Source organism: Lytechinus variegatus, chromosome 6 (genome assembly GCF_018143015.1).
Source record: "Lytechinus variegatus isolate NC3 chromosome 6, Lvar_3.0, whole genome shotgun sequence".
Classification (NCBI taxonomy): Eukaryota; Metazoa; Echinodermata; class Echinoidea; order Temnopleuroida; family Toxopneustidae; genus Lytechinus; species Lytechinus variegatus.
Window position 1 is genome coordinate 36232536 of NC_054745.1, and position 72089 is coordinate 36304624.

The following is a 72089-nucleotide window of genomic DNA, read 5'->3' on the forward strand; positions in this document are numbered from 1 at the left end:
CCCATCTTCAGGGTACCGGTATTAGTAATGGATACCAGAGTGATGTGAGTAGTGGTGTCAGCTCAGTGGCAACCTCAAAACCAAAGCAAACATGTCAAAGAGCAAAATCTTTGCCCTCTGTTACACACACCTCCTCACTCAAGCAGATCAGGGCAACCCCAGGTTCATTAGGATATAAGGGACCGAGTGGGGAAAACAAACAATTTCCCCCTCCCTCTGAAGCTCTAACTAAACAGTCTCGTTCATTAGAATATAAGCATGATAAGGGACCGAGCGGGGAAAACGAACAACTTCCCCCTCCCTCAGAAGCTCATTCTAAACAGTCAGAAACACTTGAAAAAGTTAGTGCTCATTCTATCGATCATAGGTTAATTGAAAATAGAGTTACTCTTTTAGAATACAAGATGGACTTTGTGCTTCATCGCCTTAAAGCCCTTGATGCTCTAGAATCATCTGTCGAATACCTGACAGCCAAAATAGAGCAACTAACCTCAGGAAAGAGTACAATACAAGAACCTAGCAAGGGTAACCCTAAGGGTCTTCCTGAGGCTGCTAAGAATCAGACCTCTTCCATGGACTTAAAGAAACCTGTGATATTAGTGCACTCAACACCAGATCAGAGTGTCTGTTGCCATGGAAATGAGAAGCCTGGTCCTTTTGAGCCCAAGACCCTGCTTAATGAATCGGTATCCAATTCATCTGAACAAAGTCAGGGAAACGATCTGGGATCCGGGAGGAGCGGGTCCGACCTCGATCCCAATATGTAAGGACCAACCCTCTCTCACTGTTTCAAAGTCGCCAAAGATCACAACTATCATAAATAACACCTCTTCCTGTCTGGAAAGAAGTTTTTCAATGTTTCCGGCAGATGATTGTGATCAATTGAAACAGTTGAACATGTACATGTATGGCCAGCAGACGATTAGGGATGCAATTGGGATGCAAGGTAGACCCTCCACATCTCATGGAGAAGGGACTCTCTTGTACGCCTATATCTTGTTCTCCCTTTGGGATACTCCATTCCTCTCTTGCACCCCTTGGCTGCTACCTCCTTGGCCACCACCTATAAAAAAAAAGGGAGAGGGAGAAGTGTTATATTGTAGGATAAAGTAGAAGGGATTTTCATTGCAATATTCTATGACAGCCAGATTTTAGGATTTACTTCAGGGCACAACAAACAAGATGTCTTTTTCAGTGCTCCAAATTACTTGAATTACATTAAAATTGCATTAGTTTGCATTCAATCAAATCCCTCAAATTCTGGCACATACCTGCATGCAGTTAAAGGACTTCCCCCTTAGGTCATTTAGGCCTGAGTGTAAGTTTATTGGGAAGGTGATTATAATCAAATAACAACTATGACAGTAAACATTACACATTTTGCAATGATATCCCTTACACTTTATCAAGATAAATGAAATATTCATACTTTGCTTATTTTGTAAACCAATTGCCTTTTGCTGTTGCAACTTTTTTTATAAATTTATTATATATATATGGGGATAGGACTTTATTCTTCGAATTTTATGTCTTTCTAGAATTATGCACATGTCAAACTTGTACCTCAACGAGTCAGAAAGCATTTTGATGTTTTGTTTGATGTGCATTAACCAGAAGTATCAATTGTCCCACTTTAATATTATGAGGACAAAATTTATCAAGGAGTTTGCGGACAGTTTAAATATTTTAGCAAATCATAATGAATCACCTTGTGGAATTCAATGTGGCAACATTACTTTCGAGAAACATTTAAGTGGCTTTATACGTCGGACCGCCAATTGTTCAAATGCTATATAGTTTTTTGTTTACACTTACCTTTTAAGGACTGCATTGCTCTTGAAGTAAACAAAGGAAATATAATTTAATTTGCTAAATATGAATAAGGTCCTTCCTCTATTTTAACTGTAGTTACTTTTTAAATGTATGGGTTTACCCAAGAGGTTCACTAGGTCCTTACCTGTTCAGACGAAAAACAAAACACATTATACATTGAGTCGCATTAATGAGACACTGATCATTCATGTGATCATTTTGAAATCATGAATTATAAATAGTAAGTAGACAGTGACTTTCAGAATAACGATCATTTTATTGTGAACCATTTATTGTGGCCATTCTTGAAAGTTGAATCTCATTGGGTAATCCCAGATGTGCATGTATGCTGTCCATTCTCCTATATTTCTCACTGCATACGCCCTCGAGTTGTGTATTGTAATGTTCATAAAAATATACTTGTGCTAGGGCCTGCATATACTGATGTAGATGTAGAATAGTCGATCGATGATTATTCAGTACTCATTATATTTTATCGAGACGGACATTATGCAATTACATGATGAAAATAGGCCTATGTCATTTACAACTTTTAATATACATGTATGGCAAGCTATGCAGTTTTTATTAAACAGACTGTGTCAAGTTTTTAAACGGATTTTAAGATGGGCCTGGTTTTTGTTGGTTGGGGGGAATATAGTAATCGGTAAGATTACAATGTAGGGCAGGAGACCCTGCCCCTGATTCCCCTGGTTTCCCCCGATCAATAGCCCTTGCTGCCCAGTCAGCCGTAGGCCCGACAGCCCCGTATATAAAGAGCTACCACACCAGGCCACGGCAGAGACCATTTCAAGAGACCATTTACTGAGACCACTACAAGAGATTATACCAGAGATTTAGAGCTACAAGGAACTTCGTCGTCGGATACCGGTGATGTCTCTCGTCTCTACTACCAAGGTAAGCAGGATTACCTTATCACAGTCACACTGACAGTGTCAAAGAATCAAGGAGTTGTCCCAAAGAAAAGGAGAGAATAAGCCAAACATTGCCAACCTTTTTTTCACCACCCGGGAGTAGTGACAGAGGACAAGGTTATACCATAAGCTTGTTCATAGAATGAGTGCAGGAGGGAAGAGAAAGTGTGAGACCCACAAATAGAAAACACCCACAAAATCAAATACGTGGGACAATGAAGCACGACCGCACTCAGTCACATTGAACATGCTACTGCTAATTTCTAACCTGAACAGCTTTTATAGGTGCAGACAGTTCCTCCTTGTCTATCTTCATTTTTTCTTCAGTGTCATCTTCACTACTTCTATCTTTTAACACATTTTCTCTCGATTTTGATCGGAAGACATCACTCGTACTTCTTGCCTCTCAGCAGCAGTCAACAGTCCCACGCACGTGTTTGTGTGTTCTGCTTCTGTAGCTAGCCTTATGCCTTGTAACTTCGAATAAATCTGATTTTGAGAAATAACAAACGATCGTATGAAAAAAATATAGATTTTAAATCAATTTCAGTAGGAAAAAACGGCTCCTTTTTATATTAAGAATAAATGAAACTATGAATTCCCGAACTATAAAGTTTTTATTTCTTTCAATCCCGGCTTTGAATCTGCATCTTCTTTCAGATCCCCTTTGCTATATATATATTTTTTTTTTTTGGGGGGGGGGTGGGGGTAAAAACCCACCATCAACAATCATTAAAGGATTTACATTTCCCTGAAACTTTTATGACGGGTTAATTTGTAAATATACTTATATTCAAATTTCCTTTTAAAATTTTTGTCTGCCCCCCGCCCTAGATATGGAACATTTCAGTCATGGAATAAATAGGCCTATATATTAATTTCAAGTTTAGAACATCCTCGAGTTTGTATAGGCATATGGAAATATCATCATAATACAGTAAATCTGATCATTATTATTATAATTTTTATTGATATTATGCTATACTATTGTTGTTGTTATTATTAATATTATTATTATTATTATCATTATCATAAGGGGTCTATCAGTATATAATTCGATCATTATCATCATCATCATTGTGTAAAATGAGCCTTTGTATACAGAAGGCAGGCCGCGCATATGAAAGCAGAAGGGAAGAGGGGAAAAAAGAGAAGGCAGAAAAAGGAGAAAGATACGTACAGCTTTTTGTTTTGGCTTTCTTCTTCTTTTGGTCAAAAGAATGAAAACCTAAACGAGACGTTTCTACCTTCATACAAAATTAAAATTGCTTCCGTGCTCTGCGCGGGAACTTCAGAATTGCCCCCCTCCCCCGCACTGGCCGTTTATCTCCTTGCCAGCCATGGAAATCGCATTCTTGCAAGAAATCATACATGGGTGTTAAGGGTATATGACTAATATTTTTTTGTATTGCACGGACAAAAAAATCGGCTCTTCTGTGGAGAGCTGGTAAACTTTTTTTTCATTTTTTTTGGGGGGGGGGGGGGGGAGGCAAAGTACCTGCTGCAAAACGGGAAGCATTAAATTTGTGCCGCATGCAAATCGTAGGTATTCTGTATTCTAAATCGCTGCACATCCATCTCCTGTCCTGTTTGCAGTATTGATTTGAAATTTTGAATATAACTGATATTTCTTTATAATACTAAAGGAATCGCTTAATATTATGAGCAAAATTACACAATTTTTTTTCTTCCAAGATAAGTCACAGAAGTTCCCGTGCTTCGCGTGCATGAGAAAGCTAGAAAAGGTCCCTCTTCTAGCTTGCAACATTTCTGCTACATTTTGTGTTATATTTTTCTTATATTATCTAAGAAATCAAAATTAGATCAGGCTAACGTTTCAGAGAAATTCAGAGCTTCAACGCCATTCGCAGGAAAAAATATTTCTTCCCTGCATATACCCGCTTTCTATTTGTTTTGCTAGTTAAACAAATTAATTCGATGTGAAGCTAGGAAAGGCATTTTATACTACTTCTGTTATTAAGTTTTAGATAAAACATCTTAGCTTTCGCGCTTCGCGGGTAAAAGGAATTACTCTGAATTCCTCAGTCTTTTCCTATTTTGGGGAGCTCATCTTTTAATTTTAAAACAGTTTTTTGTTTCTAATCGCAGCAAGTCAATTGAATTTGTGTTGATATGGGCAAATGGAGACGCAAAAGACAATTTCGTTTGATTTGAATTTGATGAGATCCGCGCAGGAGGTGAAACTGATCCCCTTCCAAGTGCGGATCCAGAATTTTGTTGGGAGGGGGCCCAAATTTGACGTGAATATTAGGAATATTATTGCTCTGGAAGTTCAATATTTTGGGGACACCCCCACACCAAGGGCTATCCTGAAATTTTCAGTCGTTATTTGAAAAAGATATGCATATAATTACGGAAAATTATAAAGGTAGATTATCAATAAATAAAACTACAGAAGAAACGAAAAAAAAAGAAATATAAAGACCAAATGAGCATTGAACAGTCCATATTTTGTTCAATGAAAACTCATTTGCTCACTGGTTAAAAATTGGATGGGAATCATTATTATCGGGAATAAGGGTCCTTATGAAATGATTATGACAGCCTTCACAGGCCACAATATAAACTTCCAAAATGGTGGAAATAGCACAGTGATGCGAAAGAAAAATACGGCAGAAAGGAAAAATTTCTAATAATCTTTAAGATTAAATTTTGAGGTGATGCAATATTTAATTTATTTTTTTTAATATTTTTTTTTACTCTATTTTATTTATTTATTTATTTTTCATTTTTTTTATTTATTTATCTATTTATTATTATTATTATCATTTTTTTTTTTTTTGGGGGGGCATACTTGAAATAGTACATTGTTATGGGATTAATGTGATTTAAAGTCTCCTATAAACGTGATGAACAGATAAAGTTGTAAAGTATGTGGGAAATATTGCTTTCCTTACTTCTACATGTATTTTATTAACGGCAACGATTTTTTCAATTTCATCATTTACTCATCGCAGGCTTCTCTCAGTTTAAAGTATAAAACACACCGCTATTTTTTACACAAATAATCCCCCGCTTCCACAAATGCTTGGATAGTATGACCCCCCCCCCCCCCCTACATTCACACCATTTTATTCAAAGGATGTTTTAATTGGTTATAATCAAAGTAGGCCTACTCCTAACTTGAAGTATACATATACATTTGTACAAATTCCCCCCCCCCCTTCCTGATGCTGGGATAGCATGCCCCCCTACATTCACGCCATTTCATACAAAGGATGTTTTAATTGGTATATGATCAAAGAACCATATTTAAAAGTCATCTTACAATTCACAATTGGATGTATTATAACCATACTCTCATGAAGTAGGGGATATAACATTTTCAATATGCTAAACGTCAGCGTTGTCAAAATCTTGTAAGATTAGATTGAGCACTGGAGTGGAGCAAAATTGGGCAAATTTAAACACTTAACTGTTTTCTGTTCGACCGCTTTGACCGCATTTAAAGTTGAATCCACGCATCAACAGTATAGTATTAATCATTTAATGATGAACAAAAAAAATCGTTCGTCTTGAAAAGTGGGGATATACAGTGCGTATCAAAAAAAAGTTTACACTTAGAAAAAATCCTGTAAAATTATATATTTGTAATATCCTGACGATTTTTCCACATTTTAACATTGGTACAGATCCATTTAAGCAAATGACGATATAACTGTCGAAAAATATTTCCGCTTGAGTGAGCACCACTTACTTTTGAAAAGTTGGTGAAAAATGATTTGCGCAGAACTTTGAAATAGTTATGCGAATAAAAGTAGACCTTAATCATGAAGAACACATGGAAATTAGCAAGTAAAATTGATAGGAAAATATATTTTACCTTTTTAAACTTGTTTCCTTGCCCAAAACACTTCGACGAGTGCATTGCGCCCCATCCCACTCCCCCACGCACCGAGTCCATCGTGACGATATTTGCTTTACACTGAGCTGTGATTTACATGAAATGGCTTAGGCTTGATTTTCATTTTTGTTAATCATTGCCAAGCTTGGGAAAAGTGTGGAGAAACAAGTATTAAATGAAAATGAAATGTAAACCAACTTTAAATGATAAGAACTTAGTGAAAACTGCTGGAGATATCTGATATAAACTTTTGTTCAGATTCAGTTATGTCCTCAGATCCAGCTGGCACAAAAGGGGTAAAAGTTGTGCTTACTAAGTGTTGAAATTTCAAGTTTGGGCGGCAACCGTCCGGCCTATCTGCAATAGTTACAAAATGCTTGAATGTATCCGTTTTATTTCAATTGGCTAAAAGTGCTAGGGAAATTTATGAGAAATGCTTCGCAGGGTAAGTTTGATTCCGCCCTTTCCCCTTGACACAGCGTGAAAACAAGCATTTCTGCGCAAACAGATTTCTGCGAGCTTTACAAAAATGGACAGTGCTCCCTCAAGTGTAACATTCTGTCAAAACTTTTACTTTCATTGGATAGATGAGACTCAAACCCATAATTATATGTGAAAAAATTACCCGCATGTTGTATATTTTTTAATTCCCGGGGCTTTTTCAAAGTGTAAACTTTTTTTTGATACGCACTGTATATGCCACACCCCCGGGATTTGCTCCCGTGTTTTAGAATAGCCTTCAGTAATTATTGATAACCTCTTGGGAATATTAATGCAACCTAAGGCAATCGACTCAATCTCCTCATCATTGGCGTACCTGGGATTTATTCAGCAGGGGCGCTCGGGAGGGGGGGGGGGCTTGAACTTTTGTAGAGGGCACCAAGATAAAAAAAAAGGGGGGGATAGACCTAATTTAAAGAAAATCTGAGATATTATTCTTAAAAACGCACCGAGGTATCTCACAAGGCCTAAATAAATAATGCGAACGCGAAGCGCGATCTGATTTTTTCATGCATTTTATCCTTAAAGACTAAGTAGTTGTTTTGATGATCTCGATGCATACCTAATTATTATTAAAAAAGTGATTGTGACGCGCTGAAAACTTTTATAATGATGAACTGAATATAACTTTTTCAGTTGTCAGGTTACAATATTTGAAAAAAAATCGCTTTACGTTCGCAAAAAGACTGTCAGGTTGGGAAATTGATGCGAGCGCGAAGCATGAGCTGAAAATTTGTTATTCTAACCCGACAACTGGAAACTTTAAGCATGTTTTAAAATAAAGGTGTATCTCGCGAATACGAGCAAAAGACTGATGTTTTAACTACATCCCAGATTTGTTCTTATATACAAATATTAAGATAAGCCATCATGAAAAAAAAACGAGCGCGAAGCACGACCTGATTTTTGTTTAATGTTTCATGTATAATGATAAAATTCTGAGCACTTGTTTGTAACCTGAATAAGATGTGTACGCAACTAAATGATTAATGAGAGCACGAAGCGCGAGCTAAAAATTCCAATACACTGATCTGAAAAGGTATAGTTTGTAGTGAATCGTGATGAGAAGATTCTGAGCGCGAGCTGAAAATTTTAATATACATTGCGTATCAAAAAAAGTTTACACTTTGAAAAAGCCCTGTGAATTTAAAAATATACAACATGTGGGTAATTTTTGCACGTATAATCTTGGGTTTGGGTCTCATTTATCCAATGAAAGTAAAAGTTTTGTCAGAATGCTACACTTGAGTGAGCACTGTCCATTTCTGTAAAGCTCGCAGAAATCTGTTTGCGCAGAAATGCTCGTTTTCATGCTGTGTCAAGGGGAAAGGGCGAAATCTACCTTACCGTACGAAACATTTATCATACATTTCCCTCCCACTTTTAGTCAATTGAAATAAAACGGATACATACCAGCATTTTGTAACAATTTTGCCACCCATAGTGAAATTTCAACTCTTATTAAGCACAACCTTTACCCTATTTGTGCCAGCTGGATCTGAGGACATAACTGAATCTGAAGAAAAGTTTATACCAGACATCTCCAGCATTTTTTCTTTAAGTTTTTATCATTGAAAGTGGGTTTACATTTCATTTTTCATTTAATACTTGTTTCTCCAAACTTTTCTCAATTTTAGCAATGATAAACATAAAGAAAATCAAGCTTTAGCCATTCCATGTAAATCACACCTTAGTGTAAAGCAAATATCGTCACGATGGGCTCGGTATGTGGGGGAGTGGGGTAGGGCGGAATGCACTCTTCGAAGTGTTTTGGGCAAGGAAACAAGTCTAACAAAGTAGAAGATATCTTCAAATCAATTTTAGTAGCTAAATTCCATGTGTTCTTCACGATTACGGTCTACTTTTATTCGCATAACTATTTCAATGTTCTGCGCAAATCATTTTTTCACTAACTTTTCAAAAGTAAGTGGTGCTCACTCAAGCGGAAATATTTTTTGACAGTTATATCGTTATTTGCTTTAATGGACCTGTACCAATGTTAAAATGTGGAAAAATCTTCAGGATATTACAAATGCATAATTTTACAGGATTTTTTCAAAGTGTAAACTTTTTTTTGATACGCACTGTATTATAATACTGATTTAAAAAGCGACCTGTTAACATGGTTAATGACGGTTTCCAGTGACTCATGAAAATTATATACGTGTCACCAATCATATAATGCGGGCGCGAGAAAGTTTTCAAAAGTTCAAAAATTTTGATTTTTCGACTTGTAAACTGGAAATATCTGGCACTTTTAACCATGTACAAAATAGTAGAATAGGTATCTAACCGAACAACTCATGCGAAGAACGAGCTGAAAATTTTGATTTTCCCACTAGAAAAGTTGATGCTCTATGAGAAGACCTACTCAATTTGTAACCATGAAGACAATATGTATCTGATCAAACAATTGAAATGAAGCGTAAAATGATTTATTTTATATTTTACGACCTGACAGGTAGATATTCTGAGCACTTTTGACGGGATTGACACCCAAATAACAACTTGCCAATATCGGGACTAATAAGTGCACTTTAATAATTGCTTCCTTTTCAGCAAATAGCTGTGACTAAAAACTATTAAAAGTCTAATCATTCTTCCGAGCGTTTCTACGTCAATACAAACTAAATAGATAGCGCTTAAGCTCTTCGCGAAACGGATTCAACACGATTTTTCTTCGCGGAAAGGTATGATTGTCTTGTCACTGGTTGCTATAGAAACTGGCCAAATATCCATTTCTGCTAAACCTTGATTCAGATTGACCATCGGACCTTGTTACCATAATTATTTCTTTAATGTCAAAGTTGTCCTAATCATACATTTTCGATTATGAAAAAGGCTTATGATCTATAAACCAATATTTGTCGGATCAACTGAAAATTAATTAATCAGAACAGTCGAAAATAAACCCTTGGGCTTACTTAATGCCCCAGTTACACCAATAAAACAGACGCGACACATAAGAAAGCTCTTGCGATATGTTTATGACATACTTTGGTCGATTTGAGGGTCCGCCAATAGTGTGACTGCAGCATAAATCAATAAATCAAAGTATAAAGTTTATCGCTTATCTTGAAAGTCTGAGAGTTGAACGCGTTGATAAGAAATTAGATAGACAAATACTTATGTCGAAAATAACCGTTCAAAGTCAATTCTTAACTGTTAAGAGCATGATCTTGCCGACAAACTTTACGTATATATATGCCTATTGTGTTATCTTTTATTGCCTTCATTGCCGACTTACCATCGCTCATCACATGCTGTGCTTCTCATTCACCTACATGTAGGCCTATTGGGTAAAAAAGACCCTATAATTATACCTGAACCATGCAGTATAGGTCAATGCCTGAACTGATATAATTAACAGCGATATCGCCCAACATAACCCCCCTTAGGTTACCCGAAATCGTAACTTTCAGGACATGTCTTTACTAAATTTGTACAAAAAACAACAATCAAAAACACGTCAATTCCTGCAGCAGATTCTCGAGATACCTGTAATCTTACTGCACTTTGTAATCTTACATGTAGATTTTTTATGTAAAATTACAGAAAATCTGTATTCCGTGTATGTTTATTGTAATACAATTGTTTTCGCCCCTTTTTTAAATTGTAGAAAATTGTATAAAAACTTTATTGCTATAACAATTTACAGAATCATTTGATTATTTCTTTCTGTATAATCTGTTGTTGTTTTTTCAATTCTTCTTTTGTAACGTCTTCTGTTCTTTCTAAGAGTGTATGAACTCGCTGCCCTCGATGTCTGAAACAGAAATATTAATGAAGTATTTTCATTTTAAGCCGAAACCACCCCCATTTAACTGTTTAAGGTAAACTTCGACGAAACATACCTCAACTAATATTTTTTCTCATGGCAGCATTTCATCAACATGTCTGACAAGTAGACCGATCTGACAACACTCCTTGATTGTGATTGGATAAGATGCTTTGTTACTATGGTATCTGTCGGATGAAATGAGACTTCTTGGATACATCGTTCGACAAGCACGACAAGTCCTTTCCTGAGATGCTTCCCTAGGATGAGAGGGCAGAAGAAAATAATGGGCCGGGGTAAAATGAGATAAATCCTCAATGTAGTTTTTTCCCCTTCATTAACAAAATAATATTGGGTGCATTTGTTACATGTACAAGAACGGGGGCCGGGATGTCCTTGCCCCTATACCCCCGTGCCACAACTGATCGAGTCGTTGGTTTAAAATTGACAAATAAACCCTCTCCGGCCTATACGGATAATAATATGAGCACCGTAGCTTGGGGATGCAGTGGATTCAAATCATAAATTCATCGACAAGCAGTACCCCCCCCCCCATCATCCACTAAGAATACTGGTTATCGGACTTAGTTGTTCTTATTATGCTTACAAACGTAACATTATTATCATGATTATGAGTATTTGGTCCCCAGAAAGTAATTGGAAAAAAATAACACAATGTAAAAAGTAGTATTAAACGTCATGTAAAATGGAAAATCACCGAACTGAAAATAATACAAAATATAATAATACGTGATCACCTGTTCAAGCAAGATCTTCCTGAATCACCGAGTTCTTTTTTCCCAGTTAAGTAATTTAGCGGAGCTAAGATAATAACTTGACAAGGATATTTTTATCTGTTTAAAAGATGCAAGCATTATCTAGCCAGTATCATGTTTGTTCTTTTGCGTTCAAAACAACCTTAAGATAGATGATAATCTTGTAGGTTAATCATTTTGTTTACATAGAATTATGGATCTAAAGTTCACTAATCACTATTAATATATATATAGTAATGACAACTGTGGCATGAAATTTTGAGATGTGCTGATTTACAATGCGCATGAACTGCCATGATTTAGAACGTGCCTCGCAAATATTCTCCCTTATACATGTAGAATCCTCGCTTGTACACGTGAAAGTACACATTTTAGTCGTAGCAACAAGTAACAACAGATTCAAGAACTTCATTCTGATCAACCTGAACATAAGTGTCTTTAGGAACGGTGTAATGAAGTATAATACTTCTACCCCGAAACTAAATCTCATGAAGTTTTCGTTAGACCTGCGGATACCTTGCTGTGTTGTAGAGTATGAGGCAAAGTCGAATTGATGCGTGATACCATACTATGGCCAGTAGGCTTAAAACTCAGCAGAATCAAGGTTCAACAAGAAGCTGAAAGTCCGTTAAAGCGAGGATCAAACATCAATCAACCCGCCGCTGATGGAAACCCATTTCGACTACCAAGAAAATTCCTTTGAAGTTCAAATTAGACCTAACTTCGACTTGTATGATCTGTAGCACTACACTGTTAGAAAATTTATCCTTAAAATAAAAGTTCATGGGGCACAGTCTCGAGAACACCTGTAATCTTACCAGATTGCGTAATCTTATATTATATCACGTACTATTACAGGAAATTGGGATTTGGTGTATGGAATCTTACAAATTTTCTTAAATGGAACACCCTTTTCCCTTTTTTAACCGGACCTGTTCTGTTAAATTGCAGAAAAAATTCATGTGTTATGAATTTACAGAATGATTCTGTTATTGCTTTCTGCTAAATCTGCTTTTTCTATTCTATAAAATCAGGTTCTTTTAACAGTGTAGGTTTAGTCTGATGCATGGTCCCATACGACGTTATGTGTATACAGGTATGGATCAACCGCATTACGGTCTTCAGAGTGCACTTTCAAGTTAAGAGGTGATCTCCAAGCAGTTGGCAGTCTACAACAGAGTTCAAGCGCATATCCAATCAGATCACAATAGAAATACGTGTCTGCAACCAAAATAACGTATTTTCGGTTTACAGTAGAACGGTCGTCGGGCTCTGGTAGATTACTAACTGGAGTCCGATGCATGCTGCCATTAACTGGCCTGTACTGATCAACACAATCAAGGTCTTTGCATTGCAATTTATTGAGGTAATCAATAAAAAGCAATTGAAACTTGATTGCAACAAGACTCAAAACATAAAATCAATCAGAGCAGAAAAGATACACATTTCTGCAACCGAAATAACTGATATGACGTTTACATTAGACCCAAGGAAATCCGGCTGTGTTCTAGAGAGCTTGGTGAAATGTAGTAAGTGAAGTCATGCAATGGCAAGTATGGATCGTCAGAATCAAGATCTTCAGAGTGCAGTATCGCGAAATGATCTTCAAGCGATCAAAGGCCTATTACAACAAGGTTCTGACGCAAACCAATTAGATAAAAATGGAAACACTCCATTACACATGGCCGCACAACGTGGGAAGAAAGATATCGTGGAGTTTCTGATTGAACACGGTGGTGATGTAGAAAAGGAGAATGAAGATGGACAGACACCCTTACATCTTGCTGCATTATATGGAAACATTGAAGCAACAAAAGTAATACTTAGCCATGGTGGAAATGTGAACAAAGAGGATTACACAGGCTACAGTGCATTACTCAACAGCGTAAGGAATGGTCACAAGGATGTAGTGAGATACTTCCTCAGTCAAGGCACCAGTGTGAATAAGGTCAATAGTGAAGGATGGACTCCCTTGTATATCGCTGCCGGTTTTGGCAAGATTGACATGTTGAAATACTTGATCAGAGAAGGAGCCGATGTACATTGTACACATGAAAACAATTTATTGCCATTGGCAAACGCTTCATCATTTGGTCATGGAAACAATTATTTGCCATTAGAAAACGCTTCGTCGTTTGGTCATGTAGAGGTAGTGAAGTATCTTGTAAGTCGAGGAGCTGAAGTGAATAAAGGAGAGGATGATGGTTGGACTGCATTACACAGTGCTGCTCAAGAAGGTCATCTGGAAACATGTGAATATCTGATCAGTCAAGGAGCTGAGGTGAATAAAGGAAAGAATGATGGTGGGACTGCATTACACAGTGCTGCTCAGAATGGTCATCTTGATGTAACCAGATATTTGATAAATCAAGGAGCTGAGGTGAATAGGGTTGATAGTAATAGTTTCAGTGCATTGTGTGGTTCTGCTTTCAATGGTCATATTGAGGTCGCAAAATATCTGATTAGTCAGGGAGCTGAGGTGAATAAGGGAGATAATGAGGGCACGACTCCTTTATATGTTGCTGCTCAAGAAGGTCATCTGGATACATGTGAATATCTGATCAGTCAAGGAGCTGAGGTGAATAAGGGAGATAATGAGGGCACGACTCCTTTATGTGTTGCTGCTCAAGAAGGTCATCTGGATACATGTGAATATCTGATCTGTCAAGGAGCTGAGGTGAATAAGGGAGATAATGAGGGCACGACTCCTTTATATGTTGCTGCTCAAGAAGGACATCTGAAAACATGTGAATATCTGATCAGTCAAGGAGCTGAGGTGAATAAAGGAAGGAATGATGGTTGGACTGCATTACACAGTGCTGCTCAGAATGGTCATCTTGATGTAAGCAAATATCTGATCAGTCAAGGAGCTGAGGTGAATAAAGGAATGAATGATGGTGGGACTGCATTGCACAGTGCTGCTCAGAACGGTCACCTTGATGTAACCAGATATTTGATAAATCAAGGAGCCGAGGTGAATAGGGTTAATGATAATGGTTACAGTGCATTGCGTGAATCTGCTTTCAATGGTCATGTTGAGGTCATCAAATATTTGATTAGTCAGGGAGCTGAGGTGAATATGGGGGATAATGAGGGTGCGACTCCTTTAATTGTTGCTGCTCAGAATGGTCATCTGGATACATGTGAATATCTGATCAGTCAAGGGGCTGAGGTGAATAAAGGAAGGAATGATGGATGGACTGCATTGCACATTGCTGCTGAGAATGGTCACCTTGATGTAACCAGATATTTGATAAATCAAGGAGCTGAGGTGAATAGGGTTGATGATAATGGTTACAGTGCATTGCGTGAATCTGCTTTCAATGGTCATGTTGAGGTCATCAAATATTTGATTAGTCAGGGAGCTGAGGTAAATAAGGAAGAAAATGAGGGCTGGACTCCATTACATCTTGCTGCTCACGAAGGCCATCTGAAAACATGTGAATATCTGATCAGTCAAGGAGCTGAGGTGAATAAAGGAAGGAATGATGGTGGGACTGCATTACACATTGCTGCTCAGAACGGTCACCTTGATGTAACCAGATATTTGATAAATCAAGGAGCCGAGGTGAATAGGGTTGATAGTAAAGGTTACAGTACATTGCATGGTTCTGCTTTCAATGGTCATATTGAAGTCACCAAATATCTGATTAGTCAGGGAGCTGAGGTGAATAAGGGAGATAATGAGGGTTGGACTCCATTACATCTTGCTGCTCAAGAAGGCCATCTGAAAACATGTGAATATCTGATCAGTCAAGGAGCTGAGGTGAATAAAGGAAAGAATGATGGTGGGACTGCATTGCACAGTGCTGCTCAGAAGGGTCACCTTGATGTAACCAGATATTTGATAAATCAAGGAGCCGAGGTGAATAGGGTTGATAGTAATGGTTACAGTGCATTGCGTACTTCTGCTTTCAATGGTCATAATGAGGTCATCAAATATTTGATTAGTCTGGGAGCTGAGGTGAATAAAGGAGGGGATTATGGTTTGAACCCTTTGCACTATGCTGCTCAGGAGGGTCATCTTGGTACCTGCAATTATCTGCTCAGTCAAGGAGCTGAGGTTAAAAACGGAGATGATAATGGCTGGAATCTGTTCAATGCTGCTTCCGATGGTTATACATCCATTGTCAAATATCTCATCAGTCAAGGAGCAGAGGTCAATAAGGAAGATTCGAAGGATTGTACCCCGTTACATTACGCTGCTAAAGCAGATCATCTTGGCACCTGCAATTATCTGCTCAGCCAAGGAGCTGGGGTAAAAAACGGAGATAGTGACGGATGGTCTCTGTTTAGTGCTTCTTCCTGCAGTCATATATTCATCGCCCAATATCTGATCAGTCAAGGCGCCGAGGTTAATAAGGGAGATAGTGATGGCCGCACTCCAATACAGGTTGCTGCTCAAGAAGGTCATCTTGATATGTGCGATTATCTGATCAGTGAAGGAGCTGAGGTTCTCGAGGGGGATGACGATGGTTGGACCCTCTGTAATGCTGCCCTTAACGGTCACCAATTCATTACCAAATATTTGATCAATCAAGGTGCAAAGGTGAATGATAGATATAGCAATGATCGAACTGCGTTACACATTGCTGCTCAGAATGACCATCTTGAAGTCACCAATTGTCTCATAAGGCATGAGGCAGATGTCAATACGACCGATAACCAGGGCAGGACCCCCTTGCATGTTGCTGTTGAAGGCGGCCATTTTGAAACATGCGAGTATCTGATTGTTCAAGGAGCTGAGGTTAATTATGCTGATAATAAGGGCTGCACAGCTTTACATCTTGCTGTTGAAAATGGCAATCTCGATATCACCATGCATTTGCTTCGTCAAGGAGCTAAGGTTAACAAAGACAATAACCAGGGTGATACACCATTACACAGTGCCGTTAAACAAGGTTTCTTCGAGCTTGTTCAAGTTCTACTTTCAGGGGGAGCATATTGTTTTTTTTGATGACAAGAACCACCAGACGGCATTACATCACGCGTTGACTCTTGGGTTCAAAGATATCACCGATCTACTCATTGCTGATTGGAATTCAAAGGTATTGGTATTATCGTTATTACCATCATCATCACCATGAATAGTATTATTTTGCAGTAGTTGTAGAGTAGTAATATAGTAGCGTTTAATATTCAATTCAACTCCAGTTGACCACAAAAACTACACAGGCTACAGAACTGTATAACGGGTACAATAATAATGAAAGAGAAAATTAGGTACAATAATGCATTATGTTTCAATTATGGCAATGTGTTTGAACGTAATAGAATTTTTTAAGGCTTGTAGACTTAATTGCTTTCGAGAAAATATAAAGTAAATTAGATTACAATGTAGAATATCATTTTTTACTACATTCTATTTCATTTTGACACGATGTAATATTTGTGTATGGCGAATCAACAGAAGAGAGAGAGAGAGAGAGAAAAAAAACTACTTGGAGTTTGCATTCAGAATGATTTGAAATGGACATATCATGTCAATGAGATCACCAAGCGCGCAAGCATGAGGCTTCATATGTTGCGCATCCTCAAAGGATTCAAACTACCCCTTGTTGATTTGAAGGTAATTTATACCTCCTATGTTCGTCCAGCATTAGAGTACTGTGCACCAGTTTGGCACTCTGGACTTGACGCATCACAGAGAAAACAAATTGAGAGAATACAAAAACGCGCATTCCGCCTCATGCTTGGGCCTGCTTACCAAGATTATGAACATGCACTAGAAGTGCTTAACCTATCTACTCTTGATAAGCGGAGAGAAGGACTATGTATGAGACTAGCAAAGGGCGTGATTCTTCATTCTTCCCCCTTTCACGACTGGCTACCTCCAACTCGCGAGGCGGTCCACAAACGTTCACTACGTTACAGCAATATGTACACTGAAATACGCTGTAGAACAGAACGCCGTCGTAAAAGCGCTGTCCCATACATGGTCCGACTACTCAACAGTCAATCGAATATGTAAATAATTTCCATATTTACAATTAATTAAAACATGCCTATTCAGCTTATACACGACACGACTTCTCAACAAGCAATCAATGTGTTAGAAATATCCAAATTATGCATAATAGATTTTATACAAAGCGAAATTAATATGCTATCGTCTAATATAATAATATTATGATGTTTTCGTTTGCTTTAAATTCTGGTTACGACTCTTTGTAGCAAAATAATAACGATAATAAAGCTTACATAATGTGCTCAATATTACTGTTACCACATCTAGCATTGCTTGTTTTCAATGGGCATAGTTGTTTTATCCCATCTTGGTATAATTGTTTCGTATGCTAATTCCATGTTTATACATATACAACCAGAAATTATTTAATCGATCTTTAAATTTATGATATCTCTTATTTCCGTGTAAGCCAGGTGAATTATACTTAATTCATTGACAGAATCCCTTTAAGCAGTTTTACCAACCTTATCAACATATTTTTAATTTCCCCCTTTTTCCGGCTCAGTTATATTTCATATTCAATTCTTTAAAGAAATACCATTTGTTTATAATTTGGTTATAAAATCATACTGTGGTTACAACTACCCAAGATTACTGTTATCCCATGTATAAAATTATTGTTCTCTTCTCCTTTCTTTATTTTCAACATATAGCATTTATTTATTACTTTTACATGTCATTTTGTTATTGCAATTGTTATTGTATATATTTTGTATTTTACCTTGTACAGAATTTCGCAATTCAGCCTTTGGCTGCGATGAAGTTTTCTGAATAAACCATTTCAATTTCAATTTCAAAAAATTACTCTTATTTATGATCTTGGGTAGGATTACACAAACCATGATGATTAAGTCATTTTGGCTCAAACATCAATTGAATAAAACGCATTCCATATTTCAATCCATCAGAACAATCTACCGATTCTTCACGTTGCTGTCCTCCGCGGTGATGCATTCCTAGTAGAGAAATTAATCTCTTATGGATGTGATTTGAACACTCAATCAACTGATGGTCAGACGTGTCTACATAAAGCCATTAAGTTATGCTACAGGACTGAGAGGACTGTGAAGGAATCTGACACATTAAAAAAGGTGACGTTGGCATGCATATTTTGGAACAAATTACAGGAGTTAATGTTGAGTTAGAGTTTACAAGAGTAAGAGTTTTTGATAATCTTCCTTCTTGTTCCATACCCCTCTTTTTTTCTTAATTTGAAAACTATTGCGGCAGGGTTTTTCATGCCACCCGGTAACACACCCTTCAACTTTAATATTATTGATGTCTTCAACAATGAATTCCCTTTTGTACCACTACACAGTTGGTTGAAATTAACGTAAGAGAAGCATATGCATACCTCAACAAAAGCTTATAACAAACTGTTTGTTATTATGCATATCTAGTCAAATGATGAAAGTGTTTTAATATTCCCTTGCATACTATTGGAATTATTCTTAACAATTTCATGGTTTCAAGATTGATTAATTGCATTATGTGTTTTGCTGACATAGTTGATGCTAAATGAAACCTGGACATATTTTCCAAGGTTTCTTGCAAATCTCTAGATCAAGAACTGAGGAAGAAAGTACACACTAACAAACTTTCGAATGGCTAAGAAATTTATCAACAGAGAAAGGAAATTCTTTTGACTTTGGTTTTAACGCAGCCAAGACAAGAAATTGAGATTCATGTTTTCCTTTTACAGATATCCAATGAATACTACAATGGTGCGTTACCTCCTGAGAAGGGACTGGTGTTCTATCTTCTTGACAATGGAGCCAGATTAGATATAAAGGACGAGGCAGGCAATCTACCAATCCATTGTGCTAAGGATTACGTGATCAATCAGATGATCTTGCTAAGGTTGTATTCTTTGATAGTCACTTAGTTTTATTCTATTAAACTGCAAGCTAAATGTTCTAATATAAATTATGAAATGTATTGTTAGATTCAGTGAAAATGTATTTTGTGCTTTTTATTGATTGATTGATTTTTTTTTCGTGAAGACATTCTTACAAACTTCTTTCACATTCCAAACATCCAGTACTTTCATTTCGGCATTTAAATTTCTATATTATCTGATTATACATAATGATAATAATAGATAATAATAATAATAATAACGGTTATTTATATGCGCTATACACAAAAAAGTATCACAACGCTTACAATTGTTAGAAATTTCAAAAAATAAAAATAAATCTTAAGTAACAAAAAATTGTATAATTATATACTTTAAATTGTATCAACTATATTGATGTTCTCAACTGTGCCAGATGAGGCATGGTGGCCTCTTGCTTGCTGCTTCGTTCAGCAACAATTTAAGGGTCATAGAAGCTCTAGCACAGTGCGTCCCAGAATAAACGAAACCGAGATTTAGCGATCATTTATCATAACTTACTCATAAATAGAATAGATAAATGACCTACCAATTTAAAGCTTAGAATCTATTCTTTCATGTGATACTACTTAGTTTATTTCTTATTCACGCATGAGTGGGCAAAAACAATTTGAAGAAAGGATACCAAAAACTCATTTGGCGAGGGGTATCTGGGTTTCAAAAAGAAAACCACATTTCTGAAAAGTTCCATATCTGCTCTTTAATTTGGTTCCTCAATTACAGAAAATGTTCAAGAAATAGAAAAGTTCTGTTTATTTGAAATAAGGCTTGTATTTCCATAATTTCTTGAGATAAACGTGTTTTCACCGGTTTCCGACAGAAGCTTTTGCATGGTGAACAAAAATTTAATGCATGGCTGATCGTCAACAAAACGGAGTGTTGAGTGAGTTTGAAATCCAGCCTGGAGAACCTCTTCATTTTGTGAAATTATTAAAATTCAAGCCTTATTTCAAATGACCAGAACTTTGTTATTTCTCGACCATTTTCTGTAATTTAGGTGTCAAATTAAAGAGGAGATATTGAACTTTTTCAAAAATGTGGGGTTTTTTAAACTCAGATACCCCTCGCCAAATGAGTTTTTGATAACCTTTTTTCCAATTTTATTTGCTCAAACATGCGTGAATTAGAAATAATCTTACTAATATCAGATGAAAGAAGAGATTTTGAGCTTTAAATTGGTAGGTCATTTGTCTATTTTATTTATGATTACGTAATGATAAATGATCGCTAAATCTCGATTCTGTTTTTTCTGGGACGCACTGTATAGCACTTCAGGCCACCAGGCCCCATAAGGTAAACAAATCCCAGCGAACTGTATATTTTCTTTTACAGAAGTTGACGCGTAGTCATTTTGGTGAATTGTAAATTGCATAATGTAATGAAATGCATGAATTTATTATAATAGATGAAGTTAGTTAGATATTAAAGTATGCATAAAGGATATCTATCTTATTTCAGGTCACCTACAGAAGATATTGCATATTCAAAGGGTAAGATTTGACATTTTAGACAGTAATTATTGCTCATCATTAATTCATTGACCCCCATAAATTTTGTATTGAAATTTGTTATTTCTCACCATGAAAAATGTTTCCATTTCCAGATATTAAACATTCAGTTGACAATTTTTTCTTAACATTACAGTCTATTTTGATATTTCAATTTAATAAAAGTATTTGATACCCAAAACGTTCAAAACGTGAACGTGAAAAGGAAAAGGCAATGTTCATTATAAAACACTTGTAACTAAACATGGCTAAAATTGGTCAAGCAATTCGTAATGTTAATCGCAGTCTGTAATTTACCGTATTTTGTAGGAATAATTTGCTTTTTACGTAAATTTAAGACAAAAATAAAGAATAGAACATAACATTTTAATATACAGAACATGTTTCGACGTGTCGCACCTCATCATCAGCCTGAAAATCATAAACAGAGTCACTGGTAATTATACAGTTAGGTTGTCAAGTAAAATTTTAAGAATGTAGTTACATTAGATTATAAGGTGTGAATTCAATTGTAAAATGGAATGAATAAAAAAAATACAGTGCCTATGGATTTATCAGATTAGGGTAGCTCAAATTAAATGGATAAAATTATTTGGTAATGTTACGTAAATTTGTATTACACTTTAACATCTAGTTTGATATTGTAATGTAATTTCACTACATTAAATCTTAAAATAAAAAACAATAGATGCACCACCAAGCACTAGTAGTCTTTCCGTTGAAGCCAAGATAGCTAACAACCACGAAGTTGATCTAGGAAACCATGACGTGTCAATCTGTATCCCTCCTGGCGCTGTTATCCATGATGACAAGGGTGAGATCACCTTAACACTTTTACGAGAGCTACCTGGTGTCGAACTCCACGAAGATGAATCCGTGGCTTGTTACGGGATCAGATGTGATCCTCCAAACACGGTGTTCGTCAAACCTGTTAAGATCAGGATACCACACTCTTCAGTGGTCATCAATCCAAATCAAGTGAAGCCAGACATCGTTTCTCGTGTATGGGACTCGGTCAAGGGTGAGTAGATCTGCATGTCTTATTGCCTTTTTTTACTTCAAAGTTCAGCTTCATCCACATTTACATGTATCTCACGTCATCTCAATAGACTCCTCATTTACGCCATTTTTACCATCACGAACACCTCTATCAATTGTCGTCGTCATCAACATTGTCAGGAAAATGTTTGCACACAAAATAAATGGGATGCAACTATTGCATTTAAATATATGTACCTATTTATCAAGATAATAATCAGCTAGCAGAATTACAATTTTTACCACCACATGTGAAATCATTTACATCCACGTGTAAAATGGGAGAGAAATGTTAATAAATTCCGACAAAATAAGTTATGCAATATGTTCTGGTTGAGGATAAAACAAAGTTATTGCACTTTATAACATCATCTCACAATATACCGGACCGGTATGGTATTAGATCTGTTTCAAGAAGGAAAGGCTTTATTTAATATTCAAGTTCAATCTGAAGTAGAGCAACGCTCATTGTTCAGGTGAAGTAAACAGTTCATGGTAATCAACCGTTTATTTACCAGTCAACTCCACTCACTGCTTCGTATACCGTAATGTCCATCGTTGACTAGGTTGATCATAATTCTATAATTTCATGTTGGTAGATGTCCCGGATAATAATAAGTCAGTGATTTGTTGAAGCATGGAGTGATTGTCACTATTCCTCTTACTAAGGTTGGGGCCAGGTAACAGTCCGGTGAAAGACACCAGTTGTTCACAAAGAATTGATAGCGCCTCTCCAGAATAAATGACACTGACCGGGTTCTTCCGGGCGTTGATTTGTTTTCCCATAAATTAGGAGCCACCTGAAAATTACAACAACAGGCTACACATTAAAGTAAAACCAAATACATATATGAATTCTCACTAGAATTAATATGTCACGTCTTAACATCGACCTTGTCCTTCCTGATCAATCAGGCCAGAATGTTTTTAGCAAAATCTCTTTCTGTGAGTACAAACATTTGTGATTTCAATATATAATTTTGCATGACTTGTTTTACCATAATTATATTTGTCTAGTAGCATTATCAATACCAATAATAGTTGAATACTTTCATAACGCCTTAACATATCACCTCTATGAGAAGTTTGATTGTACAAATTAATACAGGTATAGATATATCAAAGACACTTTATTTTTTGGAAGTCGAATTGAAAACAAAACCACCACTTGATACTCTTAAGCTCGCAAAACCAGTTGGTAGAAATGCTGGAAAAAACAAAATCTCGAATAAAATTACTTAATATGAAGGCCTGATAGTTTCCTCTGCATTAATCAAAAAGGTCCCTGCTTTCTGTGATGACCTCTCCAGCACATCCAATATGCCCAACGTAGCTCCACACCCCACTACCGACATGACCTATACAAGTTGTGCAGTCAACCTAGAGTACTAAGTGGTGGAGTTGATTTGCATAACAAAGATCAAGTGCAGCTCCCTTCAAATGGATCAAGAGAATTCAGGGTGGAGGAAAAATTATAACAAATATTTCAGGGGCACTCTGACGGACATCAACATCACCATCATTACGATCATCATGATAATCATCCCTTAGCTTCCTCATCACTTTCAACACTTTCCTCAACATCGTAATCACAGCCATCATGGCAATTACAATTCATCATAATTATCATTATCATCATCATCATCATCATTACCATCATCATTATCATCATCATCATTTTCATCATCATCACCATAATAACAATAATAACAACAATAATGATGATTATTATTGGTGTTTCAATTCATCATCATTATCATTATCATCATTACCATCATCATCATCATAACCATAATAGAAATAATAACAATAATAGTAATCAATAATACTACTAATAAAAATACTCATCATCATCACCACCACACCCCCCATCTTTATCCATGATCATTCTTCATCATTATCATAGCAGTAGCATAATCGTCATCAGCATATTCATCATCAGCAGTAACATTAGCTCGCCACAGCCATCACCTTCACCAGATGTCGAATAGAATCTTCTCATTTCCCTTTTAAAATCAAAACATCAACAAAAAAAATTGAGCCACGTAAACTTTCTCCTTCAAACCAAGATCTACCAAGAACCTCAAGACAGAGATCATCCAACTCATCGGACGAGCCACCATACTGCAGAGTTTACGAAAGGCACCTTGAGCTGTACATTGGTCACTGTGCTGAGTGGTGGGTTCTGATTACTCTTGAACAACAAGTGATCCGACAGAAACTTATGTGCACTCCTTACATCCCAGATAAGATAGATAGGGGTGATGAATTCGCAGTCAATCTCCAGATGTATAACGACCTACCTGGGACCGAAGTGGTAAGAATAATCAATGATACTGACATTAGTAAATACTTCTTAGGACTTCTCCATTTGGCAATTACCAGTTGCGACAGAGTAAAAAATATTTTTTTTTAAGTTGTGAGAGTTACCTGGTAGGAGCTGTTGATGTGTGCACTCCTTTGCTAAGGCATCGAATTGAATTCACCTTTTCATCACATCGAACCTAGATGTCGTAAAGACATACTTATGTATGCGTATGGACTTAATTCTTGTAATAAAGACTTGTTAATAATTCTTGGTACAAAGAAATAATTCTAACTGGGGATTTTTATAATCTCTCATAATCGTTGCCATAAGCTGATAAAGCTACGATGAAGCATAATTGCTTACTTCAAGTTGGTTCAAATCAGGCTTAAAAATTTCTGAAATTGAATAGAAAATAAATTGATCTTTCAGATAATTCTGCTCGAGTCCCGTGACACAAAGATTAGCGATCGATCGCTACTTTGAAAGGACAGGTCTGATTGATTCATTGTTAGCCTACTGAGCTTAATGTGTTTGCAACGATTGACCGTGAAAGGACATTTCATTTATCAATCAATCGATATCTTTTGTGTTAAGGGGTACAGGCTGCATCTGTAATTTTGATTGCAGTGGCAAACTTTAATCATTATAAAACATCACTTTTAAACAGATTTTACGAGAAGAGGCGGAGCAACAATTGTACCATAAATGTCACCGCTCGGTACCTTTCAGCGTTGAAACCAGGTCTGGTGACGTCACGGTCACGTGCCAACGTGATGGCGAAGAAGTTGAAAGCCAGGTATGATAAGAACTCATGCATCATAATTATCTATGTGAAGAAAATCCTGAATGCAAACCTTGATTATCTTCACAACCCGCTAATAGGGCTCATTTTCTTCAAACCTTTTAGTTAGGTATGTTGCTACTGTTTTTTTTCCTTTACAATAGGTCTTCTCAGCAAGGAATCTTCAAACCAATATGAATCAGTGTGTTGTACTTTACGTGCCTCCACGTGCAGATGATGTTGACTTTACAGTGATTACAATAACAATTGCACAGTCTGGAAAGCATGGGATATCACGATCTATTGCTTTTGTCATCAGATATAGGCCTAAAGGTAATGTGTTCTTGATGCTTTCACTTTCACTGTGTCAATGATTAATTCAGTTCCTCGTGCAGATAAGGGTCTAGACGTTTGAATATGTTGAATTGAACTTATTTGAAGTGTTAGCTTTTCACCCTTTCAGTATTATTACTGTTTCAATTATTATCTGTATCCGTCAACTTAAAACAAATCAGAGAGGAGAAAAAAAAACAGTTAAACACTAGTCATCACGAAATAATGCTTGGATAGTCCCTCCATTTTTAAAATATCTTTTTGACCGATCATACTTAGTTTGTAAACCGATTATTATGATCATTTAGCGGTAAAAGTAAAATGTCATTTTCTTATAGTAAAGAGAGAGAGGTAAAGTAAGAATGTATCTAAAAATATTTCGAAATGAAAACGTATGTGTCTTCCATCTATGCATGTTCACTTCTTTTCTTACCCTTTTTTATGTTTTAGCTGGACCAGAGAATTTACCTTCATCAGAACAGACTTCGCTCTTTAGGTAAATACGATGGCATTAAATTATTCATATTTTTATAATCTTAAGCCTTATAGACATGATAGAGGCAGGTTATGTGAACCCCTCTCACAGGCAGGGAAACTAAATCAGTAAAAGTAGAAATAATCATAGTATATTTATGAATTTAGGTGAAATAATCTACATTCCAATTTGTACATGAATTCAACTTTTCGAGCAGTTTGGGGTCTGACACACACTTACATAAATTTGCGTAATTTCAAAACAGTGTTCCCGGGCATCGCAAATTTGGGCGAGATTCAGCGATCGGCGCGGTTGAAAAATGTCGCGCTTCGGATTTATTGTGTGAAATGTAGGAGAGCGGGCCTTTTATGGTTAAGCGTTGAAGAGTTTGCTAAACTACGTTACATTTATCTTCCAGGACGTTAGAAGAAGTCGAGAAAAGTGACTTGCGGTCGGACATTGATGTCCTTACAATAGCCCAATCAATGGACGTAAATCAGTTCTATGACATGGGAGTAGCTCTTGGTTTCACCATTGCTGAACTGAATCGCATAGAGTACAAGAGATTCAAGGATAGACAACAAGCTACCTATGACATGCTCGTGGCATGGAGAGGAAGACAAGAATCTATCATAGCAGCGAAGGATACCTTAATTGCACTCATGGAATCTCTCCAGTCATCAGCTACTAATTCAACTTTCTTAGGTTTGGATCGAGAGCTCTTTATTCGCGTTTTGCAGATTTGATATATATTTGATTTAATATTAACATCTGTAATTTTCAATTGTAGAATTTCGTTTCCTTAAACTTGTTAAAGGGACGAAAAGGGAGAATTTGTCCTTTCCTTTTATTATCACATTTGCTGATTTATGGTATTATTCATTCAATAATTTCTATTTCTAAAGAGACTTCTGTATATAATATCTTTAAAGAAGGAAATGAAATGCGCATTTATGTATATAATGTTCTGGCATTCAACCTTCATTTTAAAAATTTACTTTCACACAATTATGACTTATTGTAATATATTTTCTTCTCTTGATAACGTTTTCTTTAACTTTGGACTCGGCTACGTTCATCAAGGCATTGCACCGACTGAGTGAGCTTGCTTTTCCTTTTATTTCTCTAAAGTTATGATTTATACATTTTGAAGACAAAACAATCACCACAACGTTAAATAATATACATAATCGTTTCTAGGATGTTTCGCCCCATTATCATTCATGAAGTATTAAAAAGAAATAAGAGGTTTTGACGCTTATGTTCAATTTGCCTTTTACCCTTTTTCGTGAAGCAATGATGCACACATCTTTTTTGTTATTCTTTCCTCTCAATAACATTCTTTCTCAGAAATGCTTTCCAGCATTCTACTAGGGGAGTAACACATGAACTTACCCACTTTTTGGTTCAGAAAATATCAATTTGTTTGACTGAATGATGATCCTAAGCACTGTTTGAAGACATTAAATTTGTGAGATATTCCCTATTTTGGAGCAAGCTCCTCGAGCGCCCAGCTGAGGCGGATACTTGCGCTTTACAAGAGCCCATCATCATGATCATCATCACATGCAATATTCTTTTAACTAACATTCATGTGCTAACCAACCTAATTTATACCTTTTTCCCGAGAGTTTATTCTAGCGCCGTCATAAGTTGTATATGTGCAATAGCAATAATAAAATAAACAATTTAATGCATGGGTTCGTCATCTCATTTTACCTATATTGATCTTAATCCAACGTTACAGAGATATTCCTGATAGCATGCTGTTACAAGTTGCCCGTCGCATCAGTAAAGAAAAGTTTTATGAGATCGGCAATCAACTGGGTTTTGACAGGACAGAATTAGAACATATCGAACATCGATCTTTGTACAACAGGAAGGATGCTAATATCCAAATGCTCTATATTTGGAAAGCATCTCAAACATCAAAGGATAAAGGAAAGGAGAAGCTGCGGATGGTCTGGAAATCCGTCTCGGAAACATCTAAAGCGACTTGCATGAATGGTATCCTGTATTTTTTCTTTAGGAAATGCACTTATAGACATTTTCATTTCCTTTTTGTCTCGCCCACCAGAGGTGAAGGCGAGAATTAGGTATCCAAATGTCGTCTGGCGTCCGTCGTCCGTTCGTCACAAACCTGTAATGACACATAACTCCACAACCGTAAGTCACTTTTCAACCAAACTTGAATGGTAGATGGACTTGGGGGACCTGCATGTCATGCTGCAGTCTGAGATTACATGGTAAGGTCAAAGGTCGTTTTCAGGTCAACGTTAAAGTTTACATGCAAGACTTTCTCATGACACCTAACTCCGCAACCGTAAGTCACTTTTCCACCAAACTTGGATGGTAGATGGACTTGCGGGACCTGCATGTTATGCTGCAGTCGGAGGTCGCATGGTAAGGTCAAAGGTCATTTTCAGGTCAACATTAATGTATATGTGCAAGGCTCTTATGACAAGTGTTATTCCATCCCAGTCATTTCACAATGAAGATTCGATATAATTCTCTTGCGTGCCCTTACAAATCACGATATTTCTGGTTATTTTCATTGTGGGTGAAACACAAAATCACCTTTGCCTTGTTGTGTTTTAGGGCCTAATTATTCGAATTGGTTCGATATTTTTTTACTCCAATGATCCCACTAAAAAAACACTATTTGTTTAAATACGTATAACTGGAGCTCTGTACGTACAAATTCCTTTTGAATACTAATCCAGATAAAACAAAGACCTGCTAAAACTCCAATTCACGTAGTGTATTTTTCCACCGAATTCTTAGATTATTAGTAAATAAACTTTGTCTATTTAGTCAACGAGCTGTAGAGTCATTTGGGTATAGAAACATTGAAGACGGAAATGTGAATCAAAGTAACAAAAATACTTTTCCAATCGATTCCCATTGGAGCGTCGTGGCCTAGTGGATTAGTCTCCGGACTTTGAAACAGAGGGTCGTGGGTTAAAATCCCATCCATGGCGTAGTTTCCTTCAGCGAGAAATTTATCTACGTTGTGCTGCACTCAACCCAGGTGAGATGAATGGGTACCTGGTAGGAATTTATTCCTCGAAATGCCGAGCGCTAGTGGCTAGCTGCTTGAGCTACAGCCGAGGTAATACTACCCAAGTCCTTTGGAAGCGCATAAAAACGGTATTCATTATTGTACAACGCCTACTTAGCTTGTTGTACGCGATCAAATGGGAGGCTGAATGTCACACATTCGTACCGTTGCACACACAAGACGTACCATCCAAAATGTACCATTGCACGGCTTTAGGAGGTGACGTCACAATGCGATTTCATTGAATACTAGTAAGGTGACAATGCGCGTACAGCCCGCTGGCTAAATGCGCAATGCTGTCCAAGATCATGTGCGCTTGTGGGCCCGCCTTGTGGGATTTTGCTTTTTGCTTTCAATATTTTTGCTCCCTTTTCATAGATTACTGGAGGGAAAAACTCTTGTTTTTTTTTCATATTTTCGCTAGATTCCGAGGCGTTGTACAACACTAATAGCGAATATTCTTATTCGTGCAATGGTGCGAGATTTCGCATTCGGTGAAAGAAAGAAACGCTCTATTCAACTCGGCTAACGCCTCGTTGAATAGAGCATCTTTCTTTCACCTCATGCGAAATCTCGCACCATCGCACTCATGCCTATTCGCTATTTGTATAATATGTGTAATAAGGGGGTATACAATAACTGACTAATATTATAATTATTGTACTCACGATAGTTCATTCCGTCCTCTCAATAGTAATGAGGAGACAAAAATACGTGTAGTTTCGGTTTTGTGAAAATAAAAAGGTAAGATATTCCAATTCTACCTTGCGATTTGGAATTTTTTTCACTTTTTACTATACCTGAATGTACATGTAGATGATAGACGAATTACTTTTGCAAACGTCCCGTCCCTAAAACCATTAAAACGGTCTGTTATTACACTTTGACCATAATGCATTGTAGATGAAAAAGAGGAAACTGATGGTGAGCATGGTCAGACCCCTTTTGAACCGGATATGAATCCCAACCCATCTTCTCAAGAAGGATCAGAACTAGATGAAGGCGAAGACCATGAAGATACAGCTGGGAACGGAGAAGAGGAAACTGATGGCGGAACCCCTCTTGACCCGGAAGTGAATTCCAACCCATTTCCTCAAGAAGGATCAAAACTAGATGAAGGCGAAGACCATGAAGTTACAGCTGTAAACGGGGAAGAGGAAGCTGATTGCGGGAACCCTCTTGTCCTGGAGGTGAATTCCAACCCATCTCCTCAAGAAGGATCAAGAGAACTAGATGAAGGCGAAGACCATGAAGTTACAGCTGAACACGGGGAAGAGGAAGCTGCTGGCGGGACCCCTCTTGACCCGGAAGTGAATTCCAAACCATCACCTCAACAAGGATCAGAGCAACACGAGGATGAAGAGAAAGAAGAATGGAAGATCGTCGAATACACAGAGTCAGGTATGAAATAAGATTAACAAACGGAGAAGGTGTGGATAGAAGAGAGATACTGAAGACGGGAGAGTCTTAATGACTAGGTAAGAAGGAGCCAAGTCACAAATTAACATGTGTTGAAATACCGATTAGTCTTTTCTATGATAGAAAGTGATCAGAAATATTATTCTAATGGTAAATATTTAATTCACTTATATGAATGTAGTACAGGTCAGCCAGGTAATTGCTATTCTTATCACCATTTCTAATAACATTCTATCAAAATGTAATTCTAAATCATAGACCGAGATGTGTCTGTTGGAGACATCGACATGCTTGGAGGTTCACCAAGTAATGGCGAACTATGTGAAGTCGTTCGTGTGGTTCGGAATCTCACTACGGCTTTGGACCTTAGTAGAGCTCTCCGTGTGGACGATAACGAAATAATAGATCTTATAACTCCATCCAACCCTGCACTAATGGAGAGACTAGCGTGGCAACTCATTAACCGGTGGTGTAGACGTTTAGGAAAACATGAGAAGGAAGAGAAGTTGGCTAGGCTTCTTCAAGGATATAACATCGAAGAAACTCAAACAGGTTTTGATAACAACTATGATTTCAATACATTTTGGGTCACAAATTTTTTTTTTATTATGTTATGTTGTATAATAAAAAAAATCTATTGGTATGGGGATGAAAAAATATTTATATTAACCGAATTTTCCTGGAATAATTTAAGACATATCAATTTTCAATTACTAACAATTCAACTATTTTCTTCTTTTTAAAGATGTTTCTGAAATCTCCAAAAAGATCCACACGACTCCAGACTTCCTACACCTCTCACAGTGGCTAGATCTATCAGCTTCAGAAATTTTGCAGGTAATGGCGTCATCTCTGACCTTGGAACCTGCCATGATACGCCAGCTTGTTCTACAGATTCTTAAAAAATGGGTCAAACAAGGAGGAACAAGACTGAGGTTGCTTAAAATTGCTACAGCTTTTCATTTAAATGATACTGCAGAGCAGATAGCTAATGGTAAGTGTAAATATTCATAAGAAATTTGTTGTGTCAATGCTCATTGTCATTCTTTATTCCGCTACTCTTTCATTGGCTCTGTATTACAATGAGTTGTGATTGATTCAATTAACATGAAAAATATGGAAATCAATCGTTCTCACGTATACCTTCCCAGATATTTGAATAATGTTCTTTATGAAGAAAGCGAAAGGAGATTGAACTCTCAAGACAAAGATGAAATGTATACCTGCACATCAGAATATAATGTCTACAAAACTGGAACCAACATTTATTTTATGAATGGGCGTTGCTGGCTTTCCATATTTTGCAAGACGAGGTTTATTCAATTTACAAAATCTTGCTCAAAATTTGATAGTAATATGCTATTGCATAACAACGTCGAAGATTTTACGTTTCATTATTCCACCAATGAGGGAAATAAAAGGTACTACTTCTAGTCAATAACGGTAGCAGCATATTGATTAATAACATAACATTATCAATGAGTTTTAACACGAATTGCAGTTATGATATTGTAAGAAAAAGGAATCGATAACATTGCTTTGCTTAGCGTTTTCTCTTGTGCCTTCATTTTACAGCAATATCACAGCATCCAGGTTTCCCGAATCCTTTTACACATGCCACCATTGACCAAAATGGTGGAGAGTTGAAGCTTGATGACCTTGGAATCAAAATATCCATTCCTTCGGGTGCGATCTCGAAAGGAATGAGATCAGTTGCTACTCTTTGTGTCCCTAGAAGTAATTCATTTGACATTCCCCTGGATAATGGAGAGGTTCTCGTGACACACATCATCAGATGTTCCTTCTTGCAAGAGCTTCGTAAACCCGCGGCTGTGACGCTTCCACACTGCATCATCATTTCAGAGCGATATCAGCAGAAGAAGGAAGACTTGTGTTTGAAGTTGTATACCAAACTTGAGCAAGGTAATGTTGAATAAATCAGATTCCTTTAAATTTGAGAATTCGGCAAAATGTTTATAAGTTTTGCCTATATGTACAGATATATATATATATGTATATCATTTTCAAAATAAATGGTATTGTCTAAATGCTTTACACCACATTCTATACAAAGAACAACGAGTAACACTTAAAATGTGAAGTTTAGTATTATGATTGGTTATTCATTTCGTCCATGTTTTAACGATTTGATAATTTGTGTTTTACCAAGAGATAAAAGGTATAGGTATAAATGTTTGAACGTGACTCTATGTGGTGTGAGAGTGTAAGTTTGGTGTATAAAACTGTATGTGTATGTGAAAAGTGGGGGGGGGGGGTCTGAGAGTGGGTAGATGTAGTTTCGCGAGCTTGATTGTGAGTTTTTGTCGCGATGACATTTTTTTTATGTATGTATGAATGATTTTGTTTGTTTTAAATTGGGGGATTCTTTGTATAGTTGTATTTGCCAAATGCATGTGTGTGTGGGTCAGTGGTGTAATGTGATGCGTTATGTGTATACGTGCGTATGACTGTGCGTGTGTGTCCGTATGTGTGCGCATGTGTATTTCAATTAATTAGGATATTAAATGAGGGTGTTGCTTCTATTCGGTTAGTGGAATTAGGTCTTTCAGCAAAAAGTTTCGCCGGCTCCTTGCAGAAACCACTCATATTACTTTAAGAAATAGTTACTTGATATGAATCACATTCATACCGAAAAATGAATGGTTTTCGATTGGCTGATATCTAATTATTCACATAATTATGGAATCGAAATCCTTGTGACACCATGTTATTTTCCTGATGTCTTTGTCATTCACATAGGGAAATTCGGTTGCAGGGCTATTGAATCATCGAAAGGCTTTGAGATTTTAGAAGACAGGATTACGTTTTCGACACGTCATCTTGAGTACTTTGCTTTGTCTTTGAATGATATCCAAGGAATTCAGTTCGTCTGTGAGGTGTCACAACCTCTTTTCAAGAGCAAATCACTACAACCGACTCTACGAATTTGCATAGCACATCCTTACAACAAAGACTCTGCCGTAAGTCAAAGTCGTGCATAATTTCTGCCATTGATTTTAGACACCAATGCCTGAAAAAATACATTCTTAAAGAACGTTTATAGTGACTGCACTTCGTAGTGCTGATTGTCTAGTTCATTTCGAACGAGAAAAGTCAGCCCTCCGAAGGACACGCTCTTTAAGCGCTAAATTAGCTCTTCGTAGCTTTTCGTTTTTAAAGGTGTAGTTCTGAGAGTGGAAATGATTTTGGTCTGTAATAGCAGTTTTTTAGCATTTCGTGACGTGTATTATGCTATTGCATCTAATGTATTATGTTAATTACTATAAAATAAAACCAATAAACGTAAAGTAAATCAAAACTACATGTATCTGAACACTGAAGTAAGATAAATCGTGCCTAGACATGTTTAGAGTCGATTCCTTGATTAAACCATTGCCCTACATGTATGTTTACATTCGTAAGAACTGGTTTGTAAATAGATAGGATAGTCATGAACAACTTTCCTAATACCTCTAGAAGTTGAGATTAACGAATAGGGAAACTTGATTGACGGAAATAATTACATGTATAAAATGATGAAAACCGCGAATATTTATCATATCTGATTCTTTACCAATAAGAATGCCATTTTTATGTCATTATATCTAATCCCTTTTCCTGAATCACAAATTAAAATCTGTTGTATTTAAAGGAAAATGAAAGCCTCTTGAAAGAAATTTAGTTTGTATGAAACCCCACAAATTAAGACCAATGAACGTCTGACAACTATTATACAACTGATATGGCACTTTAGAGCATGTCGAAAATTGAATCGTTCGAAATATTCTAATGTAAAAATACGAAGGCTATATATTCGCCCGTAGGCAATGCGACAAAGATTTGCAGTTTTAGCAAAGTGTGATATTGAAAATACATCCTTTGTCTTTGATTTTTTTGTTGTTGGTGGGGGGGGGGGTGAATCCTTTACATGTCATCCTTTGAAGAAACACAAGGCCCCGTCTAACAAAGAGTTACGATTGTTCCGATCAATCGCAACTATGGACGGCCATCAACTTCAACATATATTATGCATTTTTGGTCAAAATATTTTTAGCTATGATTTATATTGATGCATTCGTTTATTTACTTGAAAATTACTGTGCTTCTCCGTGTTTACAAAGTACAGTGTGCAAATTTCCCGTAGAAAAAAAAATAAAATGACACTGATGGATTTCCATAGAGTTACGATTGATTGGATCAATCGTAACTCTTTGTAAGACAGGGCCCAGGGCCCCATTTCACAAAGAGATATGATTGATCCGATCAATATAATGAGAAATCATCATTTTTTTAAAGGAAATGTGCAGGGTCATTTGTAAACGGAGAGAAGCATACTGAATGGGTGAAGACAACAATGAACATATGGATATACATCACATATCTCGAAAACACTGTGAATAAACATTCATTTTTTATGCTGTTGTTGTTGGTTTCTATAATTTTGGTTGATTTGATCCGCATACATTCGTAATTCTGAACCTTATTTCGTTTTCGGACTAACGAACCTTCGGAACAACGAACCTTATTTCGTTTTCAGATGAACGAAACTTCGGAATATCGTACCTTCGGAATAGCGCCACAAATGTTCGGATTAACGAACCCTTGTACGTTTTCGGATTACCGAACATCGATGTATAGGCAATTTACGTGTTCGGACTTACGAACCTTCGGAATTACGAAGTGTAACCGACAGGATCAATCGTTACTCTTTGTAAAATATAAAGGTGCTAAGTTTAAAAGGTTGCAGGTTAAGCAAAATATACGCGGAAGTAATCGGAGGCTGTACAATATTGTGTGACATTGGTAGCACATCTCGTTCGCCTTGACAATAAGAGGGTGTACTGACTGGCGGTCTTATCATTCAATTGCCTCAATTTTCTAGCGTTCCTAGCGTTTTCTTAAAGTTTCATTAATGTTTGTCTCTTTTTTAAAAACATGTAACTTACTCCACGAGCTTCATGCTCATTTAATAATTCTTATTCCTTTAGGAGTTTTGGCAAAGAAATGAAAGCCGGTCGCAAGAAATCTACTTCCAAGTAACGAATGTAATCAAATTCACTCTGGATTCAACAGAAGACGGTATCCATGTAAAGCTTTTGTGTGTTTCTGACTCCTTTAAGACACAGGAAACCGTAAGCATATTTAAACAGTGTTGTTCGTATGTCATGTCTCTTCTGTAACAATTACCTCATTCGGTTCACGTCACAATTCAAGATTTTATTTGAATACAATATGAAAGACATTAATTTTTAAAAGGGCTCTGTTCATTATCAACTATAGACCTGTATTACACAAATATTTGAAGTGTACATCATGTCTTCGTGAATGGATGAGTGATAAATGACAAATATTAGTTTTGAGATATACCTATCCCGATGAGCGTTCAAATGACGATATCTTAAATTGTCACCCGTATCAGACATCTGAGCTGGTCATTTAAAAAACCGTATTGCCTTATATTTTCTGAATATCGGGAAGGGTAGGTACATTGTTTGTATTTTCCTCGGTCTCAATGCGCATATTTACTTTGCATGCAGAGACGACGCAAAATATACCTTTGTATTTTCCCGGTCTCACATCCGGGCATCTGTGGATGCGTATAAAGAGAAACGCTTCATAAGAATCCGCGCACCAACAATATACGTCATGATAAAGACAACGCTGGATTCGAGCGCTTGCAAGTACGTCATAATGGTAAAGTGCAGAGCCTAGACCGATTTTAACATGACACAATAGAACTCTATTTTCAAAAGAAATATCCCCATTATCATGATTTTTGCTCTAGATATCTGATTTGGATGATAATAAAAATATTGACTGGCTCTTCTTTCGGGGAACATCAAATATATTGCCCTTAAAAGACACATATTGCCCTCGTCTAAAGACTCGGGCCAATATGATTCCCTTGCTGGCAATATATTTGATATTCCCCTCAGGGCCATTCAATATTATATAATTATATTGCCGAGCTACCAACAAGACCTTGTATACATTCATGTTTTATAGGATTATATAAATATAAATAGAGGCTTCCCTGGGTAAATATACCTATATTATATTATTATTAATATTATTATAGGTGACAATATCACCCATCTGCATCTAAATTATTATTGAGGGTGAGGATTTGTCGTATCCACATCATGCCACGCCATTTTTTTTTGTGTATGTGTTCTGGATTTCTTTTGCTGTTTCGTTCGTTCGTTCATTCATTTATTTATTTTTCTTCGTGTGTCTCTAGATCATTCTTACATCTTTTGCTTTTAAATGTCCATCTTTTACGTTTTTATTCTCAAGGTTCATGTTGGTTCCGTACTCTCAGGAAAGAGTATTACAGCACACTTAGATCTACCGCCCTCTAGCGGCCAGAAAAGTGTAAGCATCTGCATTGAGCAGGGTTCATCCACACTGGCAGAACAAGAAATATACTTTTCTAGTGAAGGTAAACAAAACTCTTATTTCGGAGAAAGGATCCACAAGTTTTTATAAAGACGGGAGGTTTTTTTTAAATAATATATGTATCCTTCAAACGTTTAACTTTTTTCATCTTGCAAAGTACTATAAGGCTTCTTCCCGCTTAAAGGTCGCAATTCATGAAAATGATGACTCAACCATTTTCCACCAACGCACGAACCCACACTCTCACAGTAGGTAGCGAACACAATTGAAAAAAAAACTTCTTATCCACTTGTAGTGACCAGTAACTCCCAGATCCGAATATTAAAGCAGATTTAAACAAGATTCTGCAAGGATGTAAATGTATTGGAAGCAAACAAACTACGGGGACTGACCTGCATTCCAAAAAGCGATTTATTAAATGATTGACATCTACACTGTATAAAATATTGGGGGAAATGCTATATGATGGTAATTATGTGTCCAACCAACAATCGGCATTTCTTTGGGCCATTTTTATTTATCCAGTGTGATGAAACTGTTGCCCATTCTAAATTGCTGCTTACTTTTTAACCTTACTGGACAATGCACTTTCCACATTGGGTAAAATACTGCCCCAAATTGGTTGGATATATAATTACCCTCGTGGTGATATATTTTTTTTACAGTGTAGTGAAAATAGGGAGCATATCCATGACATTATTATTGCAATGTTGATAGAAGCAGTAAACTAATTGTAAGATGTCTTAAGGAAAGATAATGGAGTATTGCTTTTTTATTCTTCTAAACAGTGGAACCTAAGTACGAACAGCCTCACAGGTGAGAGCTTTAGCAAATCTTTTCAACAGTAATTTAGGTTAAATAACAGAGATAATGGTAACGATGTTTGAAGATGGGTGCTCGTTTCGAAAAAAATATAATAAGAAAAAAAATCATTCCGAATCAAGGTGACTTTGGTACGAAATATGACAAGCTAAAATATGGGAAAAGGCTTAATAATGAAGGTGATTTTATCACATTTCTACATGTTAGCGTATCAACCTGATTGTCAGGGTGAGATATCATTGGGGTATTTTAGCATCCCCGCTTGATTCCAAGGGCCATATTGAATTTTCATCAAGGTATCATGACATATTATTCACTATTAAGTTGAATTTTTAGTAATAACTCATTAAATACTTTTTGAAGACTTAATAAATGATTCTAATGATAATGGATTCTGAACTTATTCTGCAATAAAACAAAATTATTGTAAACAATCGCGTAAAGAGATGACCTGCATTTGGATACGTCCTGTTACCTTCATGACTGTGTCATTTACTTTCAAATTTGAAAATTAAAATGGATGAATAACTCTAAGTAGTTCTGTTTTATGTAAGCTATAGTATGTTTTCAACTTTTAAGAATCTTTCCATGAATATGATATAACGCACATGACAAATCTCTTTATCTAATAGTTTGGCTTAAGTCTTTGGAGAGTATGATCTATTGCAATTCAATTTCGCTCCTGTTGATTTTGCAGAAGAGGCAGAATACGGTTCGTTTCAAACCACATGCTACGAATGCTTTCTGGTTTAGTCTGTGAAATAAAAGATGCCCGGGAGCTTGGCTACCAACTAGGTTTCTCTCACTCGACGGTCAGCAAGTACCTTTCCAGAGCAGACTCCTCGGCCAGCAATGTCTCAGGATCAGGTCTTAAAGAAATGCTTCAGGAATGGAGAAGGCGTGTTCGACCAAGTGAGCAGGTTAAAAAATTTCGCCTTGCTTTAGAGGCCGCGGGATTAAGACGTGAATCGGAAGTTATTTTTCAAGAAAATTGAAATGATGTCGGTCGCCATTAGACAAACTGAACATCTTAGCGCATTTCGTATATTCGGAAATACACACTTGAAGAATTGTGTACAAGGATTTTTTTCTTCCACGACTTCTTTTTCGGACATGAACATATAACATTGTGTGAAAAGCTTTGCATCATTTCAGTAATTATGTTTGCATCAATATGATTTTTTTGTTCTCTTTTTCTTTCTCGTAATACATGTATGTACGCATATAATGAATAAGTCGACTATAATTTCTTCATTGCCGAGGGGATCCACACTTTACAAGCTTTGCTTTTTAGTGGACTCCCCTCAGTTTCATTCATGCTCTATATTATACTGTTTTTCTTATCTGTTTTACGAAATAAGAATGCCCTATAAAATCGTACTTGATTTGTATTGCTTTATATTACTTTGTATTATATTTTGGGTTGAAATGAAATAAAAGAATTGAGTTGAAAAATAACTATTCATCTGGAAATCAAAAAATAAATGTCACATCTATCCATGTTGTTTAGATGCAGGCAGTCTCAAAGGTACCAAAGAAAAGTGGCTCAATTAGAGCACCCGACTCTTGTATATTACCTGTATTAATAAAGATATAGGGACTTCTACCTTGTTGTCAGGAACATGGATGGAGTTTTAAATGGAGAAAGAAAGTAATAACTTTTAACATTTAGAGAAATGTTGATAAAATATAGTGTCCGATGGAAGATTGTAGTAGATAAATGAGACTTATGAATATTATCATTTTTATTGTTATCATTGTCAGAAAGCCTTTTTTAAAATCATATTCAAGTGTCTTTATAAAGACGGTGTACATAAATCAGTTCAATTCTGTAGGACACAAACTTGTTGATGATGATCCACAGCATTTATATTGCGCCATATTATCTGTTTAAAATATTCAAAGGCGCAGGCTCATCCAATACATTAATCTCTACACATCTGCCGAAATAAGTGAGTTTTGAGAGATTAATGTTATAATCTAGTCATTAAAATGAGAAAGAGAGTAATAATAGAAAAATCCCAACGTTTTATGGCAGTGTTGCATTTTGAACATCATGATCATGTACGCTGCGAGATCAGCGTTTGACAGTGCTAGCCTTATTTTTTTTTTATTTTATCATTATTATTATTATTTGTTTTTGCTTTCAAGGTCTTGTAAGCCTATAGCAGCACCTTTGATACTGACAACGTGTGTAAAAGACGACAAGAAAATATTTCACAAACCTTTAAATTTCTATAACAAATGTAAAAAAAAAAGTTCTACGCTGCAGTTCATTCAAAACCAATGTAATATTTACTAAATTTCGCAAAGTCGTTTGGAAGGTAAGCGAAAGAGGTGCAGTCATTAAACAAAAAATAGGGTTCATTTGCATGTTTGGAAACTGTCAAGTTTTGAAGGAACAAAAGTGTTATAAACACTAGAAACGATCAAGATAATGAAAAATCCATAATGTCATGAATGTTTAATGGAACTTTTGGATCTCCTCCTAATTACATATAGGGCAATTAGCGATTTCTATGTACATTGAATGTTTTATGAATTCCTAAGGTTTTATAAAGTGTCTTCCAAGGTCTTGAAAAATTTTACCACGCTGTAAATATCAACTAGGTTGTATGGTTAATCTTACCTTGTCTTATTCTTACAGTAAGCCGTAATTACATTATGCAATGTTCCATTTAAATATAGCTGAATATTTAACAGTTTCTTCCAAAGTTATGAAATATATACACACACATATGGTTGATAACAAGGATGTCTATTGAGACAGTGGCCGACTTGTCATTGAGTATAATATTTAGCCGTAGACTTTTCCTCACTCTCTCCGCGAGTAAAATTGTATATATATATATATGATTGTTTATAGTCCTATATTTGATTGTGATCACAGGTTGTGAAACATTTTGCCTAGTCATGACCGTAAACAGTTAGGCTGAGGCACGGGCCAGTTGCTTCTCCCAAGAATTGTATTTTGAAAACCTACACTTATATACTGAAAAGTGTGCACGAAGTTCTTATATTTAACATTTTGTATGTATACAAAACGCCGCAATGGCAAGCTTGATCGTTTCGTTCCCTCACTTTTTTTGGGTTTCTTCGAGAATTTCTACAGCCATGTCTGGTCTTGTAAATAGATATAATGTAGTATCTGTAATGGATCACAATAGTACACAATCTATTCATTTAAAGTTCGTGTATCAGTTCAATTGGTGCAAATAATTGGTAAAAATAATCATTCATAAAGATTTAATGGTAAAGTTTACCTTTCATCTAAGGATTATAGGAGAGGCACGAGGGGATGTTGGTAGGTCGGGTTTAGGGCCGATGCTAGTTTATTAGGATATAGAATATTTGAGGGAAAAGGCCCAGGTAATAGGGTTTTAAGAAAATGATTCGGCTAGGTTTCATTAAATATTTTTTTCTGTTTTTGAAAATTTCCTTTTTATGTTCTGTTCAGAATATTTGACACTCGGAAAGAGAAGGAATCTGGGCAGTTTATAGGTAGTTTTTACTAAATGTAAACATATTATTTACCATCAATATAATCAATAAGTATGTATTGGAAGATAGTATACAGTGACCTACTCAATGATATGTCCATGGGTTAATAATACATCATTAAACCATTTGTAAAAAAAAGAAACAAGTAGCAAGTTATAATAAAATGATATATCATGTTAGTGCCCCCAAAAAGCGAAGAACAGAAAATATATAGTGTTTCAAATGTGCATTGGCTATGTATCTACCACTTTGCAAAGAGATGCTATTTTATTTGCTAGTGGCATTTTATTTCGTTCTTTTCAAAAATTTAAGTTATTACCAAATAAACGCCACTAGATTAAAAATTAATAGATGAATAAATTGCAGCATCTGTGATTCACTCATATGTAATATCTCGTATTGATTATGGAAATGCTTTATTGTTTAAGATCACATCGTATCAACTTGCCAAGCTGCAACGTGCTCAAAATTCTGCTGCTCGGGTCCTCAGTGGAACATCTCGTTTCACCCATATCACTCCAATTCTCAAAAATCTTCACTGGTTACCGGTATCTAAAAGAATAGAATTCAAAATTCTACTCCACACATGGAAAACATTGCATGGTCAGTCTCCTTTATGCCTTCAAAATCTAATCTCTGAATACATTCCCGTAAGAAATCTCCGATCCTCTACTAATAAACAGCTAAATGTACAAAGAACGAATTTAACTCTGGGAGAAAAGGCATTCGCCTCATCAGCTCCATCTCTCTGGAATGCTCTTCCACTGAGGATCCGAACAGCAGAATCACTTGAAGCATTTAAAAAATACCTAAAATCTTATATGTTTTCTTCTTATTTTTGTTAAATATTGTTAGCTAATTTCATTTATTCATGGACCCATACATATGCAAATTATTTCATCTGTAATTCCCAATCCCTCTGCTCCTCGGAATAGTTCACTAGATAGATGGCGCATAATAAATGCTCTGTTTATTATTAAAGGATACACACAAAGAAAATTCACGAAAGTGATGATTATAGACAAATTATATATGAATGGAAAGGTCTTGTGTTTTTATACACAAATATGTCACTAAAAAGTCTTACAGATGTTGTGGAAATGCAAGAAATGACATTAATAGAGACCCTTCTCAGCCCCCCAGGCAGACATTCACGCGATCGAAAACAGTCGAGAATAATGACGTCACATGATCGACTACACACTATCTCTCTGTGCATAATACACTGATACACCTTCCTGGTCTCTATTTTTCTTCGAATTTACCGTTTTCTTCATGTGTTGTGATATCCGATTTCGACATCTTCAGACTATAAGAGAACCAGAACTGTGTTACTTTGTCCATTTTTATTGAATTATGAACTGGAAAGACCGATTTTGTCCACTCGACAGTCTTCGTTGTGTTGCTCTGATTCCAACCAAGCTGTACGGTCCCATTCACTTGCTGCCGATGCAGGTTACGCTGTTTGATCCAGTCAAAAGTCAAAACTCAAGGTAAGCATGTTTGGAAACTGTAGTCTGTACTTGTTCTGACGATGCATTCAGGTCAGATGACAGATACAGATCTGATATAATTTTAGAATCATGCATTTTGGCATGACTACTATTAAAATTAAAAAGTCTTTATTTTAGAAATAATGTTTTTGCACAATTCCAGCAGATTTTTCTTCACAAAGACTTCAGTCAGATTTCTAAATAAACTGGTCAGGACTCAGGCGATTAAATTATTTAGGAGCACTGGCATGGACCATGGCTGAAAATATGCTGTTTCAGAGGAATGTTTGGCATTATCGTAGTTTTTGTCACCAGTCCATTCACTGCCGTTTATTTCGTCAACGGCGGTGATCCACTCCCATTGACTTTGTACACAACGAGCGCACAAACACCAAATTTCACGATAAGGCCGAATGTTTTCACGATAAGGCCAAATGTTTAAGTTTTTATTATACACAGGTCTAGTACCCAATGCGTTTATGCTCAGGAGGGCCCTGTATCGTATACATCCAGATACACAGAATTATATCACCATAATGCCGATGTCATGAAGCAAGACAAATTTTCAGCAGTGGTTACCCTGATCATGCTGATTCCTGGCCAAAACTAGAGTCTGGTGTTTCTTTCTGATTAGAGTGCTTCTACATATGAATGCGTAGTGCCTTCAACATAAAACAATGAAGATAAATGCACTCTTTGTAATGACACAGAGTACCGTACCTCAAGTGATTCACTACCGCTAAGTGGTAAGTAGAGTGGGGCCTACACAAACATCACTTGAGCGTTGAGGTAGAGCACCAGTGTTCTGAGTGGAATTTTTCAGGTGTCTAAACCTACTATTATTTGTTGTTGACCGAGAATTACATGCCACCGCACGTCGTCAATCATCAAGATAATGAAATTCATACTTTGATTTGATTATTTAAATTATTTCTCTATTTTTTCTCTCTTCTACACACAGATCTGCACACTTGCTGACTCTGGTGACTTCTGGTCTCTGCTCGCTACTTCAATCTGGGAGATTCCATCATGTCCTCTTACTGATTTGGATATAGCCATTTTTTTTCACTCTTTCCAGGAGCTACGATGCAAGTTTTGGACTGATAATGATGCAACAGAAAATTTATCTTTATAGATCTTGGAAACGATTTTGAGCACAGTTTTGGAGAGAACTAAAAAAATTGACTTGGACAGGAATACAGCTTGTCGAAAATAAGAACACACAACTTAAAACGAAAAAAACAATTTTAATGTTATTAGGGCATTTTGCAAGAAATTTTCTAATCAATCACACGTCCCAAATCAAGGGTAAGTCCTTTGATTAAAGACAAACATGTACATGTAGTTGAACTGCTATTGCAACTCAACCTTATTACGCTTGAATTTGAATTTAAGACTTACGCTTGATTTGCAATGGAACATAAGTTTCTTGCAGTGCCCCATATTTGTGTTTTGTTATCAGATATCTAACGTGCTGATTTTTCTCGAAAGGTATAATATATTTGTCCTTTTAAACGGTATTTGAATATGGGTACGCCTTTTATTTGTTTTCCACAATATTTATTGCATGTACATGTATGAACAGAAGTGAAATATTTATTGTGAAGCACTGAATGTTGTGTGCTGTTGTGTGATGGTTCATCATTTTATTTGTTCTAAGACTGTAAGCCTGGTGGGTGTGAGGAAGTGGCCTGGATGAAAGAAAAGTGAACATGTGCCCAATTACAGATTTGCATATTTTAAGACAATTTTGTTTCTGGATAAATATTGCTATGCATTCCCTACATTAAGAGTAAAGGAGAAGTCCACACAATCAAAAATTCATTTGAATTTAAAGAAAAATAAGATATTGCAGGAAATTTCATAAAAACTTTGATTCAAATTAATATAATTACTACTCTAACATTGAGAAATTTTGCCTAATTTATAAAACGATGATATGCTCATCTGTGTCGATGTGCAAATTACACTAACCGTTATGTCACACGCACTAAGTTCTTTTGTATTTTGTTGTTTGATATATTTACATGACATGTAGATTTGATATTTAATTTTCTATTTATTTTCTGAAAAATTTTCAGAGGGATTTTAATTCCTCCAAATAACATTTAGAGTTACAGTTCCGTAAATGTAACCTATTGTGTTCGGATGAAGAAATTCCTATACTCAAATCTGCAAAGAATTAAAAAACAAAATGCCACAAAAAAATTAGAAACGAATGTGATGTGACAACACTAATTTGCATATCATTGTTTTGTGACTGTTTTGAGTAAAAACAGCAAGGGAAATTACTCTATTCAAATAATTTTTAGTTGATGTGGACTTGACTTTTAACTCATCCTGTACCCCTCCCATCCCAAATAAGAGTAGAATCTAATCAAGAACTTGAAAATCAAAAGCAGCAATTAAATAAGATTTGATAAATACATGTCTTAATGGGATTTCACAAGAAAAAAAAGCTGGGTAGGGACGAGAAGGAATAAAAAAAAAAAAAAAATAACCAAGTTAATCCGAGTTTTGAACCAGGGTCCTCGCACACGACAAAACGATGGCCAACACGTTTGGCCACAGACCACTCCCTATGTTATGGTGTGCTTTTAAGATATATCAAACAAAGTCCGCTCGCCGCTGTGGGCTAATCATGTTTCGGCAATTCAACTGCAATTTCAATCATTTCGCGATGGATATTGCCATGTTATTTTGTGGTTCCTGACTTTGTTACGTAATGAAATTTCATAATTTTTTTTCAGTCGTGACGAAGAATGTCTATGCTTTATATTGATTATAATATCAATTTGTCGCAAGTGTGATTTCTAAGTGAAAATATGCTTTGTTTATTCAAATATATTTCTTAAAAAAAATCATTTTTTCTAAGCTAAATATCGGTTACCAAAATACGTTAAATGTGCGCTTTATTTCACTGTTCAGTAAATTCAAACTTTTATCTATATAACAAGACCAATCTTGTGAGGAATAAACAATTCTAAGAGCAAAAAAACGCTGATTGGAAAGATCGTCTTCAATGGGCTGCTGTCAGCTCAGCTGCTCACGCTCATTGTGTGACGTCACTCAGCTGGAGCTCGCAAGAGGACCGATGGAAGGCAGAAATATGGCATGAAAATAAATCATTTTTGAGAGCTGATTTCTGCAAACTCTAATGACTATTTTGAAAAGTGAAGTTATATATCTGATTAGTAATACTTCCCCTTTACAATGATGACCACAAAAAGGCATTATAAAATACTTTGGATTCTTCGAGTGTCTCCTTAAATATTATCATGTAAAAGTTGCAAACGACTCAATCCGACTCGATTGTATTAAAACGACTATTGTAATAATTTTCCTTCAGGAAATTTGCACAATGTTCTTTGTAAACAAATAGAAAACACGCTAGATTGTCAAGACACAAATGAATGAATTAGTATACACATTATGTAGAAAAATAATTTAGAAAAAAGCATGAATTTTAGATGTTGGTGATACTTGCTTTCCATAACAGTGGTTGATCGGATTAATCGGAAATCTTTGAAAGACGATGTCCGCTTGTTATAATGACCAATGGTGCCCGAAAAGTCGTTGAAATGGGCTTATGTCGAAAGGGTGGGTGCTGTCGCGTTAGGGTGCGTCAACGCGAACGCGAAGATTCGTCCAAAGCCCCCCCAGTTTGGCCGAAAGGGTGCGTTGGGAGCGTTAGGGCGCGTCAGTGTCGACAACGCCCCCAAATGGCACAACCGGGTGGGCTTTTCCCGAACCTTCGCGTTCAGTACATTTTTATTTTACAAATCGTCTTGAACGAGGTTCGCTGACTAATTAGGCCACGCCCCACTCCCAAAGTTTTGATAAAAATGTAAAGTTTATTTGATGTTTTCGCCGCGACGATTCGAAATGAAACGAAGAAATTAGCAGAAGTGAAGGTCACCGGAGAGGTGAATGAGGATTTTACCGTAAGTAAAACCATTCAAAATGTCGTTCATATTATATGTAAGGTGATGAATAATTTGTGGTCCGTAATTATCAATTGAATTACAAGAAAAGATAATCTTCTGGCAGGAACCCTGTCGATACGATCGACAAACTTGACAGTACATAATCAAGTCTAGTCCCATACCCGTGTTTCTGTGTCTGCAGAACTAAGTATCTGACTGAGGTCCACACAACGACCCATCGCGACCCTGTCCATACACGTTTTTATGATCCACACAGGGCTGTAATTTTGCTAAGAGAAATCTTTATATTGTTTTACCTTTATGACATTCGGCATTATCGTGATATAGGGAACCACCGTTCACTTCATACAGCAGCGCTTTATTCAGTCACACGCGCACGCACTACCCTATTTCCACCTCCATTCACTTTGTACACAAGTGCGCGTACACAAATCTACGAGTGGTTCCCAAAACCACGATTTCGCCTGACATTCTATATTAAAAATCATAATTTTTCCTTTGGTTTTGTATTAATTTTGTTGCTCGGTGTGGTCGGGGATATCCTCGATTACCAGCGTGTGCAATAGATGTACACAAATCCAATGTGGCCATCCCAATTCTGTGTACTTACAGTCATTGGAATTGGACAGGAGCTAAATCACATATTGATAGTGTGAGTGATAAATTGGATATTCTCAACTTATTTAGCATATAGGCTTAGCGAACACAAGTCAAACGAAATGGAGGCACTCGACAGCAGGCGAGGATTCAGGGGGGAGTTATGTGGCAGAGGTGCGTTCACACCCAATCAAAATCTAGATATTATAAGTTTTAAATGGTGCACCCGTGGCAGTAGACCAAAAGCTTCGGTCCCTGTTTTGCTGGTTGTTCAGCTGAACTCCGTTGGCTTCACTCACCAAATACAGAGACCGAAGTTCTAGCACGATCTGTACAGGGGACTCAATGGCCATATGTTTACGTACTTAAGATCGGATAAAAAGGGGAAGTGAATTTGCGCGACAGCCGAGGTAAGTCACTGTTTTGTTCCTTTTAACTTCAATTTTCTCCGTTTTGGGGAATTATTGCCAAGAGGGAATATAAATTTGCATTTTGGTCGCGTTAATTTTCAAAATTGTTATTCATTAAAGACAAAATTGAACTTTGAAGAGCCCCGACGGGGGGATTTTGCATTGTAAGTCCCCTAATGGTGGCTGCACAATAGCAAGCCGTCTGTGTATGAGGAGAAATAAAAAAAATGTTTAAAAACTCCTCGAAACAGACAGCTGCCAGCTGTCTAGCTATCGTGCAGCCACCATTATGGGACTTACAATGCGAAATCCCCCAGTCGGGGCTCTTCAATTTTTCATTTTTATCGTACCACATAAAGTTAGAGTCTAGATCTAGTCAAACCTAACCTTAAATAGCACGTAAAGGTACTTAAAGGTCCATTCATTAAAACAAAAATAAAGGGGAATATGCAATGGATCTCATCAAGCCCAAGTATTTTTTTGCCTTTGAATCTCATAATAAAGTACTATTGAACAAAGTCCAGTAAATTAAACCAGCAAGGTATCCATGTGCTATTGGGTTAGAAAAAACTTTTATTTTAATTCAAAAATATATTAATGACAAAAATGTTTTATTATTTGTATGATTAATATGTTAATGACTGTCTTGCTTATAATCAAGTGGAAATTATATGAATTAACAAGAATTAATTGTTGACCGATTGTTGGTCGACTCTAGAAATTTCAGGATAATACAACAAGAAAGAAAAATGATTGGTATATTTGAATCATTCCCCTTTATAAAATGTCAACAATATTCATAGAAAGTGCAATATTTTTCAATGATCACTGTGTCAATCTACATATTTCTTTGTTATATCAATGTAATATTAATGTTCTAATTTCAGACTGGAACTAGAGAGCTTGGCTCTGACTGGTCTACTACAGCAAGGAATGTGCCAGGGGCCAATCTGATGAACATGTGGCAGAAGATTTGGCAATGGGTGAAGAAACACTGAGATTGAAATGCAACCACAGGTAACATGTAGACTAGTAAAATGCTATAATGATGACAAAAAATGAAGGATATTGTTTAGGTTGCAGAATGTTAAATCATTAAAACCCACATCAATGATAATGAAATCGCACTGTACCAGATTTTAAAGTCAGTTTGTAATGTAGACATTACATAGACATGAAAGACCATGACCATGCAAAAAATCATCCAGATGGTCATTTTTGTACATGGTTTTGGAAAACAGTGCGGGAGCTGAAAAACATAAAAATTACCATTTGGTCACAATTTTTTGCATGGTCGCTCACTTTAAAAACTCAACAGTTAACATGCGACCCCAGCCCCCCCCCCCCTTCTGTTTGCGTAGCCCCTACTCACACCCCTCAATCCATTTTTCACTACTTGCTCATGTGTATGTACATACAAGCTACATTACGAGGAATAATTTCTCTAAGTTTCTCAGCCAGAGCATATGTCATTTACTATTTTTATTTTTGATTAACATAATAAAAGCTTGAACCCTTTGTTTACCCCCTTCTATATGAATTCTGGTAATCAAAAGATGTTTTATTTCCTGTTTTTAGACATGTACATATACATGTGAGAAGAAATACAAGATTGTGGCAAATATTTTAATTAGTTCAATACTCTTTTCCTTCAGGTGGAGGCTTCACCCAAACTTTTCAGACGGATGCGAGATACAAAGTTACCCAAGTATAAATGGTTGAAGGTTTTGGAGAGCCAGACAAGAAGGCAGGAAATGTGATGTCACTTGTAAGTTAAAACAAGTATGACTGCCTCACTTTGGCGAAGAAAGTAGTCACATTAAAAAAAATTAAATTACCAGTACTGTTCTCTTCTTTATTTGGTCTTCTAGCAGTCAATATTTGAAAACAGTGACATCTATAAGTCTATAAGATAATAAGTGCTTAGATGCTTAAATGATTAATGATGATATTTCTTGGACAGTTGTAAAACATCCAATATCAATCAATGCTAGATGCTGTGACTTGCTTTCTATTGCCAAAGTAGTAAATGAATGTTCCATTGTTCTGCATTCCTATTAGACCCCCCACACACCATCACCCTCTGCTTTGTCAGCTAGGAACACTGCAAAATTACCCAAAAAAGAACACAATTTTTTTATATCTCTTGTAGGCCTGTATAAATCAGATAAATTTAATGACTACAAAAGCAGTCATTAAACCTCACTTATTCAAATGATCTTGGTAGGGGGGGGGGGGTGGCTCAGGATCTTGCCTGTAGATTGTGCACTCACTTCAGAAATCAGCAGGTTGGTTCTGAATCACGAAATAAAAAACAAATGTGATAATTTTGGATTTTGACTCCCTTTATTTTGGTATTAATGAGAAAAACTCAAGTCATTAAAATCAATTGTGTATACATGTACATTTTAATTTTTTTCTTATGCATTTTTTTTTCGTTGTTTAACCCTAAGAAGATGGGGGGGGCTCGACATTTTTCGCGATAAATCAGCTGCTCAAAGTTTTTTTAATGTGTCGCTCGCTGACTTTTTACTTTCAAGACTCTCGCGCAACTTTTGAGACCAAAATTGTGACCCCCAGGTACGCGTTTCCGAAATTACGCAACATTTCGTAAGTGCATGCAGACCCAAAATTGCTCAAAAACATGAATTTGTGTACAAATCCAATGCAAATAGTGTTTTTAGCCAAAATTCATAAAATGTATCATTATTTTTCATTTTACTGCTTAAAATCATTTAATTTTATCTTGTCTATGGTAAAAATAAAGTCCCCGAAAATTTCCATTGAAAACACAATGAAAAGCAAAAAGTCATAAAACAAAGAAATACATAAGAAATTTAGAAAACAATAGAATACATAAGAAAATAAATGTGATGTGTACATTTTTGAAAAATAAATTTGATCAGATGCCTATCTAGAGTATGTGAAACAAAAATGAGCATTTTAGGGGCTTTATTTTATTAATAAGCCAGTTCGTAGTTCCTTTCTGCGCATGATCAAAAGATTCTATGCATGATCAGAAGAAGGTCATTTGTACTAAAGTGACATGGTGCTTTAAAATCTAATGAGATAAGCACCAACTTTGATGTCTTGATTATTCATATATTCTTTTGAATTGTCATTTTCATTTTCATCCACAAAAAACAACAATGCTTCCATGAACGACTGGTATTTCACAGTTTGCAAAGTACATTGTGCAACATGCTAAGATATGCATTCAAAGTAGGAATGCAACAAATGCCTTCATTACGTGTTCATTTGTGTGCTATTCTAGTCACCTGGTCTATTCAATTTCTTCATCCTGCTATGTAAGGCAAGCTTACATAATATCTTGCTTTGAAATCTGCCTATCATGATGAAAGAAATGAAAGGTCATTTGACCAAAATTGTCCACGAAGTAACTACGAACTGGTCTATTAGAGCAAACTTATGATTTTACGCATAAATTTTCATAATCAATGAGCAGTGAGATTTTTCGCAGAATTTTAACAGCGATAATTAAATTAGGAATAAATGACTTTGGTATCAATAATCATGGAAATTAATATCTTTATTAATAAAATATCACATGCTCTATAAATTAATTCCATTTCAGTTACTTCAATAAACATGAACAGCAGCAGGAGCAACAACAGCATCAGCAGCCGAAACCTCAACTGCAATAAGAGATGCAGCAACCGCACCGACAACATCAAGAGCAACAGCAAAAATACCTACATGTATTACAGCAGAAATGCAACAATCACATTGGCAACATCAACAGCAGCAGGAGCTCCAACAACCATGCAGGGAACATCGCGCGCAACATAAATAACTTCATCAAGAGATGCAACAACCACAGTGGTAAACATCAACAGCAGTAGCGACAACGACAGTAGAAACAAAGCCAATGTCAAGGATTAAGCAATCATACAGGAAACAACACAAGCGGCAACATCAATAAATGCATCAGGGGATGCAACAGCCATACTTGTAAACAGCAGCAGTAGCAGCGATGACAAGAGCAACCACACAGGCAACACCTTGAGCAACATCAGTAGCAATGCACCAGCAATGAAACAATCACACCAACAACACCAAGAGCAGCAGCAAAAAGAAAATAAATTCCAGCAACCATGGATGACAACAGCAGCGGCAACACCAACAACACTAATGAATGTTGAAAAACTTGTACAAAAGTCAATGACACCACAGTTTTTTTTTAGAATTTATTGGACATTATTGATTAAAAAATGCACAATGATTTATTCAGGTTGAAGAAAATTATGTGTGAAAAAATTGTGTACATTTGAAGATGTTTCCTGTGTATTGAATAATATTTATGAAAATATAGTTTTATAGATGAAAATATGATTCTTGAAATGTCTACTTTTTATTTGTCATTGACTAAAGATAAATACATTTTCTTTGAATTTTCTTAATGAAATGAAAAAAAGGGAATTTATTCAAATGTTATCATTATTATCATCGTTCTTATCTTTATTATTATTATTATCACTATCATTATTACTATTATTATTATTATTATTATTGATATTATTATTATTATCATTATTATTCTTATCATTATTGTTATTATTATTATCGTCATCATTAAGTATTATTTTTCTCATTATTATTATAATTATCATTATCATTATTTTTTTATTATTATTATGATCAATAGCACTAGTAACATGTTAGTATTTGGATTAATTATTATAATTATTGTAATTAAAATCATTCCTTCATTTTTGTCTCACCTGCGAAGCAAAGTGAGACTATAGGCGCCGCTTTTCCGACGGCGACGGCGGCGTCAACATCAAATCTTAACCTGAGGTTAAGTTTTTGAAATGATGTCATAACTTAGAGAAAATATATGGACCTAGTTCATGAAACTTAGACATAAGGTTAATCAAGTATTACTGAACATCCTATTACAGTTTCATGTCACATGACCAAGGTCAAAGGTCATTTAGGGTCAATGAACTTAGACCATGTTGGAGGAATCAACATCGAAATCTTAACCTGAGGTTAAGTTTTTGAAATGTCATCATAACTAAAAAAATATATGGACCTAGTTCATGAATCTTGGACATAAGGTTAATCAAGTATCACTGAACATCCTGCATGAGTTTCACGTCACATGACCAAGGTCAAAGGTCATTTAGGGTCAATGAACTTTGGCCGAATTGGGGATATCTGTTGAATTCCCATCATAACTTTGAAAGTTTATGGATCTGATTCATGAAACTTGGACATAATAGTAATCAAGCATCACTGAAAATTTTGTGCAAGTTTCAGGTCTCTTGATTAAGGTCAAAGGTCATTTAGGGTCAATGAACTTTTGCCGAATCGGGGGTATCTGTTGAATTACCATCATAACTTTGAAAGTTTATTGGTCTAGTTCATTAAACTTGGACATTAGAGTAATCAAGTATCACTGAACATCCTGTGCGCATTTCAGGTCACATGACCAAGGTCAAAGGTCAATGAACTTTGGCCGAAGTGGGTGTATCTGTTGAATTACCATCATAACTTTGAAAGTTTATGGATCTGATTCATGAAACTTGTACATAAGAGTAATCAAGTATCACTGAACATCCTGTTCGAGTTTCAGGTCACATGATCAAGGTCAAAGGTCATGTAAGGTCTATGAACTTTGGCCATGTTGGGTTTTTGTTGAATAACCATCATATCTCTGTAAGTTTATTGGTCTAGTTCATAAAAAGTGGACATAAGAGTAACCATGTATCACTGAACACCTTGTGCGAGTTAGAGTAGTATTCAAAGTCAGAACTGCTGCTATATTGAACCGCGTGATGCCGGTGAGACTGCCAGAGGCATTCCACTTGTTTTCTTTTATTCTTCTTTTTCTTCTTCCTCTTCTTATTCCTCCTCTTCTTATCATTATTATTATTTTTATTATTATTATCATTAAGCATATTTTATCATTATTATAATTATCATAATTATTATTATTTTTATTTTTATGATCCATAGGAGAAGGAGCATGCTATTATTTAGATTATTATTATTGTAATTAAAATAATTCCTTCGTTTTTTATTTTCTTCTTTCTCCTCCTCCTTTTGTTCTTCCTCGAACTTCTTCATCTTTTTCTTCTTCCTCTTATTATTATTCTTATTCTTCCGCTTCTACTTTTTCCTCTCCTTCTTCTGCTTCTTCTTCTTCTTCTTCCTCTTATTATTATTGTAATTAAAATAATTCCTTCGGTTTTTTGTCTCGCCTGCGTAGCGGAGCGAGACATAGGTATCACTATTTCCGGTGTCGGCGGCGTCGTCGTCAACAATTGTGTTGTACACCCAATAACTTTCTACAGCTTCGAGGTGGGATCACCAAATTCATACCAGAGGTCCATCTCGTGAAAGCACAGGTCAAGTTCGAATATGAGTTGAATTTGAATAAGGTCAAAGGTCAATGAACTTTCCATGACTGGCACTGTGCTATGTTGTACACCCAATAACTTTCTACAGCTTCGAGGTGGGATTGCCAAATTCATACAAGAGGTCCATCTTTTGAAGGTGCAGGTCAAGTTTGAATGTGAGTTGAATTTGATTAAGGTCAAAGGTCAATGAATATTTTACTTCAGAACTCAGTACTCTCTATACTTGAACCAGATTTTGTATTTTACTTGTTTATTCTTTAAAAGCTGTTGTTGTTATTTATTTAATGAGCTATAGTTCTTGACACCATTTATAATATTCACACAAATTTGCCAAAGGTACAATAGAAAAGCTGTCAAAGTTTTCACTCACATTGTTATGAATTACATTCTTTTTCACTAACATTAATTTCCTTACTTCCATGGAAGTCATTATACATGTAGCTTCATAGTATTAACAGCATTCTTAGTGTTATCTCATTTCCTAGGGATAAAGTAGGCCTATAGCATTATTGCATATGTAAACTGTCAGAACCACAATTCACCCCCTAAACTGCTGACAGCCTCGGAAGTCATACAGCATAGTTTTGACATACATTCTCTTCATGACTGCAATATGCAGGCGAGACAACGCTTGGCGTTTGCCTTGTCTTCTTTTTCTTCTTCCTCTGCATCCCTCTTCCTCTCCTTCATATTATTATAATTACTATCATTATAATTATTACTAAATTTGTATTTTCATAATTGTTGTCTGTGATATTTTTTTTGTTATTGTTGTTCTTCATCATTATCGTATACTCCTTCTTTTTCTTCTACATCATTTTCTTCTTCTACTACTACTACCTCTTCTTTTTCTTCTTCTTCTTCTTCGTCTCCTTCATATTGTAATTATTTTTTTTACTATCATTATTAATCATTGTTGTTGGTGATATTATTTTTCTTGTAATTGTTGTTGTTTTTCATCATCATTATCTTATTCTCCTTCTCCTCCTTCCGCTTCTTTTTCTTCTTATTGTTATTGTAATTATTATTATAATTATTATTGATATTACCATTATTATTATTATTATCATTATCATTATTATTGTAATTATTATTATTATTGTTAGTATTATTACTATTATTATTATTATTAAAAACAAAATAAAACGCACCCTTTCGGCACTTCCGGGGGGGCTTTGGACGAAAGGGCGCGTTCCAGTGAACGCGACGCGACGTGGCGCTCCCAACGCACCCTTTCGGCCAAACCGGGGGGGCTTTGGACGAATCTTCGCGTTCGCGTTGACGCACCCTAACGCGACAGCACCCACCTTTCGACATAAGCCGTTGAAATGTGTATAGATTTGTGTTTGCCTACATTTGTGTATGGTAAAAAATATGAGTATGGTCGAATTTCAAATGTTATGTTAAGTACACAAAAACATACGTTTTTAAAAAGCGATAGTTGATTTGCACATATATATAAATAGGGATAAACCGATGGGAAAAATGCATGTAAATATGAAAAGTCACACTGAAGAAACAAAAATAAACCTCATGACTGATTATGTATATGTATCAAAGGTATATGCGCACGAAGTTCCATTTAACATTGCTTATTGGTGAATGCATTTTTCTCTTTACTGACAGCATGGTTTCTGTACAGAACTTGCTGTAATTGTACAAAGGAGATACAAAGTAATATCTAAACTCCAATACATTTCACAGTGTCATTATATCGCATGTATATAGAATTAGAATTATGAAAATGTAAGGCTGCGTTTTAGTTTCATTAGAACATCTTAGCCTTGCTTAAGTACAATAATCATGATAATTGGAGGTTTGTAAAGATATTGCCTTGTCATGTTTATCTTTATTCCGAATAAGTGTATTAACGTGACTGATATCCTTCAAAATGTAAAATCGGCTGTGATAAAGTCTGTCTTTATTACATCAATCTATGAATACAACTTTTTGTTTTATTACAAGGTAATCACAACACGGGGGGGGGACTATACGAACTATAACTTAATAATTAACGTTGCATTTAGGATGCTTATATAATGTGGTAAAATATATTGTATGATATGTAGAACAGAAGGATAACAGTGATAATTCCATAGAGCGCACATTATTGCATAAATATATATTTAAACGTGTGAAGCTGCTGAATCCAGATGTATTTGATGTCAATTAAAATAAATGGCAAAGGATGTAATCTATCCCCTCACACATCATAGGCCTATATATTTTAACCTCATGCCTCAACGGAACTTTGCTATAATGTAAATGAGAGATGAATATCACAAAATGAGACAACATGACAAAGTTAATAAATGAAGAAGCTCAGAAAACATTGGTTGGTTTATTGTTTTCACTTTTTCAGTTTATGTAATAAATGAAGTTTTGAATTGATTTGTATTATTAAATACATATATCTTTTTTTGATATCTTTTTAATAGCCCCTTTTTTGTTTCGGGGGGGGGGGGAGGTTAAGTGTGAAATATTTGGTCAATAGACGTTAGCATGAAATGGTTGTTACATTCTAGATTTTGCGTAGACCATATCGGTATTTGATGAAACAACCAAATGGCTGTAACACGAATTGACTGTAGATTAAATGGCCATTAAACCACACAACAATCGGACCAAAAAGTAATTGAATGAAATATTGGCCATGGCCCTTGGATTAGGCTGTGGATGTTGTGTGTGAGGATGTGTGTGTGTGTTGGAGCCATCGCCAAGATCCCTATAAAAAACAAATATAAAACAAATTGTAATGATAATGTTTTCGTAATCGATTATTGTACTCAACCTTTCTTTAAAACATCTGTCATTTTCGTCGGTTGAATTTATTTTTGGCTTTCCATTTCACTTTGAAAAATAGTAAAACAAATATTTGTTAGATATCAAAAAGAATTTGTTGTTGAAAACAGCTATCGTTTTCAGATAAAGTCAGAGGATATAAAAAAGAAAACAAGGTGAATTAAGTAGCCGACTGAGAGAGTACAAATTTAAATTAATACATGGAATCATTCATTTGCATTTATTTGTTGATTCTGATGATTCTGATCTGTGTGGTTACTGTCAAAAATGAAAAAAATCTTAGCTTCATATATTTTCTTCTAATGTGAAAAGGCAAAATCAACATGGAATGAATGCGAGAATAGTTTCGAATTTGTTTCATCAAACTTACTAGGGACGATATATTTTGGAGGATAAAATTAGCGATCAAGGAGAAGAAAAATTCGTTAATTACTTCATGATCTGTGTGAAGTATATGGTTTTTAATGGTAGAGAAAAAAAGTCAGAAATAAATTTGAATGAAATTAAACATAAATTTAAAGACTGAAAATTGGCATCAATCTTAAAGAGAAATTCCAGTAGTTGCAGTAAACACTGATTTCATGAGAAAGTCTGTAAAACAAGGCTTAATTGTCAGTATATCATCGAGGATCTAGATCTGGTACAGTTACATTAACTGAACTTTGTGAAATCTTGAAATCTACGCTGAAAAATGTTCACACCGAAGATCCCCAACACAGATAAGCGCACGTGGGACAATGTATAATTATTGCTTAGGGCGTCGGGCCCGACGCCCTACCCGATTCCTGTGCTTATTTGCTGATTTCTCAGCAATTACACAATTTCTTCCAGAATTCTTTGGCACATGCGTTTTATTTATACAAACAGACACTTTGGTGGTCATTTCATTGGATTCTGTACGAACTAATTTTGATATCGTTACCAAAACTAGCATTTACCTTTAAGTGTCCATATATTTCATACTTACCACTAAGCAGAGGAAGAAAAAAGAAGGGCATACCGCCCCCACGCGTGTAGAATGTGAAGGTGGTGACGGTGAAGGGCATCTACCGATCTTAAGAAATCAGATCCAACCGTTATAGATTCAAAGGCCATGAGCAGATGAATTATGGTATTTTTTTATATAAAAGATAACTGCGAGCGCGAAGCGCGTGTTGGATATCTTGAGATTTAAACCTTAATCCCCACGAATATGTGATAAAACTTTTCTCGTTACTATTCAAGTACCCATTTCTTCGATTTTAGATATTGACCGTTTTACAATCAAGACCATTTTTGGCTTGTACGCATATCTCAGTCAATACATTTATTGAACTTCATGACTATTCATCCTATTCCAATATTATGACTAGTGTTATATATAATAATAATTGTAAAAGAATTGTAAAAGTAATTACATTCATCTATTAGTTATTTCCCTTTAAGGATAGCCAAGAATTGTAAAGAACATTCCAGAATGTCTTTATTATGCAGGCCTTGCCTATTTAAAGGCCAAGGAGTTTTATTGTTATTTCTGAATAGAGATTAGGAACAATAGGCTTAGCTATGTTATTGACACTGTTGATTTCAATGAGGTCATTCAAGAGTCTTCTGGAATTTGACTGCTCCTGAAAGGAAAATGTTTTTTTAAAGACAATACCATAACCTTCCATAATAGTGAATAATATAAAGAAGCTTCCAGAAGAGTTGAAATGTGTATATATAAAGCTTGCATATTATTTAAGGACATCATCACATCATATGAGATCATCACATCATATGAGATCACTTCACCAGATCAGATCAGAGCTAAGAGTTTCACTCCAGACTTTATTTCTACCTGGAATAATTATCTTCTGTGGAATTATTTGCACACCATCAATGAACTGTTTGCAGTTATTTTGAGAGAGGAATTTTCAGTTCTCATCGAGATCATCAACATCATCAACCTGTTCAATGAACACGCTTCAACCCATGGATTGCTGAAATTGACTGTTAATCGTCGTCAACATCGTCTTCATGGACATTTCAACTCGTTACAGTGACTCTTATTATTCGTCCTTCAACATCAGTTTCACCATCGCCATCATTAATAAGGAATTAGTCTAGGAGCCAGGGGGCTTTATTCAGAATTTTTGGTGGGGAAGGTTTGACAAGCTTATCCGGGGTAAAATTGTGCGCTGATTCCAAAAATGCCACTCTTATTGACCGTACTCACGCCATTTTGGTCATTTTGGCCAAATTTTGGCCAAAAATGACCATTTTGACCACTCTTTGGAAAATGGTCCCTTAACAGACTGCTTTTGTTGCCACATGCATTAAGAGTCTATCTTAAGTAAAAATGCACGCAGATTCCAGATAAAGTGCTTTCATTTGCCAAATCACAATAGCAGTGGTCATTTTGGCCATAATTTGGCCAAAAATGACAATTTTCATGATTTTTTTGGCCGAAATGTGTTACAAATATTGATCAGAGCTTCGACTGGATGTTTTTAGAAATCCACATTTATTTTCAAAATGTGCGCTGGATCATAACCATCAACCTCGTGTAATATATTCCGTCAGTTTTTACCTATGAGGGTCATTTTGGGTACTTTAGACATAACTGACCATTCGCGCAATTTGCATTATTAACTGTTCAAATAGGCAGGAAATTGAGGTCTTCAGCATGTTTTTTCTTCTTCCCTTATAAAATGAGAATGCATTTAAATGTCCTTCATGTGTAAAGTTTTATGCTGATTCCAAATATATCAGTCTAAATGACCCTATTTAACAGTTTAAGGTCATTTTGGCCACTTATGACCCTTAAAATGACCAATGACATCAGTTCAATTTATCCAAAAATACTGTGAATGTTACCAGAATCTTAACAAGGGTGTGCTGTAATACCCAACACTGGTGAATGAATCCTTAAAATTGAGCATCCCCAAAGTTGGTGTATTAATCCTTGAAATTGAACATCTCAAAAGTATTTTGACCTCATGCAATTTATTCCATCAGTTTTGACCTATGAGGGTTACTTGGCGTACTTTAGCCACAACTGACCATTCACGCAGTTTTGCATATAATAAACTGCACATAGACAGGAATTTCAGGGCTTCAGCGTGTTTTATCTTCTTCCCTAATAAAATGAGAATGCATTTAAATGTCCTTCAAGTGTAAAATTTTATGCTGATTCCAAATATATCATTCATAATAACCCTATTTAATAGCTTGTGGTAATTTTGACCACTTATGGCCCTCAAAATGGCCAATGACAGTTCATTTTACCCCCAAATACTTCGAATACGTTACCAGAATCTTAACAAGGGTGTGCTGTAATACCCAACACTGGTGAATGAATCCTTAAAATTGAGCATCCCCAAAGTTGACTACCTTGGTCATTTTGGCCATCTTGACCCCCCGGCCAGCCCTGCTCATTGTGTATGTTAATTCAGGTGATATCGAACATGGTGAGGAGAAATTTTGGATTGCGTTTATATTAGCATCAATTATTGTTAAATGGGGAAGTTTGAAAGCTTCTTGGTGGAAATCAATGAAATTATTCCACACAGACCATAACTATTGGACCCTGTGGTCATTTTGACCACGTTTCCCTCAATATTGACCAGTGACCATGGACCCTAGGAATCTCCAATTAGTGGAGAGATCAGCTAAGAGAGAGACCTTGCATGCTTTGATGAGTCAAAAAGGGCTCAAATGCTGGTCAGTATCATGCAGCATGAGCTACCAATAATCGGCGAAGAGTGTCGATAATTGTGGTAAAATCCTTTACATCGAGCATACATAAGGTTGTTTAACCATGGCACTGTGGTCATTTACATGATTTTAGCCACCTTGACCACACAGTAAATGTTTATGGAAACCTCACATACATGGGGCAGTAAATTCAGGAATTAGACACTTTAGCATCATTTACATGTTATTTCAAGACACTTTTCTAGATTAATGTAGATTAATGATTCCAAATATATTAGTCTTAATGACCATTTATGAGCTAGTGGTCATTTTGGTCGCTTTTGGTCCCGATAATGACCGATCACATTGGCATGTATCAAAGAGGATTCAAATGTTGTTGTCGCTCCGTATGATTAATAAGATGTATTATATCAATTATTGATTTCAATATGATATGACTAATAGCACATTATCAAAATTTTGAAACCAATTTGGCAATTTTGACTATCTATCGCATGTATGACTTTTGTAAATAAACATGACAGGAGCAATTGTGGAAATGCATTCAATCCCTTTCGATTCGAAATATTAAAAGCTCACCTTGAGTAAAAAAAAATGTGCCAAATACCTCACCATTTGGTCATTGTGTGGTCATTGAGTAGCCATAACATCATTCCCTCCTTTTTTATTTAAATTATACAGATAACTATATTCTAGATCTAGAGGAAGGCACTAATCCTGAACTGAAAGGTGCGTCATTACAAAGCTATTGGTCAACGTGGATTTCACGAATAGATTTAACCATGGTGCATTTTTATTACCTTTGCCATTTTGTGTAATGTTTCACAAACCTCACATTGGCATGGTTGGTAAAGTTGAAAGTGGAAAACTTGCCCTAAATTGTTAGAGTGACCAAAATTCGGCACAGAGAATAATTTCATATAGAGAATGTATTTTATTACCCAGTACGTCTTCAAAAGAATTAAGGGTAAGTTTGCTGCTCACCAATCATGCCAATGTGAGCTTTGTGAATCACTGTACAAGAAAAAACAAAGATTGTAAAAATGAATGATAGTCAAAACTCTTTGTGAACTTCACTGTGACCTATTTTGCTTTGTAATGATTCTCAGTACAATTTGACTTTAAAGAAGGAAAATAATTCTGGCTATTTAGGAACATACAGTGATCAAAGGGGCCACAGTAGACAGTCACATGATATTTGGCACAATTTTTACTCAAGGTGAGCCTTTAATATTTCCCATGAAAAAGGATTGAACGCATTTCATCATGTTCATAGACCTACAATCGCTGCTAAGTCATGTTTATTTCAAAATTCACACATTGGATAAACGGTCAAAGTGGCCAAAGTGGTCACATTTTGATTATGTACTATTAGTAATATCATATTGAATTAAATAATTTGTCATTGATTATGATTGATACAACAAATCTTTCAAAAATATAGAGCAAGAACATTGGAATACTTTTGATACATGTAATTGTCATTGCTAATTGTAGGGACCAAAATGACCACTAAGTAGTCATTAAGACTGATATATTCTAAATCATTGTATTAATCTGGTGCAGAAAGTTTTTGTAATATGTCTTATCTAACATCATTCTTGAATTCGTTTCCATGAATTACAAAATGGTTAATGTGCCTAAAATCATGAAAATGACCAAAGTGCATGGTCAAACAACCTTATGTGTACTTGATGTAAAGGTTTTTATCACATTCATTAAACTCTTGATTATTGGTGTAGTAGCTCAAGCTGAAAATAATATTAAGCAACATTTGAGCTCTTTTTAAATCAAATAATGTGTGGTCACGAGAAATTATTGAGGAAAGGTGATCAAAATTACCACAAAGTCCAATAGTTCGGCCAATAACACTGATTTATATGGAATCATTGCATTGATTTTCACCCCAAAGCTTTCAAACTTTTCCAATTTAACAATAATTGATGCTAATATTAACACAATCCTGAATTGTCTCCTCACTATGTTCACTATAGGCTAATTTAGTATACACATTGGGCAAGGGACAATCTGGCCAAAATGACCAAGGTTGTCAAAAATATTTTTGGGACACTCAATTTAAATGATTAATACACCAGTGTTAGGTGTCACAGCACACCCTTGTAACGATTATAGTAACATTCAAAGTATTTTTGGATAAATTGAAGTATTGAACAGATGGTATTGGTCATTTGAGGCCAAACAGTGACCAAAATGACCATAATCTGTTAAATGGGGTCATTAAGACTGACATATTGGGAATCAGCTTGAAATTCTACACAAGAACGACATATGCATCATTCCCATTTTATAAAGGAGGAAGATAAAGCACACTGAAGACCTCAAATTCCTGCCGATTTGCACAGTTATTATGCAAAATTGCACGAATGGTCAGTTACCCAAAATGGTCAAAAGTCAAAACTAATTATATAAATTACATGAGGTCAAAATACTTTTGAAATGTTCATTTTAAAGGATTAATACACCAATGTTCGATGTCACAGCACATCCTGGTAACGATTCTGGTAACATTGAGTTATTTTGGATAAATTGAACTGATGTTATTGGTCATTTTTATGGCCATAAGTGGCCAAAGTTACCATTAGGTGTTCAATAGGGTCATTAAGACTGATATATTTAGAGTCAGCATGATATTCTATACAAGATGGACATTTAGATGTATTCCCATTTTATAAGGGAAGAAGATAAAACACACTGAAGACCTCAAATTCCTGCCTATGAGCGAATGGTCAGTTATGTCTAAAGTACCCAAATAGACCCTCATAGGTCAAAACTGATGGAATGAGGTCAAAATAATTTTGAGATGTTCAATTTAAAGGATTAACACACCCCAATGTTAGGTGTCGCAACACACCCTTGTAACGATTCTGGTAACGTTCCAAGTATTTGGGGGTAAAATGATCTGATGTCATTGGTCATTTTAATGGCCATAAGCGGCCAAAATACCCATAAGCTATTGAATAGGGTCAATAAGACTGATATATTTGGAATCTGCATAAAATTGTACACAAGATGGATTTTTGAATGCTTTTGCATTTTATATTGGGAGGAAGATAAAACACGCCATAAGACCTCAAATTCCTGCCTTCATGTATATGTGCACTTTATTATACAAAACTTCGTAAAGGGTCAGTTATGTATAAAGTACCCCCATATGACCCTCATAGGTCAAAACTGATGGAATAAATTACATGAAGGTCAAAATACTTTGTGAGATGTTCAATTTAAAGGATTAACACACCAATGTTAGGTGTCGCAGCACACCTTGTAATGGTTCTGGTAACGTTCGAAGTATTTGGGGGTAAAATGAACTGTCATTGGCCATTTTGAGGGCCATAAGTGGTCAAAATTACCACAAGCTATTAAATAGGGTTATTATGAATGATATATTTGGAATCAGCATAAAATTTTACACTTGAAGGACATTTAAATGCATTCTTATTGTGTTAAGGAAGAAGATAAAACACGCTGAAGCCCTGAAATTCCTGTCTATGTGCAGTTTATTATATGCAAAACTGCGTGAATGGTCAGTTGTGGCTAAAGTACGCCAAGTAACCCTCATAGGTCAAAACTGATGGAATAAATTGCATGAGGTCAAAATACTTTTGAGATGTTCAATTTCAAGGATTAATACACCAATGTTAGGTGTCACAGTATGCCCTTGTAACGATTCTGGTAACATTCACAGTATTTATGGATAAATTGAACTGATGTCATTGGTCATTTTAAGGGTCATAAGTGGCCAAAATAACCTTAAACTGTTAAATAGGGTCATTTAGACTGATATATTTGGAATCAGCATAAAACTTTACACATGAAGGACATTTAAATGCATTCTCATTTTATAAGGGAAGAAGAAAAAACATGCTGAAGACCTCAATTTCCTGCCTATTTGAACAGTTAATAATGCAAATTGCGCGAATGGTCAGTTATGTTTAAAGTACCCAAAATGACCCTCATAGGTCAAAACTGACGGAATAAATTACATGAGGTTGATGGTTATGATCCAGCGCACATTTTGAAAATAAATGTGGATTTCTAAAAACATCCAGTCGTAGCTCTGATCAATATTTGTAACACATTTCGGCCAAAAAATCATTAAAATTGTCATTTTTAGCCAAATTGACCACTGCTATTGTGATTTGGCAAATGAAAGTACTTTATCTGGAATCTGCGTGCATTTTTACTTAAGATAGACCCTTTTAATTGCATGAGGCTACAAAAGCAGTCTGTTAAGGGACCATTTTCCAAAGAGTGGTCAAAATGGTCATTTTTGGCCAAAATTTGGCCAAAATGACCAAAATGGCGTGAGTACGGTCAATAAGAGTGGCATTTTTGGAATCAGCGCACAATTTTACCCCGGATAAGCTTGTCAAACCTTCCCCACCAAAAATTCTGAATAAAGCCCCCTGGCTCCTAGACTAAATCTTCCCAGCCTACCTGGAATATATATTGGACTACCATAACAGTGAACTATAACCCTGGATTGTACATCAGACACTTCAAGAGATTAATGTAAGATTATTTGGTTTTATATTGTTTAAGTACATGATTTATTTCCTGTAATAAAAAAAGGAAATTTAAATAAAATCTTCTTTGTTATTTGTTGCAGTATCGTAACACTTGGGACCCTCGTTATCCCTTTTTTTCTCTATCAGAGTTTACATTGATCTAGGTGATTGGCAGAAATTGAATTCACTTGATTGTGGAGCGTTGTGGCCCAGTGGATAAGTCTTCTGACTTTGAAACAGAGGGTCATGGGTTCGAATCCCAGCCATGGCGTAATTTCCTTCAGCAAGAAATTTATCCACATTGTGCTGCACTCGACCCAGGTTAGGTGAATGGGTACCTGGCAGGATTAATTCAAGGTCCGTATATTCCAAGCAAGCTGATTAATTTTTCTACTGTTTGTCATAGTATGTATAGGCCTTACCCCCCTATTGTCATTCGTTTATTATGTATACATATTATTTTTGCATTTTATATTTTAAACATGTATGTTATAATTGTTATTGTACAATGTACAAATTGTGATTGTTAGCAAGGCTCCCTTGTAAAGCAGGCCTGTGGCTTGAATGGGACTACCCTGCTTTTTATAAAGAAAAGAAAGAATAAATATATAAATAAATAGATAAATTAATGAATTCCTTAATTCCATGACCGCTGAAAGGCAGCTCGAGCTAAAGCCGGAATAAAACAGGATAATGATAATAATAACAATGCGCCTCGGAATAGAATATTTCTAGATAGATGGCGCTATATAAATGCCTATTATTATTAGTAGTAGTAGTAGCAGTAATTTTGCATTAAATAATTAATTAACTATTTATTGATTAATTAATTACTTTTACTTGATTATTATATTCTAATATTGTGTTTATTGAGCATCAAGATCATTTGTCGCCGTCAGCGTTTATATTAATACACGTGACTGCAGTAATTAAATGTACATCGTGACTAGAAATGATTATCAAGAGGGTTAACTCTTAATATTCACAATAAATTTAAAGAAATATAGACTGGGTAAATAATATTGGATTATTTGTGTATGACCTTAAACAAAAATGAATTATCAAATGTATTCAACAGTATGTTTACTTATGATTCCTCTCCTAGAACGACGACAATATTTATGAAAGAATAGAGCATTCGAATAGAATTTCATTTCTGTAGACTTTTATTTTATATATGTATTTTGTTTTTTTATGTATTTTATTTTATTTCATTTTATTTTGCTTTATTGTATTTTATTTCATTCATTTTTTTTATATTGTTTTATTCAATTTTATTTCATTTTTGTTAAGTTAATCTTACCGTATTTAATTTCATTTTATTTTACTTCATTCAATTTGATTTAATTTGATATTATTCGATTTAAATTATTCATATTGTTTTACTTTGCAATTAGTTGGAAACATAAAATGACATAAACGTCATAATGAAGTCTTTTAGTAGTATTGTGATAGCTTAACCACATGATCAATTTGGTTTAAACCTTTCTCATTTCCTATTTTTGTATTTTTCCCGTTCATTTACTCGTTTATTTCCTTTTCTGTCTGGTCACTATTGCTGCTTTTCGTGTTTGGTATATTCTAAGCCGTAATTCAGAAACTGACCATACACCATTAAAGTTTATGGAATCGTTTTTTTTTCTCGGAACATTATTATCTTCGTTGAACATGTTGAAAGACCCTCAACGGACAGGTGGGTTTAACATTTTTTTTTTACTCGTGCAGAAGTATGAAAATAAATAGCATTAACATGCTTCCTGCACGTCATCTTCCCTTCCAATAAAAATTGACCCTCAAAAGACAATTTACAAGTTAATAACATTTTCAGAAAAAAATCTTCTGCTGAGATTACCTTTTTTCGTTTTACCACCTTACCACGCTTTGTGATCATTAACTCTTAACTGAGGAAATTGTTATGAGCTTTATCGAGTTCATAACCATTAAATTGGTATTGATATAAGAATAAATACATGTTTACACAACTCTATAAAGCACGCGATCTGCCACTGTGTGCTAAAAGATCTTTCTTATAATCTAAGTAGACCAAGTCATGATAAAACGAAAGCTGCAGGTCTTTTTGTAAACTGTGTAATGTGTCACGAGGGTGTACTTTCTCATTTTCGATGTGTATGTGTGTGGGGGAGGGGAAGGGGTGTCACGCCGTTGGAGGTTCAGAAAAGAAGATAAAACTTCTCTTGAAAATAAAAACTCAAACAAAACAAAATCAACCGGGGCGGGGGGTGGTTGACTTTTTTCTAAATTAATTGAAAAATCCCTTCCGCGCGCCGGCCTCTATCTGGGAAACTTAAAAATAAAAACAAGCAAACACGAGAATAATCATCTTCCTTTTTTTAGTTTTCATTTTGATGCACTCTCCTGACCAATGACAACTTTCTTAATTTATGTTTTAATAATAATAATAATAATATAGGATATTTATATTGCGCACATATCCACCTTGTTAGGTTCTCAAGGCGCTTCTATATTACCCGGCTAAGCTAGGCGTTCATAGCGCACACAGCTTTTTTAAGGAATTACTTCCTACCGGTACCCATTTACCTCACCTGGGTTGAGTATTTCTTGCTGAAGGAAATTATGCCATGGCTGGGATTCGAACCCTCGACCCTCTGTTTCAAAGTCCGAAGACTAATCCACTGGGCCACAATGCTCCGATCCTTTTCTTGAAAAATAATACTACAACTCGTATATCATAGGTAAGGAGGGAGGGTACCCCTTCAATATTTTGTAATACCGTGCTTACTATTCAATTTTCATTTTGTTAATATTGTACTGAAGAGTGAATTATAGTGCATCGTAATGAATCAATCCCTCCATAGTTATAATCGTATATTATGTTTGCATGACCTCACGGATTCATTTTATTCCTTGACTTTCAAACTAAAGGGGCGTTTTATTTACCATTGAGTTATAAAAAAAATGTTAAATAAATTTACATTTTTTCGACATTTGGCTGCTATATTCAATTATTTTGATTGGCTATGAAATCTTTGGGCATGAAGTCAGGTGACACATGTTAAAACGAGGAGCAAGTCGGGTGTGCATCTTTCGGAAAGCAAATTAATCATTTTATCCCAAGATTTACTTGCCCTCTCACTACATTTGAATATGTTGAAAACGATCTCTTTACTGGGACATTTCTTCTAAATTTTCTCTTCATGAAGAACAACATACTTTGAAAGAAACGATTGTCAAAGTGATTGGCCAATATTTTCATTTGCAGAATAGCATTTTCTTTTAACTTGATCTACCAAAACTGTTTTTTGTAATACGTCTCTCATTTATGTTTATCTCAACATTTCTTGCAATCATGGAGAGTTCGTGGCATCACAATTCCCACTCTAATTTCCCCCGTGTATTGAGATATCATCCTATAACTCCTATATTAAAGAAAGGACGGGGCTTCATTTAAGACTTTTGTGTTTACTTTATTTGATTTTCATTATATTTGTATTTTCTTCGAGAAGCATTATAACGCAGGAAGCAATTGCGGTAATCAATCCTCGTGACAACCGATGTCATTATTCATCTCTTTTATTATTGTATATTATGTTTGTATAATATCACGGCGCCATATTCCTTTACTTTCAACCCAAAGGGGCGTTTTATTTACATTGGTATATTTACAATGGTGTCTTAAAAAATATGTGAAATAAGATGACCATAGTTGGTCGTGAAACTGCTACATTCATTTTGATTGGTTAAGAAATCGTTAGGAATGATGTCACGTGACACATTTTAAAATAAGGAACATTTCGGGTGTTCACCTTTTGGAAAGCAAAGTTACCATTTTACCCCGAGGTTTACTCGTCCTCTAACTACATTCGAAGATGTTGAAGATTTCTTTATTGGAAAATTTCTTCAAAATTATTTGCTACATGAAGAAGAACAAGATATTTTAAAAAAATCGACTGTTAAAATTTTTGGCGCATATATTTATTTGCAGAATATGATTTTATAACTCGATCTACTCAAGTTGATTTTTGCAATTTTCATTTTCATGTTTCTTGGTCGTCGAATTAGCCGAAAGGAGGCAACGTAGCAACAACCTGTAACGTTACTACATCGGGTCTTTTTAAATTTGGATTTCCAATAAAGAAGTAAGTACATTTTAGAATAACATTGCTTATGTACTATACCAAAAGGACATAAACAACAGGGCATGAAATATAAATTGATTGGGAAAGGGCATCGTTCTTTCAATAATAGAAAGTAGAAATATATAATAGGCTGCATTAAGCAAGATGCTGAAATGCCCTTTTTTGAAAGTCAAGTCCACCTCAGAAAAAATGTTGATTTGAAAAAATGGGGGAAATCAAATTAGCAATAACGCAAACATTTTCATCAAAGTCGGAATTAAAATAAGAAAGTCATGACATTTATAGTTTCGCTTGATATACACAATTCATTAACATGGAAATAAAACAGTCGATGGTGTCCTTTACTCACTTTTTCGTTTTAATTGTTCGAATTATACAATATTTCTTTTTTATACAAATTTGACAATAAAGACCAGCTTGACTTAACAATATACTTTTTAACAATACTAATTTTACATGTTAAAGGAGGAATTAATCATTGTTTCAAATGGAGAAAATTAGAATGGTGTAGAACAAAATGAATAGTGAGTGGATGATGTCATCAGTCCCCTAATTTGCATACCGACCAGGATGTGCATACAACTATTTAGTGAAAACTTTAAAATGCCATAACTCTTTGTTTTACATCCGATTTTGATGAAAGTTGCCAGTGTTGTGTTTGTTGTATTTTTCTCTTTTTATTTGAATCAACTTTCTGTAGGGATAATCTTGGCCTTGAAACAAACTTTAGTATACGGTTGATTAAATCCAAGTGAATGAGGTATGGAGCCTTGAAGGGGCTTTTGTGTTTTTATCTTTTTTCAAATTAAGCTAAAAAGACTGAAAAAATAAGAGAATTAGAAGATGCGAGGGGGAGAATTTGCGTTTGTAGAACGAGTAATTGGCAACAGTATTTTAAGTATGTGAATTGGTATTGATATAAGAAAAGGAAATTTAGACTAAAATATCGAATTTAAAGAAAGTTATATCTTTAACTCTATACCCTAATGATAAAAAAACAATTATGATAACTACAACATTTACCATCCGCCATCTATCTAATCAATTATTCTGAGATGCAGAGGGGGGCGGGGGGGGGGGGGAATTGGACTATTACAGTCAGACTGTACGTCCCCAAGCCACAGAGCGAACAGGCAAATCCTTCTTCCTGCAAACTATCGTAATTCGTCAAATTTTCTTTCTCTAAGAATTATTCTACTTTATCCTCGAGTCAAATTAAAAATCATTGCAAGATTGGATAGAGTACATATTTCTCTTTCATATTGGTTATTTATTTTGATAAATAGGAGAATTTCAGACCAGAAATGTGCTTAAAAACTGAATTTACTCCCACCTTTTTTCTTTTGTAAATTGTAAAAAAAAAATTGTTTGAGCCTCCTGTACTTCTCACAATGTATGATATGCGCACCTTTTAATCGGGTCAAGATTATACTTTTTTCCACCAAGGTACAATACGCGATTTCTAAAATGTTTAATTTGCTAGATAAGGCTTCAAAACAACAAGTGCGGGCCATTCGATGAGATTACCATATGGGAGTGTGACCTTCCTGTGAACCGAGGCACTGAAACAGTTGAAATGTGCCAGTATGTAGTCCCTTTAACCAATAAGAGTGCAGTATTCTTGTTTTCAAGCTGCTTTATGTACTTGGCCAATGAAAGTTGTGATCTTGATCGGATTAAACAAATTTTTATTTTGAAAGATATACTACTTAAAAAAACATATATATTCTGCTTTATCATGATTTAAAAATCATTTGGGCTAAAAAAATAATAAAGTGTACAAATAGCAGCCTTTGTCAGGTGAAATTGATTATTTTGTAGCATATTTTAGACCAAAAGTTTCACCTACATTACAAAATCTTTAGAAAAATACAGCGCCCTCATATTTTTATTAAAGACCAAATTGGCTTCAAGTCGCTGTCGATGATGACATCATTAAGATTCGAACTAGACTGAATTTCGATTTGAGTAGTCCTACCATTTTTCTGATCTCTGATTTCTAAGGTTTTAATGGTTGAAATGGTCATATTAATTGTTATCGTTAATTTCTTCGAAATTCGTGTTGCAACGATTCGCACAGTGTGCGTCAGGCTTTGGAGTAGGACGAGACGCAAAGAATTCCCGAGTTCAACCTCGGACCATCCACATTACATAGATGGACGTGAGCAAAACATTCAACATCCAAATAAATGCTATAAGCATTTTTGGTAACTAGGTCTGCTGTTATTTAATAAATCGCCTGAGAAGTATAGTGACATTAACTGATCCAACGCGCGTAAAAGAAATTTCGAGAAAAATCGCATTTTAAGTCTGTGGGCAATGTTTGAAGATGGATTTTGCAATGTTATCTTTAATTGTATCCGTTAATTTTGCGCACAAGAAAAGTTAAAGATGTATTTGAACTCATATCAAGGAATTAAAAGGAAATATAAGTAATTCCAGATAATACAGTCGATTGAAATGTTAGCGCCCTTATGTTTCTTGAATCTTTGTGGGTCGGTGGGCGCGCGTGGGGGCGTTAACTACTTTTCATTAATTATTTGTTGCTGACTGAGATTTCTGACCATTTATTGTTTTCATTTTTATCATGTATATTGATTGTACTTTTGTTTATGTTGTAAATGTGTATATATATTCATATATTTTTTTGCTTTTTTAGTTCTTATTTTCTTATCTCAAATCTTAATTTTTATTATGTACAATGTAACTTATGTCTGTTCAAATGTTTGTATTTTATAATTTTTTTCCATGATTTATAATTTATTGTTATATGTTTTTCATTTTTTTTATGTACAGACTTGCTGAAAACAGCCTTGCACCTGAAAGCAGGTTTTTTATCCCGTATTTAAATAAATAAAGCATACATACATACACTCACTTCATGAGAAATTAAAGGGTGGAACCCCCTGTGCAGCGCATTCGCATTTTGAATCGAGTAGTGTAAACCACATG

At 35.5% G+C, this 72089-nt stretch overlaps 5 protein-coding genes and 1 long non-coding RNA gene across 6 annotated transcripts in view; all 6 read left to right on the top strand.

Moving 5' to 3' along the window:
* Positions 1–767, top strand: part of LOC121417775 (serine/arginine repetitive matrix protein 1-like) — a 2100-nt gene extending 1333 nt beyond the window's left edge. The window contains exon 1 of the mRNA XM_041611510.1: positions 1–767. This exon is cut by the window's left edge and continues 1333 nt beyond it. Coding sequence (XP_041467444.1) covers positions 1–767 — 767 coding nt within the window.
* An 11856-nt stretch (positions 768–12623) lies between these two features.
* Positions 12624–16624, top strand: LOC121417776 (serine/threonine-protein phosphatase 6 regulatory ankyrin repeat subunit B-like). Its single transcript, XM_041611511.1, has 2 exons — positions 12624–14464; positions 14840–16624. Exons 1-2 carry the CDS (start codon positions 13223–13225, stop codon positions 16622–16624), a joined length of 3027 nt encoding a protein of 1008 aa, XP_041467445.1. The 5' UTR covers positions 12624–13222.
* Positions 16625–21284: 4660 nt separating this feature from the next.
* Positions 21285–25541, top strand: LOC121417777. Its single transcript, XM_041611513.1, has 5 exons — positions 21285–21309; positions 21729–22061; positions 24148–24395; positions 25054–25182; positions 25332–25541. The coding sequence occupies exons 1-5, from the start codon at positions 21285–21287 to the stop codon at positions 25539–25541; spliced, it is 945 nt and encodes a 314-aa protein (XP_041467447.1).
* Positions 25542–26978: 1437 nt separating this feature from the next.
* LOC121416639 lies at positions 26979–28178 on the top strand. Its single transcript, XM_041610118.1, has 2 exons — positions 26979–27074; positions 27723–28178. Exons 1-2 carry the CDS (start codon positions 26986–26988, stop codon positions 28069–28071), a joined length of 438 nt encoding a protein of 145 aa, XP_041466052.1. The 5' UTR covers positions 26979–26985; the 3' UTR covers positions 28072–28178.
* A 1701-nt stretch (positions 28179–29879) lies between these two features.
* Positions 29880–38738, top strand: LOC121417778. The gene is made up of 9 exons (XM_041611514.1): positions 29880–30437; positions 30714–31007; positions 31201–31449; positions 32031–32378; positions 33216–33436; positions 35444–35587; positions 36753–36897; positions 37643–37670; positions 38374–38738. The coding sequence occupies exons 1-9, from the start codon at positions 29993–29995 to the stop codon at positions 38669–38671; spliced, it is 2172 nt and encodes a 723-aa protein (XP_041467448.1). The 5' UTR covers positions 29880–29992; the 3' UTR covers positions 38672–38738.
* Positions 38739–46509: 7771 nt separating this feature from the next.
* LOC121417415 lies at positions 46510–51704 on the top strand. Its single transcript, XR_005970349.1, has 4 exons — positions 46510–46614; positions 48512–48641; positions 49280–49392; positions 51220–51704. It is a non-coding gene; the product is annotated as an uncharacterized LOC121417415 (long non-coding RNA).
* Positions 51705–72089: the final 20385 nt, after the last annotated feature.

Excerpts from the sequence above, each read along its gene's own strand:
- LOC121416639 (XM_041610118.1), top strand. The coding sequence starts at position 26,986 with ATGACTTATTGTAATATATTTTCTTCTCTTGATAACGTTTTCTTTAAC. Across the intron at positions 27,075-27,722 it reads CAAGGCATTGCACCGACTGA|AGATATTCCTGATAGCATGC; the intron begins GTGAGCTTGCTT and ends CCAACGTTACAG.
- LOC121417778 (XM_041611514.1), top strand. The coding sequence starts at position 29,993 with ATGAATCCCAACCCATCTTCTCAAGAAGGATCAGAACTAGATGAAGGC. Across the intron at positions 32,379-33,215 it reads GTATACCAAACTTGAGCAAG|GGAAATTCGGTTGCAGGGCT; the intron begins GTAATGTTGAAT and ends TCATTCACATAG. Across the intron at positions 36,898-37,642 it reads AATATACTTTTCTAGTGAAG|TGGAACCTAAGTACGAACAG; the intron begins GTAAACAAAACT and ends TCTTCTAAACAG.
- LOC121417776 (XM_041611511.1), top strand. The coding sequence starts at position 13,223 with ATGGATCGTCAGAATCAAGATCTTCAGAGTGCAGTATCGCGAAATGAT. Across the intron at positions 14,465-14,839 it reads TGAATAAAGGAAGGAATGAT|GTGAATAAAGGAAGGAATGA; the intron begins GGTTGGACTGCA and ends CAAGGGGCTGAG.
- LOC121417777 (XM_041611513.1), top strand. The coding sequence starts at position 21,285 with ATGGCTAAAATTGGTCAAGCAATTC. Across the intron at positions 22,062-24,147 it reads TGTATGGGACTCGGTCAAGG|ATCTACCAAGAACCTCAAGA; the intron begins GTGAGTAGATCT and ends CTTCAAACCAAG. Across the intron at positions 25,183-25,331 it reads GCGAAGAAGTTGAAAGCCAG|GTCTTCTCAGCAAGGAATCT; the intron begins GTATGATAAGAA and ends CCTTTACAATAG.